This window comes from Medicago sativa, chromosome 8 (genome assembly GCF_051527215.1).
Source record: "Medicago sativa cultivar Bolivia chromosome 8, Bolivia_mono, whole genome shotgun sequence".
Taxonomy (NCBI): domain Eukaryota; kingdom Viridiplantae; phylum Streptophyta; class Magnoliopsida; order Fabales; family Fabaceae; genus Medicago; species Medicago sativa.
This window is the reverse complement of record NC_140756.1, coordinates 38,193,599-38,265,687: the sequence shown is the minus strand read 5'-3', so window position 1 is coordinate 38,265,687 and position 72,089 is coordinate 38,193,599. Positions and strand designations below refer to the sequence as shown.

The window sequence follows — 72,089 nt, the reverse complement described above, 5'->3', positions numbered from 1 at the left end:
AAAAAGTTCGCTGAGATTGTACGCAACTCAGGCAAGAATGAGCGCCTCGATGAGCCGAAAACCCGAAAGGGCGGTTCATGCAAAAATGAGGTTGATAAAAGACAAGTAACTATATCTGGCAAATCACCATCACCCCCTGGGGCATCTGCAACTGTCAATGATCATCTTCATCAGAGGCTTCTGTACTTGTGAATTCAAAGTTTCTATGAAATGTAGCGGTCATCGTGTTCAATGTATCACCAACCAATAAAATTACCATTTTCCAAGCTTTGTAAACCCGTGAAGTCATGCCTTTGGCTGACTTTCACTCTTCTACATCAATTTGAGCCTGTGCTATTGTTTGAAACTCTATTTTTCTTTCTACTTTCAGTGCTATATACAAAATATTTCCTTTCTAATTGATAATGTCAATATCTGAAACAAACATCTTTTGAAAACGAAAAATCTTTTCTGTCTATTTTGAAAGCAAACCTGAGCAATAGGGTACATTTCAATGGAACATGCATGAATAAATGAGTGTCAATGTCTATTTCAATACATGTTACAAGCAGGTTACTCCCCAGGATGATCTGTGGTCAATGGCAAGAATGAAAAAACAGAATGAAAAATGAGAAAATTGAAAAATGAAAATGAAAAGCTCGCTAAGTTGAAAACCCGAAAGGGCGGCTTAGGCAAAAATGAGCACCCCGCTGATTGACAACCTATGAAGGCAATTCAGGCAAAAATGGGGCAGTGAAAAGAATCTTACTCCCCGGTGAATCGAAAACCCGAAAGGGTGGTTCAGGCAAAAATGTGATTGAAGAATGAAAGAATGAAAAATATTGAAAAGCATTGACCACAGATGCGAACACCCAATGTCTACCCAACACTGACACGCCTAACAACGGCGACCTGTATCCAAGAACTTTCCAAGGGTCCCTCCTTTACAAGTTTTATTGCCTTCAGCCATGGTTTCGATACGTCTCTCAACGACGGTATCTCCAAAGAAGTTTTCCCCTGTGAATATGTTGCAGCACGAGCCACTACGTGCCCAAACTTCCAATGTTTTGTCTATCTCTACGAAACTTCTCTGCCAAATTACAAACCAGTCATGCATTTCAAGCATTCATACATGCATAATCATGCATTTTATGTGCTCATACATTAAATAATATTGTTATACCATACATACATGTTGCATATCCAAATCTCAACTGTCAAACTCAATTTCAAGATCCAACTTTCAATCCAACTTCAATTTCAACTCAATCCAAATTGCAACTGTCAAACTCAATTTCAATTTCAATTTCAATTCCAACTGTCAAATCCAATCATTTCAACTGTCAAATTCGATGCAATCTCAACTCTCAATTTCAATTCAAATTCAATCTCAATTCGAAGCAATCTCAATTTCAATTTCAATTCAATGTCAATTCGAAGCAATTTCCAATTTCAATTCAATTCAATCTCAATTCGAAGCAATCTCAAATTTCAATCCAATCTCAATGTCAATGTCAATTTCAATTTTCAACTCAATTTCAATCCAATCTCAATGTCAATGTCAATTTCAATTTTCAAATCAATTCCAATCCAATCTCAGTGTCAATTGCAACTCTCCAATCCAATGTCTATGTCTATGTCTCTAATCAATCTCAACTTTCAATCCCTCTTTCAATGTCAACTTTCAATTCAATTCAAATCAATGTCAATTCACTCTCAATTTGTTTTTGGGCCAACAAAAATGGTCATGTCTACCCTCAAATCAAGTCAATGACAATTTACCCTCAATTGGTATCTTGTCAAATCAGGCTTCCAATTTGTATCTTGTTACTGGTCAAGTACCAAGTTCGATCCAAAGAACAACTTGTACCTGCTTATATACCTATACTTCCGGACAAACGACAAGTTCAATCCAAAGAACAGTTTGTACCCAGCTTATGCTTTGTTATCGGTCAAACGACAAGTTCGATCTAAAGAACAGTTCGCACCTACCCACATGATATGGTGATGATCCAACGGCAAGTTCGATCCAAAGAACAGTTTGTATCTACCCTTCTGCCTATATCTTCAGCCAAGCAGCCAGTTCGATCCAAAGAACAGTTTTTGTCTGCCTATCTGTTTGCATCTTCAATCAAGTGTCAAGTTCGATCCAAAGAACAACTTGTATCTGCCTATATGTCTATGTTTCCGGTCAAGTGCCAAGTTCGATCCCAAGAACAGCTTGCACCTATCTCTTGTTTTGTATTCTTTGGTCAAGTGGCTAGTTCGATCCAAAGAATAGCTTGTACCCTTTTTCTATCCCCTGGTTTGTCCACCCTGTCAATGTCCATCTGAATCCCCAGTGACATGACATGTTCCATGGACTCCAGTCGTTTGTCTTGCATTCATAATCAAAATGTTGCATGACATTCATGTTTTTGAAAATCTAAAAACGTATTTTTATGTCCAAAAGCAGTGCAAATGTTAATATTTAAGTATCTTCGTCCCGTCAACTCTAAGACTTCGTCTCTTGACTCTCCGGACAAAGAAACTTAAATAGGGGCAGCTGTTATACCCTAATTTTGGACCTAAAAATACTAACTCAATTCTTCTTTTCTTGTATTTCAAGTCATTTGATATGTCTCTGATCAATTGCATCTTTCTCTGCATTTTATTTCAATATTGTTTGCAAAATTCATGAAAAAGGGTATTTTAGTCATTTCCTGCATTCAACTCATTTTAATCCTTGAAAAGTGTTTAAGTCTTTTAAATTGGTTTGTATAAGTCCTTGTTTCAATCTCATGTCAAAATTCATTTCAAAAATATCAGTTGAGTCATTTTTTTAGTCAGTTTAGCCCCTAGGGGCATTTTAGTCATTTCCTATCTTAAAATTTCTTTCAGTCTTTTAAAATTTTGTTTGAGTCTTTTCATTTGGTTTGAATAAGCCTCTGTTTCATTCTATGTCAAAATCCATTTCAAAAATTGCATTTGAAGTCATTTTGAGTCAGTTTTGCCTCTAGGGGCATTTTAGTCTTTTCATGTGTCAAAACTCTGTTTAAACTCTCCAAAATTGTCTCTGAGTCTTTTAACTTTGTTTGTATAAGGTCTTGCTCTAATTCCTTGTTAAAAATCCATTTTAAAATTTGCATCTGAGTCATTTTTAGTCGTTTTAGCCTCAGGGGCATTTTGGTCATTTCACACGAAATTTCGGCAGAGAGAGGTTACTTTAAAGTACCTCATTTAAGCCATTGGTTCGTTTTAGTCCGTTTTGTCAATTTTAATCGTTTCACTTTACGTTATTTTCCGGTTACCAATTTTAATTCATTTTATTTTAATTTTCATCTTAAGTCCTTTTTTTGTTAAAATTGCAGTTTAATCCCTTTAGTTTAGTTAATTGCAGATTAATCCTCTTTTGTCCAAGTCACAAGTCCAGGCCACATGTCAATTTCTCAATAGTCCACAAAAAGTTTGTTACAAAGTTAGGCCACGTGGCAGCTCCTGATTCGTCCAGCACTTACACTTGTCAGCTATAAATCCAGTCATCACAAGCCAAGTCACACACACTATTCATTCTTCTCATTTTCCCACTCATTTTCTGCCACATCACCACATCACCTCTAACCAACTTTCTCTCTCTTTTCTTTCCCCCTCCACCGTAACAACTAGCTTTCCACCACCACTTCACCACCCTAACCAACCATTTCTCCACCGTAACCAACCCTCCCAACTGCCTCCAACCACCATTCAACCACCCTAACCACCCTAAACCGCCCCCAATCTTCATCATCAACCTCCAATCCACGACCAATTCATCATCGTCATCTTCCTCGCAACATCAACAACGATCCATCCTCTCTTGGTTTCAGGAATCACAATCGGTCCATACAACCTTCAAACAACCACAAATTTGTGCAAATCCTCAGTAAACAACCGTTTCCGTCACTGTTCTCAGTCACAACGGTAACATTGAAGCTGGAACCGAATTGAATCAGATTGGGAGAAAGAAAGGAAAGAAGAATCGAATTTAACACCTAGAAGAAGTGCACGTTTCTAGATTGAAAGGAAGAGACCAACCTGAAGGCGTTAGCAAGAGGAGGAGGTTCAAAATCCATCATCAACTCAACAGACCGAATTCCAATTAAGAGCAGAGGTAATTCAATTTTCCCTTGGTGTTGTGGTTAATCTTAGATCTAGACTCTTTGCGATGTGTTTCGAAGATATTAAGTCTGGATTCGAGTTCTAGAAGAAAAAGGATATCTAAAGCCGTAATTTTTTTTGGATTCGGAGCATTTTTGGAACTCTGGCACGGCGGCGCCACCACCGGCCACCGTGCCGGAAGGTACGACCTCACCGGAGAAGATGAAGATCGTTCTTCATTCTCCAGCGTCCTTGCAGAGAGAGTTTAGAGAGAGATAGGCTTAGAGAGAGGAAGCAAAGTGAAAATGGGTAGGGAACCGGTTTATGGGCTTATATAGGCCTGGGTTTGGACCGGTTCGACCCATGGATCTTGCTCCATAACCCATACCCAGCCTCTTACAGCCCATTTTCGTTTTCCTGAAGCCCGGTCTGTATGTTTGAATCTCTGGCTGCTATATGCCCCCCCCCCCCCCCCCCCCCTTTCTTGCATGTTCTACTGATTTCTTGCTAATTGCACCCCTGTCTGTTTAATCTTTCCATAAAAAAAATCCTAAAAATTTTCTATGTGTTCTTGATCATTTTCTTGACATTTTTTTGGTGTTTTTATGTGCTAAATCTTGGTTAAAAAATATGTAGTATTTTCTTGTTAAAAGTTTACCATTTTTTTGTTAAAAATTGTGAAATTTTACATGTGTTTGTGTCTAAAAATTCTCTAAAAAACTCCAAAAATTTTCATACATATTTCTTGATAGTTTTGTGGTATTTTTGTGATAATTGTTGCATGTTAAAATTGGAAAAAATATATGTGGAGTTTTCTTGTGATTTTATGTTACCTTTTGTTAATTTCTTGTGAAAATTTTGCATGATTTTGATCCTAAAGTCTTGCTATGGTAGATTGATCCTTGGTGTGAGAATTTGCAATGTGTATACCCCTGATTTAGAGTTGTTCTTTACTGTTTTGGAGTGTGATTTGTTAATTTCTTGCGTTATAAGTCATGTGAATAATTCTATGTGGAATTAAAGTGTAAAATAGGCCTAAAATGCTTCATAATTGCTTAGTTTAATGCTTCTCTCTAATCCTCATGGTTAAAATTGAAATGGAACCTTTAAAAATTGATTGAAATATGAGGGTTAGGAGTTATGTGTTGGCTTTGCTTTTGTGGTCAAGTTTTAGGTATGTTTTGCCTTTGTTTTGGTGTATCTTGAAATTTTGTGATGTTTACTTGCTTACATCTTCTTACCATATTACATACTATGCTACTAACCATTTTGTTCATCATTTCATAAAGCATCCCCATCTCATCTCATATTCACCTTTATCTTCTCGCAATTTAATTTCATGCAAAAATTAGAGTGTAAAGTTTAGGAAATATTGTAATATTTTTTTTTCCTTTTTCTTATGCAATTTAAATTCTTGCAAGACCATAGAATGTATCTAGGCCAATGATGTAATAAGGACAATGGACTCTAATGATGTACACCGACACAAGCACCGACACATGCACACACATCACTTTAGGTACATAGCTAGAATATGCATGTTTAGATGTATGTTTAGGATTGTATGTTTAGATGAATGTTTAGTCTATGGTGTTCTGATGTCTTGGTTTAGTGTCATGGTCACACTGAATATATTTGGACTGGTGTGCCAATTTTGTTTTTGAGCATTTATAAGTGTGATGGCTGATTTGGCTTAAGGCAGTGTGATGTACTAGCTCTGCATATCATATCTCAAAACATATTTCTAATACAGAATTACAATGAATATTATACAACTCCTCTGTTTACAACCCAATTTCACCGCTGCAACCTACCTTCTCTCCCGCCATAGTTCAAGATCCTCCACCCCAAGTAGATAATCGAAGATCTGAGATCCGACAGCGCACCTCCTTCTGCTCAATTGTTGGCTGCAGTAGTATCCAATATCCATCTTTGCATTAACCACCCATAAATTTCACATTTGTTTATTGCTATTTTTGTGAGTTTTGATTTTCATAATGATTTGATTTGGTTTTGGTTCAGGGGTCGAGGAAGGTGATGGATATGCGGGAATTGAGGAGGAACATGCTTGCCTGATTTTATTGGGATACATTATACTTTGCGAAAGGTGTTATTTCTCTTTCAATATGTTTTCATAACTATGCTGAAAAACATTTTGAATATTACTTTTCTTCAATTACCTTTTCTTCATTTTAGCTTCTTTCCTTTGCAGCCATATTTTGATGGTAGTAGCTGATGCCTATTCATTTACATCTATTTGAATAATGTAAAATGGTGCAATTGAGATTTGGGCATATATGCATCATACGACTTGCAATTTGATGTGGCTTGCTTCATAGTAGACAACAAATGAGGCTTTTATGTGTCGATTGCAATATGTTGTATTCAGGTTAAATAACTATTGAAACTAATCCCTTCATTCCATATCTTTGGTAGCTTAAGGTTTTTAGAAACATGATAAGAAGTGTTGTATATTTGTACTGCAATACCTTTAAATTTATCATTAATTTTACAAATTCTCATGTTTGAATGAAGGGAGTGTCGAAATTGAAATGGGTTATGTGTTAAACTTATTGTTAATGAATACCATGTTTGTTGAGGTCAACATTCACTTCTCCATTTATAAATAGTTTTTTTAATATAGTTAAAAATATGTATTTTCACACTTTAAAAAAGTAGTTTTTTATTCATCTAGAAATAAGATTCATTTTAGTAAATGTTTGTTAGATTTATTGTCATTTGTGTTTATTGATAGACCTGTACATCACACGGGTCAAAAATCACTTATTGTCTTTATTATGGCCGATAAGACCCATGTGTCGCACGGGTCGAAAGTCTAGTAAATCTTACTATACAAATTCAATACCAAATTGCTAGCAAGCCCTAGCAAAAACCCTAGATTACCTTGGGTTTATTTACTGAAATTGCCCTTCTTTTGGAGCCAAAATGCAAAGCCATGGGCAGAGTCTACAGAGTACTCAATTGGCCAATTATGTGTTGACTATTCAATCCTTGGGGTGTGTTTGGTCGGCAATGTCAATTAGCCAATAGGAGTAAAGGTTCGGTTTCATAATAAAGGGTATGTTTGGTTTCAATACAGAACAGAATAACATGTTCTTCTTCCTCTTCTCCCAATTCATTTTCATTTTTCTCTTCACAAACCCAAACTCTCTCTCCCTCTCTTTCTCTCCCATACGACAGCTTATTCTTCCCCTCCCCCCAATTCATCTTCAAATTTCTCCCTAGAAACCTAAGCCCCCTCTCACCCTCTCCTCTGTGTGTAACAAGAAGAACACGCTTTCCTCCCTACCTTCTTCTTCCCTTCCTTGATCTCTCTACAAAATCCTCTTCTACCCATCGCCTCCTCCAAATCATCTGGTCAACCTCCATCACTTCTCCCGTCTCTGTTACAAATCACCGGCCGCACCACCAACAACTTCGGCAGGAGGTGGTTGTTTGATTGAGAAGAGAAATTAGTGGTTCGATTAGGTGGAGAAATCAATGGATGTTCAATTCAGAAGGTTACCCAATTTTTTCTTCCTTTTCAATTCATTTGCTGTTTAAAATAACTTTCATTAGCTTTTATAGACTTCTTTCAAAATCAAGATAATGGTTATTCATATGATTATTGTGAGTTTGCTGATTTTGCAGTTTATGAATTTCCAAATTGGAGGTTGAAATCAAAGTAAGAGCATTTGTTTAATTTAAGTTTTGGTTATTTGTAAGTAATGTGTTTTTGAATCGCCGATAATTCCAACGGTGGTACGAATGTCATGGTGTGATTAAACAGGAATTCAAAAACTGTTGATGACCCATTTCTATTTGTGAAATTATTGATTAAACAGGATATTGCATCTTTTGGTGGATTGGAGGAGCAGGTCGCCGTTGTGCATGTCGGCCGTGACAGAAACCGGCATTGATTATGAAAGGTAGTTGCTGAAAAACCATCTCTTTCATCATTTTCGGTTTTCCTTTTTGATTTATGAATTTTGTAAAAAAAATTCTTATTTTATGGATGGTGGTTTGGTTGAGTTTGAGTTCACATGTTGAAGATGATGCAGAGTGATACTTTGATGAGAAGGTGATGCTTTGACTGGTTTCTTTCCCCTTTAGGTACTTTAATTTTACTCTTTCCTTTTTGTTGTTATGTTCTCGCTTTTTATAGATTTTTCTCTCATTTGGTTGTTTTGTGCACTTAAAAAAATTAACTTTCTGCCCCTGCAGAGATTGAAATAAACCGGTTTCCTTCGTTACTCCTTATGCACGTGAGATTGCATTTATTGGTTTCTGTTAGAGTTGAAAGAAATCCAATCATTCTCATTACAAGATAAGTTGTTGAAAACATTATCAAAATAATAGAAAATAGGTAATAATTGTCTTTGACAAACTCATAATCAGCATCTATCTTTTGACGTATTGCCATTGCTCACACATGCGCAAGCGCGCAGACATGCAGATACGTGCATATATTTCTATTATTTCTCTCAGTTTAGTTTTAGCAGCTGAAATATATTCTTCACTAGAAGTGGGAGGTTGCTGTTGAGGTAATGCAACAACCCTAAATTGTATAACTATCTACTAAACAAAACGATGAACAATAGAAAATAATTCCTTAGCTTGGTTGGTGAGCTAAGTGACCCTGAAGGTGTTTTAAGCAAGAAGTCCAGAGTTCAAATTCTGAAAACTAACATAACCACTAACTTACTAACATTAACCTGTCAAAAAAAGAAAATAATATGTTATTTTGATATTGATTGATGTTGGGAATGGAATGGACATTCATCACATCTTACTCTTCTAACTCTACAATTGTTTTGAACCATGTTTTGAGTATAAGGTGCCAAAATGATATGGTCCAGTTTTGATGCTGGTCATGTGGTATGAAGCTTGGTCTTAGGAAGTTCTGTTTATTATTGACTTACAGATCTTCGGGAATTTTCAGAGGTTGTGGTAGTAGTAAATTTTTTGTTTTTAACTTTTGTCTTTGGTCTCTTAGGACATTATTGTTGACTATGCTACTAGCAAGCTTCCCTATGTTGTCTTGCTGCCTGAAGATAGTTGTAGCAAACTCATACCTATTCCAGGATCTAAACATGATCTAGAGATTGGTATCCCATCCTACAAAAATCCATTTAATTGTATCTTTTCCAAACAAAGGTAACATCTTGGTCTTGGAATGATTAGGGATGTAGGGAGTCTAACCGATAAATAAACATTCTAGGCAAGAAAAAGAGAATTAGAAGGCCTTGGATCACATTTTAAGGCTATGCAAGTTTTGTACTATTGCTATTGGTATGAAATATAAGTCTAAATCAATTAAGTACTACTCTATTTTTAATCTTTAAGCAAAACAAGTCGTGCATGATTGAGAAAGAGGTATGCTTGATCAAAATCTAAGTATTGTAAATGTTTTTTAAGAAGATTTATTATACATATGTGGTTGATCAATGCCTTTGCTATTTCTATGCTCTTGCTATTTAAATGAGCAAAGCTTGACTTATGTTCCTTTGGGTGAATGTGTTTCACACTAACATACATACCATTCTGTTTTGAAACAAATGATCAAGCCTTTCTCTTACGATCATTAAGAGGCGAGATTCAGAGTTGGTGGATATGGTGGGGGATGATCAACCAGAGAGGAATTGCAATGGTACGACACCGTTGGGAGTTGCTTTTTCTCTTATCCATTGTCATCGTTGTCAACAACGTGAGAAAGAGATGACAGAACAAAATCAAAGACAGAAAGCGAGAACATGAAGTCATGAACAAGAAACACAGGAACAAATGTTACAGCAACACACGAAGATGGAAAACTCAGTAAGGATCGACACAGAACAAAACTGAAGGCACTCAATAAATAATACTTTCCTAGAGTCCAATTTAACTAAAACCAATGGCCATGAATTAAAAAAATCGTACTTCGCTTTAGTCCAATTTATAGGTATTCAGGTCAATTTTCAAAAGCAATGATAAAAGAAAGTGAAAGGGACCGAAAAGGATCGTATGTCCCTTTCAATTTAGTATATCCATGAAGTAGCATACATTTGGAACCACTTTCAATTGTTTAGAAAACACACGGCTTTACAGAAGCTACAAAATATAGCTTTATAAATCCATGGTGAGAGCTCATTGAGACGCGAGAAATATGTACCAAATGCAAATCCAAACAGAGTGGTACACATTATCAAATTTCAACAAAAGCAGCAAAAAATCGGATAAATACAACAAATTGGTATTAAAATGGGTCAAAATATCACTGCATTGCAATGTAAAGATATATAGTTGATGTAATCTTTTTTGAAAATCTTAATGGACACAAAATCATTTTATTAGAAAGATAGCATTTTCATTTTTTCTGCTAAATCTATGTAATTCCTACTAGGGAAGGTGTTTTGGTCTATTACTTGGGGGGAGAGAAAATAAATTATTCACTTGGGGTTGAGATGCCACTCAATTAGGCGACTTCTAAAATAGAAAATAAATTATTTTTCTAGTGGAGAGTCATGTTACAACTATCCCAACACCAAATTAGCAACATTTTCAAATTTAACAAGTATAGCAGACTAAACTTCTCAACCATGTTTGTACATATAAATATGTGTACAAATTAGATGAAAAATGTTGATCAGTACCAATGTAAATCCGTGAAAACACCACGATCGGGTGTATTTTGACAACAACCAAGTTAACAATCTTATTATTTTCAAATTAAAATTTGTTAAAAAAGGAATGAGAGCCACGTCAGTTTCGTTAAAATAAATTTTGTTCAGTATAGCTATGTATATAAATGCTTTTCAATCATAAATAATTTTTGAGATGTTTTCTCTTCTAAAAACAAAATGATTTGAAGAGCAAGATTTTAGGGTTAGAAAGAGGTGGCTTACGCAATCTGGTGTAGAATCCATAACACAGAATAAGTATGGAAGTCCTTTGTGGGATCAAACTGCAGAATGATCTAGTACTAGTTTGATTTGCATGTCAATATGTACATGTACAAATATAAACATCTGATTTGAAGCAAAACAAGTCCCTGAAATATTCCAAACTCATAATTAAAAACATCTTCTATGAAACACTATCAAACACAAACACAGACACTTGACAAATCCGACTCTCCTACAGTCAAAGGATCTAACATTCACGTAATCAGGACCACAACTTTCAAACATTAAATTCAGTAGCCTCAATCAAGCAATAAGTCAAATCAAGAATAAATTCATAGTGAAATAAGCAGAAAAAAGGAAATTATTACATCTCAAGTATCGCCAACGCACTTCGTGCAAGAAACAAAAATATCAACATTTAATGTGCGACAGACAGACAACTAAGATCAATATGTATCATACCATTACTAAAAAAACCTCTAATACAAAGAGGCTAACAGAAATTGTCATCATTTAATCTGAAAAACAACTATATGCTAGATTTTTATCCATTTTATATATTAGGAAATCTTTAAGAATGCTTGTTATGTAAAATCACAACATTATGAATTGAGTTAACAAATCAAATCACAAGCATTCACAAAGTTAGAAATATAACATTATAGCATACTTCTTTTGGATGTGTTCGGAGCCTATTCTTCCTCTCACTCTGTTAATAATATCAGATTGAACATGAGCATTATTAAAACTTTATAAAAGAAGGAAAAAAATACTACAGACATGTGAGCAGCACCTCAAATCAATGCCAGTAAATTAAAGAAAAATATTAACCATCAAGCTTCAGCTAAAAGATGCAAAAAGGCTGGCTGAACATCAAGCTTTCATTTTTAGAGTAGAGTCAAAACTTAAAACAACATATCTAAGAATGAAGTTCATGCATTATTTGAGATAAGGATCAGAAGCATTATTAGAGATTTCTCCTTTCTTTATCCATGAATGAAGTTAATCTCAAAAGATAAATAGACACACAATAAAAATGTAATTCTATTATTAGAGATTAAGTTTGCATCACCAACAAATATGTTCAAACAATGTATGAGTTTCATGCCTCAAGTAATTATTAGTAGCAAGCACTTTAACGCTACAATAGGAAAGTTCAATATGCTAGTCCCCATCTGATAAGTGCAGCAGGATCCAGCATCTGTACATAGTTGGTGGCGAAAACTATCAACCTTTCCCATCCAAACGCAGACTATGAAACGCGATTACCATCTATTAACAAACACAAAAGATAACAAGTTTACAATCAACATTAATGAAAAATTAAGTGTTATCATGGAGGTTCTTCTATTATTCCTATCTAATTGTGAAACCAATCTAAGATATTGGGGATTATAAACGGAGTTACACTTGTAACAACATGTTCTACTCCGCCAATGTGACTACAATCAAATACCAGATCACATAATTAAAAATACCAGAAAACATTTAGAGACGTCAAGTAAAATCAATTTGAAACATAGACATCTTAATCCTCGGTAATAATTTTACAGGAAAAGATAGGATTAACAAAAAACAAATAAGCACATGGTGTAAAAAAAAAAAAAAAGATAATCCAAATTAAATTACCATAAAGCAAAATCTCGATTGCAGTATGCAAAGTGCAGACTGAAAAACCCTAGCCTAAAAAGAAAACGAAAATACTGAAAGAAAAATTTATTCATGGATAGCTTATAATTCTATTCTAGGGGCATGACACTTTGCTTCATGACAAGTTCATCAGCCCTTTCAACTAGTTTCCTCCTTAACTCGTAAATGGACACCATAAATTGTTCAAGCTGATCACTACCCATATCATCAATTGATCATTCCACATGTCACCCTTGTTGAAAATCTTAGCCATATTTTGAACATCTTCTAGTTTCTTCTTTTCCGTCGCCAACGTCTTTTGTGCCTCCTCATATTGTCTATTGTAATCTTTGCAAGTCAGAAAATTTTCTGTTGACTTTGAATCCTCAAACTCAGTGGTTCCTTTGATGTAGGTATCAAGGACAACGTTAGTGTCAGGTTGACCAAAACAGTAGAGTTTGTCACCAGGGGAAAAACGCAATGACGGCAGCATTAACATCACATAAAACACAAAGTTCACTTACTTTTCTGAATAAACCTTGTCTTCTTTTTGAGAAAGTGACAAGTTTGTTTGAATCTTTCTCAACCTTCTTGATCTCAATCTTGTGGCGCCCCATGTTCTTCTTTCTTTGGTTAACCATATCCTGATGGTGAAATTGCATTCTCGTGTGACATAAATTAAGATCCTACAATTTCTCCCTATCTAAGATTCTAGATCAATTTATTTTAGACTAAAAAGATTCTAAACCAAAAAATTATTAACTCTTACATATTGAGAAAAAATTTATATTCCATTTTTTTATCAAACTGTTTTAAGACGGTAAATAAAAGAATTTTAAGAAGGTAAATAAAAGAATTACATTTTGTCAAAAAAAAAATTATATGAGCTCCCTTCAAAAAAAATATTTAGATGAGGTTTTGTTTGGTTAGAAACTAGACCATCGACCTGTGCTAACGCACGGGTCATACAAAAGAACAAATATAGCGCAAATATGAAAGTAAATACTTACCTTGAATCAAAAAAATAGTATAATTCAACTCATAAAATAAATTGCCACAAACGTTTTTAATGTACCATATTAAACAATTTCCATGACATCGACCCTGTTACATAAAGGAAAAACACTGAATCCTAAACGTCTGATTCATGGAGATTGAAGAAATTCGATAACAAAGCAGATAGTTCCAGCATTCGAGCAAGTTAAACAGCTTTAGTGTCGGTAGGCTCAATCTTGACACGAACAACCCTGTTAGGTTTTGTAACCGATGCCTGACCAGCTTCACCATGTTCAACAGCCACAGAGTTAATGCTATTAGAGGACCTCTTAAGACTTGTCTTGCTGGTTGGTGTGTCAATCATAGAGGTATTGCTGCATGAGTCTTCAACCTCCTGTACATCCTGAAGACATTTGCGTAAAAAAATTTGTTTAAAACATAACTTGAATAGATATAAAATACCCACAAATTCTTTGACAAAACAATTTGAGTTAATGTGAGTTTGAAAAATTATGTTGACTCCGCCATAGGATTGGATACACAGTTTTTTAATAGGGTACCTTAGAAATACATTATCTCAATAAGGCACTTATTAATACTAAATGTATGCCTTTCACACCGAAGAAAATAACATAATGCATTTACAATGTCATTAGATTGACTTCCAATACATATATTGGCAAATGGGTCTTGAAACAATAATGGCATCAAAATCTGCTCACCTAGCTCCCAATTCACCTGCCAACATTCAAAAAAATACAATTTGAGAAGCATGAGTGTTTATATTAACATATATAAGTAAACATTTAAATGTTCCATCCTGAAATATGCCTATTAAACTCGAACATACCAATAGACGTTATGTCTTTCAAGTGAACAAACGGATTGAGCAGTATGTATCGCAGATCAGTGGGTCTACCATGTCACCTGGTTTCATCTGTACGAAGCGTACATGGCTAATAACATCACATACAGACTGAATTCTCCGGCACAAATACAGGAACAAACAAAGGAATCACTCAAAGTACAATATCATTATACTATATACAATTCTGTTAAATCTCAAGTCACAATTTACCTGTCTCCATGCAAAAGTAGAGCGTCTCAGCCACAACAGCAAAACAGATTTGATTTCACATTAAAACTACACATTGCAGAAAACTTCTTTATATACCACATTTGATTTAGTGTTGATGTAATTACCCTCTTCATCAATCAATAGAATTTTCAGTCTGTTTCTTGATGTAATTATAAATACCAGCATGATAATATAAAGATAATAGAAGATTCACTTTAATAAAAATAACATGATAAACATTGTTGCACGTCTTTTTTTTTTTGAAATAATCCACATCCTTTCTTGTATTACAAAAAAAAAAGCATTGATCCACATCAATGATATGATGATAGGAGTCATTTTTTTATGTTTTGGATCAAATTAAAGATATATTCAATTTCTTCTATAGACTCTATAGGAATGATATAAGATGTGTTCATGAATGTAAGAGAAGTATTGAATATGAAGTAAGAATAGAGATTTATGCTACTTGGAGAAATTGAATATTTATTTTTTAGGCAAGAAAACTCATCATTTCATTAAGAATAAAATCGTGAATACAATTTGGTACAATCTCATAAACTTGAGGATTAGTTGTGTATCCACTCAAGCCACTACATCAACTTGCCTCCTAGTAAGTTGTACCACAGAGTTTGTAAATACAGTTCAACTCAGATAAATCAGGTGTCGTGGGACGTGGAATTAACATGATCATATACAATCGTAAAATCTAACTACAAAATGATGTTATCAGTATTCAACTCATGAATCTGCTTTATAGCATAGTATAAACCATATGCTTCCCCTTTTGTTACACTTATTTTGGATTGGAGTCTAATAGATTTAACTTGAAGAAAATTACCATACACATCACGAAAATTACCATGTTTGCAAGTTATGGCTCTATAGCAGCACCACTTACTAAGCTCCACATGTGATAGTGATGCTACAGAACAACCTCCATCGTGCATTTTTGTGCCTGTGTTGCTGCCATATTGATGAAGAAACATGACTGTCCATAAATAGATACTGAACAAAAGAAAACAAAAGGCTTCTTCAATTTTTTGGTGAATTAGGACAGATATAAAACAGATGCACACTTTCAAAACTCTTAGGTGATGTATATCTTTAAAAGCAGAGAGCAATATGAATATGAACGAATCCTAACATATTAGTCATGCACTACATTCAGAAAACATTTGTTAGCATGTGGGAAGGAGGCTTATCAAATATCATACTTTCACCAGGAGAACACATTAGAACTAACTTAAAATTAATTCAATGGAGTAAGAGATCATAATGACTTATCATAACTATACCCGCCCATAAATTATGATAGTAACAATTCCAAAATAGTTCAATGAAAAAAGAAATTGAAGAAAACTGTGAGAAGCAAAGCATGAATGATTGTAGTTTCCTCATAAATGTAAATGAAGAGGACTACACCAAACGATAAAGTGGGGAATCGAGAGTCATAAGCATTTAAAGAGTAGATAATCAACAACCTAATATTTTGAAAGGGAACAGATTTTTTTATTCATTAAAATGTTTAGAAGACAGTCAATGTCCATTTCTAAAGATCTTTAACTGCAAACTTTTATATGAACACTTGAGTTTTAAAATACTTTACAGAATCAGCCATCACATATCAGAGCACACAACATGACCAAATCAAAGTGCTTAATTACCAAAACAAATCTTTCGCATGGAATATGTATTCAATTCTCACATCAATATAACAACAATGAGTCAAAATAGACTTCTACAAAAAGAAAAAGATAAAAATTTAAAACATTCTTAAGTTGAACATTCTTTTCTTGATAAATTATCTATTCTTTTGGATCAAGTTGAACACTCCACATTTTAAGTGAAACACAAATTAAAGTTTTATTAAAATGCAAATAGTAGAGAAACATGAATGCTTACTTCATATAAGTTGAAAGTTAAACATACTGATGCTTATAAACCCCAAAAAGCAGCAATATCTTTTACACTATTTTATTAGACATGTCACAAAAGATACAAATATCTAATGTCATAACCATAGCACCAATGATAAAATATAAAACACTTATGCAGAAATTTCCTCATAAACCATTCACTTCCACAAAATAGACATAATAATAAATATGCTTAAAAACCATTTACAGTACTTATATTTTGATTAAGCATACCTCATTCTTAATCATGCTCCACTTGTTTTTCTTAAGCCACTTCATCAAAATGTCTCTTTTGCAACAAAGACCTACATAAATAATTCTTGAAGGTCCCATTCACGTAGCGTAATTTCCAATTTCAATGTGAATTTGAGCCCTACATAACAAAACAAAACATGACAATTACGAAAAGAGAGTTTGACCTCTCATGTAACAAATGTGAAAACTATAAGATTTGGAATGATTATTAATATTGAGAGTTATGAGTCAATTAAAGTAAGATAAACCCACATACAACAAAAAAATTATCTAACACCAAATACCTTGACATGAATCTCTACCATCTAGGTATACACAATTTTCTGCACTATCTTCCAAACTTGCAATCAGAAGTGGTAAAATCAAAAGCCTCAATTAGAAAATCTCAAAAACACAAACTGATAAAAAATTGAGAGGGGACTTATAGAGGGAAGACATAAACACAACAAATAAAGAGCAGAAGAGAATCAAGTCTGATTCCATCCAATTCCTCAAAATGGACAACAATCATTCATTATAAGAACCAAATGTACCAAATCAACATAAAAAACAACGATTAAACGACTTTTTAAATTGCATATCAAAGTAAATTTTGACTTTTAAGCTACCTAATTGCTATAAATTTGCACTACTTTATAGCTTATAGAGCATCCTCATTGACTACCTAAGAACTAACCAAACATGATTCTTTTATTTACTTTGTGAGATTGCAATAAAAACATGAAAAAGAAAATAAAACTATAGCAACAACAATGGAGAATGATTTATGCAATAATTGCGGCATTGGAAAGAAAAACAGAAGTACATGATTGGAAGCCAAATCGAAATCAAATCAAAATCTAAATTGAAACTCAAAAACAGTGAGTTAATTTCAAAACCACAAATTCATAATCATTCGCGCGTTTCACTCACAAACGTCGGTGCTACTCTCGTCAATTTTGTACGACAAGAACAACAAAACTTCCAATTCTCTCCTTCTATGCTACTGCCTTGCCTCCGAAAAAGTGTGTGGCAAGATGGGAGTGATGGAGGCAGCGCCAATGGAGAGTTGGCTAATTTGCGGGTGGGTTTCTTTTTCTAACAAAAAAAATATCACATTTCCATCCAGTCAATAATTAAATCGACAAAAATAAACATGAAAATCGATAAACTTACCCAGCTAGTCCATAATTAAGAGGACAAAAAAACCTTTATATAAGGCCTCTATTTTGCCACGACCAATGTCTACGACGTTTATATAGGGCAAAAGTATTGAAGTAGAAAACGGACAATCTATTAGATGATATCATGTATAGAAAAAAACACAAATGATATCTATATATGATTTGGACCTGTTAGAATAAAGTTGATCAGTCTGTTATAACTATTTATGTTTTTGAAGAGGATCAGTCAGTTATAACTTCTCAGCATGGAATATATTGATTTGATAAAACATTTATAAACTATTTTCAAGACATGGAAGCTAAAAACTCAAACCCTAATTGTCATACCCTTAAATTAGAACATCAATAACAAATTTTCATTCACTTAATTAGAAAATGCATTTCACACGTCTCACCGGTTAAAAGTCTGTTTATATCAATTGATCAATCACCACGGCAGCTTCCAATTTATTGCACTTCTAAGTCAAATAAACCAAAAACATAAACAAACCAAGTTAGAATAAAATTAACATAAAAAAAAGACCAAAAAATTGAATGGTAAAATTATAAAATTGAGTACATCAATCGCGCAAAATCAAAGTTCATAAACTAAAAACATAAGTGAATAAGCTAAAGAGAAGAACAGAAGTACCTTAGTAAACACAACGTGATTCAAGAAATATGCCCACTTGCTAAACTAAGTTACACACCATCTATATTCAGATAAAGACCCTTTCGTATCATATGCAAACTCAACCAATTGTGGATCCAATCTTATAAGCTCTTAATTAACCCTGCAATTTCACGATGAAAATATTTCTACCTCAACTACAAAAACTTCAGTGGAAATTCACAGATGTTGTAGCTTTGAAGTAATTTTAGAAATATTGTCATCACAAATGGTATTTCACTTTCTATTCCATGGATGCGAGATCAAAATCATGTGGAATTAGGCATGACATAGACAAAGAGATACACTAAGAGATAATTTGGTGAACATAAACTTCAACATATCATTTACCCTAAACATTATTGATGTAGAGAAAAAATAATATTATTGGAACAATCCCAACTAATAAATCATTGATAGAGAAGAGAGTATGTATCTGTAAAGTGTACAAATGAAAATCACACCCTACATATCCCAATTGAAGCTATGCATTTTGAGCAATTGTGATTAGTCACTAAGGCAGAAACAACATGAACAATATTTGCAATTGAAAACACATTTGAAAACTTTAAATTGTCATGGCGCACCAAAAATACGGAGGTAGGATTTACCCTTCATCAAAGAGGCATACATGTCAATGAAAGGTGCATAGTATCTGTTTATCGGCAAGAAGAAAGGGCTGGGGTTGGAATCAGCACCGGCTGCGGCGGAATCAACACCGGCTGCGGATCGGCCATAGTATTTGTTTATCGGCAACTACCTGCGATAAACCGATTGAGCAAGAAAAAAATTATCAATCAAAGAAAAAAAAATCAAAATCGATTCGGCAACAATAACAAAACAGAAATCTCAATCGATTAAAACGAAAAGCAGAAAAATAATCGATTATGTGAATAGCATGCATATATTCGGAATCAAATTAGGGATATAAGAGAAATTAGGGTTAGAGAATAGGAGTTGAAGACTAACAGTGGTGAGATTGAGAAGAAGATGAAATTGTGAGGAGGAGATTGTTTGAGAGAAAGCACAGTTCAACGACTTTTTTAGGGGAAGAAGAAGAAGAATCGCGTGAAAAAGAAGAAGAATCGCGTGAAGAAGAAGAAGAATGGCGTTTGTGTTCTGTGTTCTGCGGCTTTTTTTTTATTATGTTTATCGGTTTAATTGTTTTGGTTAGGGTAAAACAGTAATTATATTGATTAGGGCTTAGGCATAATTAGGGCGAAAATTTTAGCATGGGACAACTTTTATATATAGATTGATTGATAGGGCTATAGATAAATATGAAATAGTTGTTTCGGAAAACAGAAGAGATAAATATGAAATAGTTGTTTTGGAAAAATAGGGCTATAGATAAATATGAAATAGTTGTAGGGTCAATTTGTTTTGGAAGTAGAGATAAATATGAAATAGTTGTTTCGGAAAATAGAAGAGATAAATATGAATTAGTTTTTTCGGAAAATACAAGAGATAAATATGAAATACTCGTCCCTAATTATAAGACCCTTTTGGTATTTCCAAGTACATTAATTAATTCTTTACCAACATACCCCTATTTATTTATATCTTTTTCTTCAATCAACATTAAATATTACGTTGAAAACATAAACTAATCCTCTCTCTTAAAGGATAAAATTGTAAAAACAATACTAATTACTAACAAATTTATTACACTTATCAATTTTCTTAATATGCGTTATTTTTTCAAAAGGGTCCTATAATTAGGGACGGAGGTAGTAGTTGTTTCGGAAAATAGAAGAGATAAATATGAAATATGATCAATGGCTAAAATTGAATGACGGCTAAATGTGCAAAATCCAATGGCTTAGAAAAGTGGAGGGAAAAGGGGGGAAAATATTAGGGTTAAGGGTTAGCTTTAGGGGTTAAGCTTTAGTAAGTAAGATATTTTAGTTTTTTTGGTAGTGCGAAATATTTTAGTTTATCAATATAAATTTTGATTGCCATTTTATCACGTAAAATTGTGTTTTTTTTACTGGAATCCGGCCATAAAAAAAGTTCCTAAAATTTCTCCCTATCTAAGATTCTAAATCAATTATGCATTAACTCTTACACATTGCCAAAAAAATTATATTCCTTTTTTATGAAAACAATTTTTTATAGCTATTTTATCTCCTAAAATTGCTTGATTCTCTAGAGCAAAAAAAAAAAATTGCTAATTACATGGTTCTAGTTTTGGTTTTTTTTGTTTTGCTTGAAATGTTCCGGCAAATACTCATGCGGTAATTCAACCAACCGTACCCAAATCGAAGCATGTGTCTACTTCTGTGTATGATGAGAGAAATCCTTCGTCCATTGGGAGAGACGAAGGAGTCCTGGCTCGATAAAACGCCGGATAAACCAAAAGCGCTCCATTGGGAGAGACGAAGGAGTCCTGGCTCGATAAAACGCCGGATAAACCAAAAACGCTCGATAAATACACATAAAATTCTATGATATACAAATAGAATTTTGATCAACATAAAACTCCGGATAATAAATACACTAGAATTATTCTAAAAAAAAAAATTATTATATAAGGTAACAATAATAAGTGTACAGGGTAGATAATCGAAAGTAATTGTGAGAGAGATATGGGTGACACATAAGTTAAACAAGCAAAGGGCAATACCGTAAAAAAAAAGCAAACACAAGATAAACAAACAAAGGGCAATACCGTAAAAAAAACAAGCAAAGTTGCACTATATAAACCCTTCTTCTCTGCCATATTCATCTTCATCTCTTCCTCGCGGTTAAACAAGCAAAGTTGCACTATATAAACCCTTCTTCTCTGCTATATTTCATCTTCATCTCTTCCTCGTGGTTAGGGTTTCAGCACTGCCTCCTCCTTCAAGGCCAGGTTCTCCTATTTCGTTTCTAATAGTGTACGTATGCGATTACATAGGATCGTTAGATATTTGTTTTTGTTTGTTTTCTGCTTGGGTATTCGATTGTGGGTTTTGCGGTAGTTTTTTTTTTTTTTTCTGCATCGTTTTTTTTTTTAGTGTGTCAATAGTTTATGTTTTTATAATATTTGATGCATAATAATAAAAATAATAGAAAAAGCAGAATGTTGCTGTTGCTTGTTTTTGAACTGTATTTATGCGATAAAGATAATGATGTTCTTTTTGAATTGTGTCAATTTCATGCATGCTGTATTGTTGTCATTCATTGTGCAGTTTTTGACTTGTCAGAATGTTGTGTTGAATTGGCAGATCTTTTTGTGATTTCAAGTTTAAAGACTAATGGGTAAGGAAAAGGTTAATATTAACATTGTGTTTATCGGCCATGTCGACTCTGGGAAGTCAACCACTGCTGGTCATTTGATGTACAAGCTTGGAGGTATTGAAGCTGATGTCTTTGAGAGATTGGAGAAAGAAGCTACTCGGAGAAACAAGTCCTCATTCAAGTATGCTTGGGTGCTTAACAAGCTTAATGCTGAGCGTGATAGAGGTATCACAATTGATTTTTCTCTGTCCACGTTTGAGACAACCAAGTACCACTTCACTCTCATTGATGCCCCCGGACACAGGGATTTCATTAAGAACATGATCACCGGAACGTCCCAAGCTGACTGTGCTGTTCTCGTCATTGATTCCACTACTGGTGGTTTTGATACTGGTATTTATGGTCAGACCTGTGAACATGTTATCCTTGCTTTCAATCTTGGTGTGAATCAACTGATCTGTTGTTGCAACAAGGTATTTATATTTTCAGCCCCTTTAAAGTTGTATTTGATTATTTATTTATTTTTTATTTAAGTACTAATTATCATCTATCTTTATCTTGACAGATGGATGCCACTACACCCAAATACTCCAAGGGTAGGTATGAAGAAATTGTGAAGCATTTTTCACCCTTTTTGAAGAGGTTTCACTCTAATAAACAAATCCAAATTCCATTTATTCCCATCTCTGGTTTCGAGGGAGATAACTTGATTGAGCGCTCTACCAATCTTGACTGGTACAAGGGTCCCACCCTTCTTGAAGCTCTTGACCAGATCAGCCAGCCTAAGAGGCCATCATTAAACATGCCTCTCCGGTTACCGCTGCAGGATGTCTACAAAATTGGAGAAATTGGAACTCTGCCTGTGGGACGGGTTGCGACGGGTTTCTTGGAACCTGGAATGGTGGTGACTTTTGCCCCAATTGGGCTGCAAGCTGAAGTTGATTCTGTGTGGATGCACAATCAAGCTCTCACTAAGGCCCTTCCTGGTGACAATGTGGGATTTAATGTTAAAAATGTGTCTCCTGAGCTTCTCAAGCGAGGCTATGTTGCCTCCAACTCCAAGCACGACCCAGCCAAGGAGGCCGCTTACTTTATATCTCATGTTGTCATCACGAGTCACCCTGGCAAGATTCGAAATGGCTATACACCTGTTCTTGACTGCCACACCTCCCACGTTGCTGTCAAGTTTGACACGCTTCTTGCCAAGACCGACAAGAGTTCTGGTAAGGTAATCGAGAAGGAGCCCGAGTTCTTGGAGAATGGTGATGCTGGCTATGTTAAGATGATTCCCACCAAGCCCATGGTGGTAGAGAAGCTTGCTGATTGTCCTTCACTTGGACGTTTTATTGTCAGAGACATGCGTCAGATTGTTGCGGTTGGAGTCGTTATGGCTGTGAAGAAGAAGGATCCTGGTGCAGGAGGTAAGATCACACATTGAAAAAGTGAACTGTGCAGGATGATCTATCTAGGAAAGACTATTGTTGTTGTTAGAATATAAATTGTCCTTGGTCCTTAGTATTTCTATTTCTCCTCTAGTAAACTTATTTTTGTAGGTTAAGTGTGAAGTCTGCACCGTCATCTCCCAGCTCTTGTTCCCAGAACTAGAACTGGGTTCTAGATCGACGGTGGCCAATTTTCGTTTTATTTTTTATATTATTGTGTCTAGTGTGAGCACTTGGAATTTTTAAGCAGCGAGTTTCCAGACCTGCTGATTTCGTTTTGAATATCAACTCTTTATTTGTGTCTTATTCGTTGGTGCGCTGTTTTAAGTTTTTGCTGGGTCATGTTTCTGATTGTTCCAGGTAATGTAGTTGGCCGAGAATGTCTAATGCTCTGATCATTTGTTATTCTTGTCTAAAAGTTACTTTTGCTAAGTAGGAACCCCCAAATTTACGGCAGTTATCTTTTCCAAATGCCAATGTTATGTTAGTATATATGTGGTTCAAATATTATGCAGAGGTAATATATAATACTATGATATTCAAGGGATTTTCACTTTATCAAACAATTAGCTTTGTAATTGAGCACTTGATTGGTATTGTCTAAGTTCTAATAGGATTGCATTGCTATTGCTTCTACATGTATTACCTTGGGGTAAGCTTTTGTGTTGTTTTGAGAAATATGTTTGGGGAAATGGTATATCTTTAAGGACACTTTTTTGGAATCTTGAATATCTGGCAGTGCATAATCTGTAACTAATTTTTGTTCATTGACTGTTTCCTTTCTTTTTGTAGCTGTTGATGCCGGAGATAAGATTGAGTTGCTATGCAGGGAGTTACAGTCTCAAAACAAAATGCTGATGGTATTCTTCTGTTACACCATTCTGTATGTTTAGTTTATAGCCATTTCTAGTGCATATATTCTTCTGAAACACTTCAGCTCTCTCAATTGAAGGATTTGCTTTTTATTTCCAGCACCCTTATTATTTATATTTCCCATCCTGATGAAGTATCTGAGTTTGATTTTCCCCTCCAAAAGTACTTCATCCTTTCCATATCATTGATGGTTTAATTCTTTTTGCATACATATTAAGAAATAATTCAATTTTTAAGCTCAGGTTTCCTTGAAAAGAGGAAATAAACTCAACAATAAACAATCTCATCAATGTTAACCATCTTAATTATATTTACGGGTATAGTTGGAGAATGAAGGTTAATTATATATGTTGATTTCCTAAACCACATTGTTTTGATTAAAAAATGAAATGTTAAAAATACCAAAAATTTGGAATGGATGGAGGACCTTCAAAATCCATTTTCATAATCATCCAAAAGGTTCCTTCTTGAGACACCTATTTGGATTTCAAATGCCCACCGGTGAATTATTTTAACCGAATAAATGTTACATCGGGGTTGTTTATGATTAGTTGAGAGATTGAGCAGCCTTGTTGCATATAAGTGTTCCATGTTACAAGAATAATCAGATACTTATTCATTTCACTTACAGCAACATTTTGACTTTGTTAATTGAAAACACTAGGATTTATTCTTCATTATTTTCAGGAAGAATGCAAGCATGTATCTAATGAGCTGCAAAACTTCAGGCAAGACTTTTCAGTCAAGTTCCTACAGGAAATCAAGGTTTGTTCATTATCTCTAGTGGAAAGTGGTGATATGTTAGTAATAGAAGCTACAACAGCTATTCACTAATAATTGTATGGCCAAATTAGGGTTTAAGCGGAATCGAGACCCCAAGAATTTGGGGCTCTGATGCCATGTTGAAAGAAATGGATAAACTATGTTCTGATTTACTCCTCAGCATGAGCTGGTTTAAATAGTGAGATTACAACTTAATTATCTCCTTAAATCAAGGACAATAATAACAATAGAAAATATTAGAAATATTCTAATAAATATTCCAACATTAATCTACAGTGAAGTTATAAAAAAAGAAAATTGTTGTTGACACATTTGAGAAGGCTGAAAAACACATGTAAAATACTAAAATGCCCTTCGGCAGTTAACTGCCGAGGAAGTTCAAAACCGGATGCAGTTAACTACCGAGGAAAACCTCGGTAGTTAACTTCCGAAATCCTACATAAAACTCGTCATCTTTTTCATCACTCTCACACTCTCCTTCCATGTTCAACTGGTGCCATTTCAATTTTTTCATCTAATCACAAAACACCCATCAATAAAGTTTGGTTTAAATATAAAAATGGTCCCTGCAAATATCTGGGTTTGGGTTTAGTCCCTGTAAAAAAAAAAATTGGTTTTAGTCCCTGCAAATATACAAAATTTGGTTTTGGTCCTCTGTATTTTGTTTTAGTCCTTGTAAAATTGATTCATATTTTGTTTTGGTCCTTGTAATAGGTAGAATATTTGATTTTAGTCCCTCAAGGACTAAAATGAATACTATAGGGACCAATTTCAATATGAAATTATTTTACAAAGATTAAAACAAAATACGAAGGACCAAAACCAAATATTCTATATTTGTAGGGACTAAAACCAAAAAAAAAATTACAGGGACTAAAACCAAAACCCAGATATTTGCAGGGATCATTTTTATATTTAAACCATAAAGTTTTGTTTTTTAAGCTTTTCAATAACCCCTTTTCATGAAGTTTCATTATTAGCACCCTTTTAACCTCTTTCAATGGCCGAAAGCTTTCAGAGTGCTGAATCTAATCTTTTATGTAGTGAAAACAATAGGACATGTTTTGATGATGTTGTTGATGGTTCTGGAATCTCACCTTCTTGGGACCACACAAATGTTAACTTGGACAACGTTGGATCGGATTCATTTCTGTGTTTTGTTGCACAAAGTGAGGAAATTGTGAAGGTTATGGCTGAGAAAGAGAAGAATCATTTGCCTACCTACTTTGGCACTTAAGTGTCGATGGATTGTATGTGGTTTTCGGCAGTTAACTACCGACGGCGTAAAACTGCCGAGGGGGCATTTAAGTCTTTTATAGGTGTTTTTCAGCTAAACATAATGTGTCAACAGCAGTTTTCATAAAAAAAATGCAAGTGATACTTTAAGGATATCAGATACTTATAGTAGAGTTATAGAGCAGTAGGTATGTGCCAGTCGTATCTAGTAGAGTTAAATAATTAAGGAGATTAATTGGCCATAAATCATTGTGTTAGGCACTATTATATTATATAGGCTTAAACATGTTTAAATTATGTTAATTTTCGCTTTGGATCTTTAATAAACATACCATCTCATTTTGTTCCCCTCTAAAAATGGGTCAACAATGAAATTTTGATCTTTAATAAACATGTTTAATAATTAATGATCTTTAATATATCTACTTGGTTGAGTATAATTCTAAAGTCATCTGCTTTTTTCATCATTGTGGTTAGAATCAGATGGCAAATTCAATGAAGGAACTCAAGGAGAATCAATTTTTGAAGAGCACCCCAGAAAAATCTGTTCATGAGGTAACGGCTTGTATATCCGTTTTTTTTTATTACCATGTACTATTCCGGAAGATATAAAGGATTTTAATTCATACCCATTGTATATGTATAGATTTTTTACATCGTCAATCAAACACAACCGTCAAATTTGTGGAAATGTTTGATTTTGAGCTTAACTTCTTCTAAAATCACACGTGCATTATAATTTTTGAAAATGTTTGGAAATTTTTGGATATGTTAGTCATTATTTTTCAACAAACAAAAAATGTTTATTTAGACATGTTTTTGTTTTATCTTGCTTACCAGAATTGCATTATAATTTAATTGTCCCTTATAATCAACTAGCAAAGTTAATAGTTTTCTTTCAATATATGTTATAAGCAGCAAATGCATAGGAAACGTTTGACTCAATATCTGATCGATACCCCAAATTGATTATTATTTGTGCAGAAATGCTTAGGAACTGTCTTGGCAAGAACCTGTGAGTTAGAGCCCGATGCATGATGGTTTTATCGGGCATGCACCAAGTGTGCATCCAGAGTTAGAACTATTAGTGGTCAGATAATTTAAGTTATATTCACATGTACAATCATTCAAATGTTGATGCATGATGTAGGGAAGAAATTGTGGTGTTCAACTAACTTGTGGAGACTCTAGCATGCTAGTGGTCAGATAATTTAGTAAAGAAATTATCATCGACATTAGCTAGTTTTTATAGTATGAAAACCCTCATTCACATGTACAATCATTATAGTTAGATGTAGGGAAGAAATTTTTAAATTTACTGAATAAACTTTTACGTTGTGTGTGTGCCAATGCATGATGTGATAGCACTGACATGCTTTATTCGTTTTTTCTCTCCAGCTTTGAGCCACTTGGAAGACATTGATTGTATTTGACATATGACTGGTTTTGTTGAGTTTAAAGGAAATAATGATATTATAGGATTTTGATTAAGATTATGAGACTTGAGAGAGAAAATATTATGTTTGATTTGCTTTTCCCTCCTCTTGTGTTGTAACGACATTCTGGTGAAGAAATTGACTTTGCAGTTCTCTAAGGATTTTCTTGAACTGCTGATCATTTGAATTGATTCTGGCGTGTTTATCATTTAACACCTACATGTTCAACCACTTAAAGTTGAGCGTCGATAACATAGAAGTAAAAGAGTTGACAACACCAGATGGGATTTGGATTATGTTGCCTGTGATTTTCCTAACATTTCGCAAATACTAGAAAAAGGTGTGCCCTTTGAAGAATGCCACATTTGGACGAATTAATGCATAACTAAGTATCAGTAGATTTTAATCTTTCAAAAAGGTTGCATAATATATAGGGCATCCTTAATACTACATTCTTTCATGCTATCATTGAAAGATGATGTTGGTCGTTATGAATTTGGATCTCGGTATATTTCCCAATACCACAGTACATAGAAATTGTATCAAACAAGACAACTATAGCATTGTGTGAAGTGAAACAAGTGTCAATGAGAAACAAAACATGTAAAAATTAACTAGTCAACATGAACAAAATAATTAAGAGACAACCAAACAAAATTATATTGATTTGAAATTGATTTTTATTGACAGATAGAGAAAAGATGGAAACTATATTGACCTCTATGCAAAAGGTAATGACCTCTATTTTGTTTTTAACTTCTACAAGTTAGGTTTCAAGTTCACAACATTACAGGCATAAAATAATTCCTCCGGTCTCAGTTATAAGCAAAAAATCACTTTTTAGATTCATTGAATAACTGATGTATTTCGTCTGTAATATAGAGCATATACCGCAGTTAAACAATGAACCTAAAAAGTGCAATGTTGCTTATAATTGAGACCCGAGGAAGTAAGGTACAAATGGTATAAAATCCAAACGATTCTTAATTCCAAGGTTGATACAATCGCTTTAGAAAAGCATAAACAAAACTCATAATTCAAAATAATATGTTGTTGATACTTGAATATCAAAGACAGTAGTTAGACAGTTAGATTAATCTTCATTGAAGTTTTGGATTATTAAATATGGTTATTGCTTGTGGGAATGGGTGACAATCTGTCATTAAAGAAGCTTTGGCATTCATTTTTCTATTCAAAAGAATACCGCACTGCTAAAAACAGAAACACTAGAAAGCTTCAAACCGTCATCTTTTGTTTTTGGTTACATTCAAATCACCATCTAAAAGGCCATTAAAAGAGAGGACCGCTAATTAAGAAGTATGAATATGAACACCGACACCAGATACAACACGGATACTGACACTCCAATAACGTTATAATTTGAGAAAATTACATAATTTAGGGTAATTATATTTGTGGATGCGGATGCAACACCTGTTCAGACACATCTAATATGAGGAGTATGTATGGTTCATAGGCGAGGAATAATATAATAATTCGTAATCACAATATAAAAGAAAAAAAAAATCAATAGAAGTGGAAATAGAACCGGTGGATTAAAGATAGATAAATATGGTAGAAAGAAACAAATGGCTACACTACCATATCAACGGGAACTCCTAAACTCAATTTCTCAAGGAAGTATCCCACCACATATTTTAAAGGTAAAAAAAGGTGCACCTTTGATGTTGTTGCGAAACATAGACCCTAGATATAGCATGTGTAATGGGACACGATTGTTATGTCGCGATTTATTTAAGAATATGTTGGATGTGGAAATCCTAACAGGAAGCAATACTAGAAAAGTAGCATTCTTGCCTAGAATTAAATTAAAAACAAATGCGAGTTCAAGATTTCCCTTTGTGCTTAGTAGAAAACAGTTTCCCGTTAGACTAAGTTTTGTTATTACCATAAATAAGTCACAAGGACAGACCATTCCTAATGTCGAAATCTATCTTCGACGAATAGTCAATTATATGTAGTTTTATCAAGAGGAGTTTCTCAAAATTCAACAAAAGTTCTCATTAAAGAAGGGAAAATAGAAAGAGAAGATGGAAACTTTATGAAAAATGTAGTTCTTAAAGATATTCTTTTATCGCAATCATATCAATGTTTCTTTTACATAACATGTCATTTATACATTTATGTTATGATGTTACTAATTACTATTAGAATAAACAATAAATGATCATTATTTTATCTTAACTTTATATGCAGGCAAACTAAAATATGTTGAGTTCAAAAATAATTTTGTTATATGTCATGACAATATTTTGCTTATAAATCAATATATCAATAATATCCATTCATATTTTGAAATTTAAAATTTTTAATCAAAATTATACAAACAAACATAATAAAATAATCACATGCGTTAGTGCAGTAGAAAGAGCGGACAAACCGGCATGATGATTATGTCTGTCTTTCCGCTAGTTACAATAAGATAATCTTACTTATTTTCCATTATATTTAATATTCCTACATTTATTTTAGGAAAATAAAACTCCTACATTTAATAATAAACTCCAACATTTATTATTATCATAATTACATAAAAGAATAAAAAATTAAAAGACTAAAATATTATATATTAGGAGAAACTTTGCAAGTAAGAAAAATAGAAATAAATTTTAATCTTATTAAAAAGTTGTTCATGAATTAAAAAATAATAATACAATATTGGGAACAATGAACCTTTTTTTTATTGAAAATGGATATAAATAGAGGCACAGGGTTCGACTATAGCCATAACAACTACAATAACCCCTCAATTCAGATCCCTTTATTTTACTAGCAAATAGTGTGAAGTGGGTGAAGGGGTCATGGGTCGTCGCAAAATTGCGATTGCGAGGGTGAGAGACCCTGTCATAAGGCAGGTTACATTCTCTAAGCGTCGAACATGATTATTCAAGAAGGCAAATGAACTTGCCATCTTGTGCGGGGCAGAAAATTTTTGTGTTCTCCCCTAGGAATAAGCCTTACTCTTTTGGGCACCCAAATGTTGATGATGTTGCATCCAAATTTCTTGAAGGAGAGCTCAACCTAGACGATGGCATAGGAAGCTCATCTTCTGAAGTTCCTTTTGTTTGATCAAGCGAAGAAATTCTATAAAAGACCTAGAGAGGGCTAGAACCCTTAACAACAAAAGTGCTTACATCAAAAGGTGCAAAATATTACATCACAAAGATCTATAATAAGGAAGGCTTGTGAAAATCCTCAATGAATTAAAATAACATGGCAACTGCTAAAAGAACAACAACGGGGAAATGGCAGAAGCTACTAACTAAACACCCAAGTTCACAAAGATGCATCGAACACCTAGAGAGATAGAATCAACAGAATCAAAGAATAGATCTTGTTGCCTGAACAAGATGTTGCAAATAACATTTCCCATGTATTCTTTTATAATTGAACCAACTATTTGGTAACGCCAAGGCAACTTTGGAGGTACCCTTTTGGGCACGGGTCCTCATTCCGGCTGTGTTGAAGCTAGTAGGCTTCACTTTGTTCACATGCTTCTTCTGCTTTCTCTCTGCCTTAGTACTCTCTGACAGACTTGGATAGTTCTGCTCAAAGATTGATGTGATGACTTCATCATTGTCCTCTTCCTCAACTTCATCCCCCCAAAATTTGGAGAAAATCTGCACACTTCCGAACAAAGAGGATCTGAATCAACAACTTGAAGATGTGCTAGCTGAACTAAAAGAGGCTGAAAATGATGCTAGGGCACATGATGAGATCCTAGAAGAATACAAACTGATTGAACTCACTCAACTTGAGGAAATGAAAGATTCATAAGGAAATGGTGAGATCACGTCTTCGTGATATAGAAACAACTGAATCTATGTTACTTCTTGCAGAGAAACCGGCGGTTGGAACAAAAAACAAATTCGCAAGAAAGAAAGGAAAACAACCAATGCTTTCGAATTTTTATATAAACATATCATGCAAACTACGTTTATTTTAATATCTCTTGTCCTAAAACCTTGTTGGCTCTTTTTCTCTTTGTTGGAGCAACATGAATAAAGTCTGTTGTATTGAGTTTCAAAAAATTGCAGGGAAATAAAAATATATGAACTTTTATGGGTTGATATTATGATTGTTATTATTATGAATTTCTCATTTATATTAGTTTTGTTTTTTAGGTTTCTCTTATTTTAATTGGAATCATCACGTTTTTTTTAATGAAATACTAATCAGTTGTGTCACTCATGTAACACCCACACTAAACGTATCTAGAAATTTTAGTATGTGAGTTAAGTTTAGTATTGGGTACATTAAAATTTACAACAATAAAACTTCGAATGAATATCTTATACAACAATATGTGTTCGTACAATGATAATACAACTCAACTTTTGTAAAGCATAGTAAATACGTCCTTGAATATTCATATCATCCTGTAGCGGGTACGAACGAACACTTGTTGAAACATCCATTCGGCTATTAGCTTGCTAAACCCACATGATTATCCGAAACAAATAAGGATTGGGATGAGACATAATGTCTCAGTGAGTTCTACCTAATCCTAGGCTATAGGTAACCTCGGGGGAAACCTTCGGTCACCACATGTCTACAATACAACCTGACGGTTGTTTACACTTGTGTGGGCATGCTTTCCTAGACAGTCGTGCATACTAGACCCGTCATAGGTACTTCTTAACTTGTTATAGGTCTTTCTATCGCTATACGTGTCATGGCGGATAAGGGGAACCTAAGACCGCAATGCCAAGACACGCTCTACGCGTCGAGGCCTTCTCATACAACAATCATGACACAATTCTAAACTAGACGATTATGGGAAACCTAAGATCGTCATCGGCATAACCTTTTCTACTTTCTCTACTTGTATAAATACGTTGTGTCTAACAACATATCATATCTAGACTTTCTCAGGGAATTCCTGCTATCTTCCTAGTTCTTGTCGATCTACGCCAAGGCTATACTAGTACTTGACGATCTACGTCAAGGCTCTTTGACATAACATAAACATGTCTAGTAATTATGCATAGTCAGATTCATTGATTAGGTTAGCGTTGAACAAACAATTATCTGAGTTCATTTTAAGGATTAATCCCGAGTGGAGTAATCCCAGAAGTTAATCCCTTACTGTCGGTGGAAAAACCTAGCTAAGGCACACTGGACTCCCTTAGTGACGTGCGGGTCCCTTACGGCTTACCCCGTTCCCCTTGGAGAACCTTTTATATCCAATCTTGGAAGGAATACAAAGGACACGACACCTTCACTTTGATTACTTACTGACATGCGGCTCCCTTGCGGCTTAACCGTTCCTCTCGAAGAACCCCTTGTATCCAACCTAGTGTGGATAACAAGAGACATGGCACTTTCATATTAAAAAGTCTTAGTCTTATGCATGCATGAAAATTAAATCTATACATGCTATCTCTCTTACCTCAGATCCTTAATCGATCCTACTTGAGGTAAACTATATGCTTTATTAACTTTCTATGTGAATAGATATCTAATCGTTTACATCTTAGCATAAATAAATTCATGCTTAACTATCTAGCTCTCGACAAGCTATGTTGAGGCTCTATATTCTTTCCCTTTCTTAACGATTAACTTGCTACCCGATTCTTAGCGTAACATCTCTCGATTGCCATGCTTTGCTATCTATGCTAAATACTTGCTTCATTCACAAGAAAACCTTGCAAAAGATTATCAAATATGACCTTGGTTTGAGGGGTTTACTTTTGTAAAAAACTGCACAAACAAAAACCAATCCAGAACACTCCAGAAATGCCTGAAGCGAGCAAACAGTGCAATACTACACTGTCTCCTTGCCTAGGCGAGTAACTGCTCAATGTGGCAAGTTGAGGGTGAGTGAACCCCAAGTTCTGGTGGTCTAGCTCGCCTGGCGAGTAACTGCTCGCCCTAGCGAGTTGTGATAGTCCAACACCTTCAAAAATGGTATTTTTGACTCAAAAATCTCAAAACCAAGTGTCCCTAAGCATATTTGAACATATTTGATCATAGAATACTTGTAAAACACTCATAAGGAAAGTATTAACATGTTTAGCAAGCATGACAAGAAAAGTGGCAACTAATTTCAAACATAAAACCCTAGAATTCATTACTTTCCTTACAAGATAATTCACATGATCCCAAAGGTGGGCAAACTATCTATAGAACTCACCTAAACAAGATTCTTGTGTCAGCTCCAAGTCCCAAGCTCAAGCAAGCCAAAACCCTAGCTCTTGATCAGTTTACTTTCTTGATGCTTAGCTTTTCTACCAAACCAAACTTCCATGTACTCATGATCTCACAAGAAAACATTGCTTATCTTGAATCAATCCTTAAGCTTCTAGTCCATCTCAAAACCTTCACCACCGTAACCCTAGAATTCTTAGTTCTTCACCTAAAGGAAGGAGATGTTCAACAACTTGCACCCAAGCTTCCATACTTCTCTATGATCTTGTAGAAACCTTGTTCAAGTATGGATAATGATGGCATCAAACTCTTGGAAGGTTTTGGGAAGAGAGGGAGGGCGTGAAAGAAGTGAGAAGGAGGAAAAAATCTTCTCTCAAAAACCTAGAGAGAGGAAGAATATAGGAAATGAGATATTTTTGGGCCAAGCTTACTTCAATATCCTTTTGCGTGCAATTACCATAGTGCCCTTGTCTTAAGCGTGTTGAATACGACACTGATACTTGACTCGTATTAAGCTGACACCACGTAATAAACTTTCTCCCTTATACTTTCTTTCCATGAACTTTCGTCCTCTGACAGGCATGACTGGTAATATTCCAATACTGACAAGCGGGATATTACAACTCATATCATATGTTTTATTATAGATCTATAACATGCTTCAAGTGATATTGGTTGAGTACAGTTTTGGTTTTGATCTTGAGAGTACAAAAGAATATAAACAAATATTTTGTTGCTTTTTATGTGATGTTTTAATGTTTTTTGGACACAAGAAGTTGTCTTTAAGTCTTTTCAAAGTTCCGTTTTCGGTCAAACAAATTAGTAATTCCGTTTTCGGTCAAACAAATTAGTAATACTCTTGATGAAATTATTTGCTATTATCAGATAGTATTTATAATCTCATTCTACATTTTTCTTTAGGGATTATCTCATTCTGCCTATTTCTTTCAACGATAAATCTCTAAGGGGTTATTGAAAGGAAAAAAAATTAGTGTTTCATATAAGTCTGAAAATAACAAGTCGGTATATATCAGCCTCTAAAAAAAATGTCATCTTCTCTCAAAAAAAAAAAAATGTCATCTTTTTCCTTTAATAAACAAAGAGTAAAACGAACGGAAAGAATTTTGACAAAAAAAAAACGGAAAAAAGTATGTAAGAAATTATTAAGCATTGAAAAAAGTGATATTTTTTTTCGGTTACATAATGACAAAAAAAAAAATCAGGTCAACTTAGTTTTTGGGAACTTTGCGTTATATAGGTAGGGGGTCGAGGTTCGAACCCCAAAAACCTACGTTTCTAATTCCCAATTTTCATTGGAAGGGATCTGGTAATCCAGGGAGAGTTCGTTCGAAAATTAAGGGTGTGTTTGTTTCAAGTTATATTTGTTGATTCCCAAGAATTAAATGATAGAAATATATATGTCTATGTTTGTTACAAGTTTACTAAATTTTATTCCCGGGTATAAAATGTTCATGGGAATAGAAAAAATTTCCCAACGAAAAGGTGAGAATGAAGTCTTCTCATGGAGATGAGAATAAATTCATACATAGTTACCTATTATAATCCCTATATTTATGGTTCCTAGGAATATTATAAAGTTAACTAAACAAATTTTTCCTAAATACCTTGGAATAAAATTTCCATCTTTATATTCCAAGGATGTTATTCCCAAAAATAAATTTGGTAAACTTGAAACAAGCACACCCTAAGTAAAGTTTGACCAAGAATTATATTTATGGGAATGAGAGATAAAACAAAATTTATGGATTGTAATTAATGATTTTATTCCCAACTTCACGAGAAATTTATTCTTCCAATTTCCTCATGTCGCGTCATTTTTCGGAGATCAAGGCTATTTGATTATCTTTTGACTCACTTGTATATTTCACGACTGAACATTTTATTTTTTAAGAAAAGGGGAAAAAAGTTCAAACTACCCCACATTTTGAAAAGATTTAGGGTTCGGGGGTTAGTTACATAAAGGGAAGGTATTAGCACCCTTTATGTCTGTAGTACTCAACGGGAACCTCTTGATTTTATTTAATGTTTTGTGCTATAAACTTGCTTGCTGAAAAGAGTTCAAAATGCTAAAAAGGGAGACCTATTTATCTACATTTTTTATTGTTTGGAAGGACAAGTCCTTTGCCTACGTACCCGTGAGGGATCAAAACCTCGTAGTTCGGGGTAGAAATTGACGTTTGATTGGTTGAGTGTTTTTTATTAGTTTTGAAAAAGGTTTTGAAGTGAAAGAAAGGCGAAGTGGCAAATGAGTATTTGTTTGTGTTTTTTAATATTAAAGAAAATGGACTCAAAATAAAGTTAAATTGATTGATATTTGATTATGAAAGGAAAATAAAAATGAAAATATTTTTTTTTGTGATTTTGTTATATGCATTTTTTTGTTGTTTTCAAATAATTAGAATAAAATTAAACTAACGGAGCAAGAAAAGTAGAAACGCGTAGGTACTTTGTGGTGACGTTGGATCACCACAAAGACCATTAACCTAAAACTATAGAGCATAAAAATAAAGCATACACACACACGCACACATGCACCTAAAGCTATTACATTAAGCCTATTATACATGCTATGGTCTGCGAGAAAGTAAATGACAAGAAAAATAAATTATTTACATTAAAGTCTAGTTTATATTCTAAAGTCCGTGCTAAAAAATATAAACGACAAAAATAAATAAATTAATATGCGAAATGATGTAACTAAACTAGAATGCATGAATGATTTACATTAAAGCCTAATATACAATCTAATGATTCGAAGATGCTTAAAAATAAAAATGCAAAAGTGAATTGAAATAATATAAGATGCAAAAAAGTAAAATGTAATTAAAATTAAATAATGCATGGAGACAATAAACATGATAAAAATGGAAGAGAAGAAAAAAAATGAATGCAAAAAAGGGGGTGCGGCAGAATTATGGGGGGTGTAGTAATTAAAAAGGAAGTCTGGGCCCATCATGGCCTCAATCTGATCACGGAGCTAAGCAATAGAGGCCATCAGATTATGGATCAAGGGATAGGGAGACGAGGGTGTATGGTAACCCATACACCGAACACGCACAATCCAACTAGCCTATAAATAGGCTGTGAGTGTGATTTTATTTCATTTTCACACAACATTTCTCTCTCTTCCCTCCTCATGCTCTCGTCTCTCTGTTCTCTCTCTATGAGTTTTCCGGCGTGATAAAGGGCGGCGGCTGGTTGTTAGGGACGGTGGCGCCGCCGCATTAAAAACCAACAGAACTTCCTTTTGCGTTTTCACTTCTACTCTCCTCCCTCTATTCACTTTCAAACCTAAAATTCCGAAAATCCTTACCCAAACACCTAAATCTAAAAAAACAAAAGAAGAATGTTTATACCTTTTGTTTAGAAACAGAAACATATTGGTGTTACGGCGGGTTGATTCGTCACTGTTGTGGCGGTTTGGATTTGAAGGTGATGTTGGGGCGTCTGGGTCGGTGGTTCACGTACGGCCTCGGCTGTGACGTCCTCTTCCCTTCTTTTGTGTCGATTTTGCTGTTTGTAACTGAGTTTGTGTTAATGATAGGTTAGAACAATTTGATAAGACGACTTGGCTGTGTCGATTGCTGGTGATGTTGATGTTGGATTCTGGTGATGTGGTTCGGTGTGGTCTGTTGTGCGTGACTGGTTCATTGTTAAATGACGGTTATTGCTGGTTTTCGTTTGTGGGTATTGTTACGTGGCCAATTGTGTTGAATTTTGATGGTTGGTGTTGTGATGATTAACTTAAGGGTTTTGGTTGAGTTGCTTGAATTGGTATGATTCTGATTGTCTATAGCTATACGGTTATGAGTGTTATGTTGGTTTTGAATGAGATCGGATTTGAATGGTTTGTGGATCGTGTGTGATGAATTTCGGCTGGTTTTATGCGTTTTAAATTTGCAGGTTTTGACAGATTTTTGGCCTTTTCCGTTGTTGTTCCGGCACGGTTGTGAATGCGGCTTTGATAGACTTGTTGTGTGGTATTGATGATTCGTCTTTGACTGTGGTTGTAAGGGTTGAGGCCGATTTGTGGCTGATTGTGGAATTGGATTCGCGTGTGATGATTATAGGTTTATGACTGGTTTTTTGTGGATGAATCGCGTTTTGGTGAATGCTTTTGTTACGTGAAGATGGTTGTTGTTGAAACTGTGTCGAAAATCTGTTGCTAGTTTTTTTTATGCATTTTTGGTCGTCCCCCTGCTGTGTGTTTGCGGATTGAATTTATAGTGCTAGGGTTGTGCTGAAAATGTGCATAACGCGTTGCTTGAATTGGGGAGGAGGAAACTGAAATTGAGTAACTTGTTCCTGAGAGCTTGGAATGCAGAGGCGCGTGACAATGTTCACAGCTTGCATGTTTGTATTTGTACTGACTTTTTGGATATGGACAAAAATAAAACTAAAAAAGAAGAGACTAAAACAAATGATAAAAAAAGATAAGATATTTTAAAGATTAATTAAAAAAAGAAAATAAAGATTTTTATAAAAATTTTAAATTTAATTAAAAAACTTAGATAAAAGATGGAATTAAAATAAAACAATTAAGATCAAGAGAGAGGAGGGCCCGACACGGAACCAAAAATGAGGTATTTTAAAAAACCTCTCTGCCGAATTTTTCACTAAAAAAGTGAGAGACCTTAGGTCAAAAATTGGGGTATGACAGATGCCCCTATTTAAGTTTCTTTGTCCGGATATTGGAAGATAGAATCTTTGATTCGATCAGACCGAAGAGACTTAAATACAAAGTGCACCAATTTTGGACCTAAGATGCTATGAATGCTCGTGGAATGCTTGCATGAATGCAGAACGACAAAGATGATTTGACTGGAATGAGAAACAACAACGGGATACCCAAATTCGTTGACGAATGGGATCCGACTCCGCTGGGGGAATGTAGTTTCGTTGGGGAAAATAATTGTCTACCATCGTATTGGTTTAGAACGACAGTTTAATGCAAGACAAAGCTTTTGAGTTGCATCTCTTGACCAGACACACTTTGGATGTCACATTGGATGAAAATAAGGATTACAAGCTGTCCATTTGTTAGAAACTAGCCACTTGAAATTGATTGAAGGTAGACTCATGTTGTCCTTTTGTCTGAAACTAGCCACTTGAAATTGATTGATTTGACCCAAGTTGTCCTTTTGTTAGAACTAGCCACTTAAAATTGATTAGTGACGTCTCAAGAACAAATAAACTGGGGACGACACCATTGAAATTGATTTGATTAGTGACATTTCTTGAACAGATAAAACTGGGGATGACACTTTTGAGATTCCGTAATCCGGTAAACCAGGGAAAGACACATTTGATGTTCCGTAATCCGACAATGCGGGGAATCGAAACACTTGACATTCCGTAATCCGACAACGCGGGGAATTGTAACACTTGACATTCCGTAATCCGTTAAGCCGTGGAATCACACATTTGATATTCCGTAATCCGACAAACCGGGGAATGAAACACTTGATATTCTGTAATCTGACAAAACTGGGAATGACGCTATGGAGAAAATAAAATGTGATTTCAATTTGTTCATTGGTTAGAACTGACCATTTGAAACATGATGAAAGGTAAACTCAAGCGGTCCGTTTCTTTGGATTGGCGGCTTGAATCAAGATCAAAACGTAAACTCAAATGGTCCGTTGTTTTGGACTGGCAGCTTGAAACAAGATAAAAAGGTAAACTCAAGCGCAGCTTGAAACAAGACAAAAAGTAAACTCAAGCGGTTCGTTGTTTAGGACTGGCAGCATGAAACAAGATCAAAAGGTAAACTCAAGCGGTCCATTGTTTAGGACTGGCAGCTTGAAAAAAGATAAAATGATAAACTCAAGCGGTCCGTTGTTTGGGACTGGCAGCTTGAAAAAAGTAAACTCAAGCGGTCCGTTGTTTAGGACTTACAGCTTGAAAAAAGGCAAAAGGTAAACCCAAGCGGTCCTTTGTTTAGGACTGGCAGCTTGAAACAAGACAAAAGGTCAACTCAAGCAGTCCGTTGTTTAGGACTGGCAGCTTGAAACGAGATAAAATGCAAACTTAAGCGTTCTGTTGTTTAGGACTGACGGCTTGAAACAAGATAAGAAGGTAAACTCAAGCGGTTCATTGTTTAGGACTGGCAGCTTGAAACAAGAGAGAAGGTAAATTCAAGCGGTCCGATGTTTAGGACTGGCAGCTTGAAACAAGTAAACGTTTGCCAGAATCCACTCGGCTTGGTAAACATTTACGATAATCCACTCGACTTTGATAAAAGGTTTGCAAGAATCCACTCGACTTGGTAAACATTTGCAAGAATTCAATCGGCTTTGATGAAAGGTTTGTGAGAATACACTCGGCTTGGTAAACATTTGCGAGAATCCACTCGGCTTTAATGAAAGGTTTGGGAGAATTCACTCGGCTTTTGATAAATGTTGGCCAGAATTCACTGGGCTTTTGCAAGGTCATGCCGGAATCCACCGGGCTTTGTAAGAGTTTGCCGGAATCCATCGGGCTTATAATGAGTGACATCTCTGGACCAGACACATTGGGGATGACACTTTTGATGATAAGAAGGTAAATGTCGGATGTTCATGTGCATAAACTTACGGCTTGACGCAATCATAAGTAAAGACCGAACTGAGGAGACAAAACCGAAACAAGATTTTGGTGACTAATGCAATCATGTGTGAATGATGTCGTGTATATGTTATGTATGAATATGTGAAAGTATTAATGTATGAATGTATAAATGTTAGAATGCAATTTGTATGACTGTATGAACTGTATATGGCAGGTGACTTGATGAAATGAGACAAGATAGGTAAGCTAGGAGGCGGACTGACATCGCAGTACAAACACTCGGCAAACTTCCTTGGAGATAACATTATTGTGAACAAATTGAACTGTTGTCGATGTAAAACCCAGCACAAGGTATCACCTGATGCCTCATGGGGAGCAAACCCATTGTTTAACCAAAAGTCTGGAAGAAGTCGCCATTTGTAAATTAGCGCGGAGTGCTTTTCCCCTGGCATGCTTCAACAGTCGTGTTTTTGTATTTTTTTGTTTTGAAAATCCCTAACTTTTGCCGGGACCACCTTTTCGGGTTTTCAGTCCACCGGGAATATATTCCCTTTTTTATGCCTCTAATTTTTGCCTGGACCACCCTTTCGGGTTTTCAGTCCACTGGGATGCTCTCTATTGCCCAAGCCGCCCTTTCGGGTTTTCAACTTAGCGAGCTTTTATTTTTGTATACTTTTTATTTTTGGACTATGATAGCATCTTGCTCAAAGCAGAAGTCCTCTCCATATTGCTTAGCCCTATTACTCTTCCGGAGTGCAACCGTTGTCGAGGCGAATGCTGATGTACGCTTCACCTACTTACAAGTTTAAAGATAGTGTGTTTGTTGTTCACACTTTTCAAAAGATGTAAAAAAAGTTTTGTATTTTTGAGAATTTTCGCTTCAAGTATTGCCATCAAAAATAGAAGAAATTTTGCAAATAGGATAAATGAGAGTTCCAAATAAAAGGGCACAAGCTCAAATTTGATGAATTGAGTGGTGGCCTGCCAATGGTAAGGCTCCACAGATCTTTGAAAAGATTTGGGAAATGGTAAATATATTGGAAGGTACATTGAACACAATAACCGTTATACTCCATAACAAATTTGAATGCCCCAGTTCCGAGTCTTTGATCTGTGGAGGCTTTAAATCGGAGGTTCTTTAATAACAGATATTACCCAAGTGGATAATCATGTGCCAGCTTTTTATTCGATTAATTTACACTTCGTAGGAGGGAATAGAATTCATTGCACATTATCGGATGACTATGGCGTGAAAATGCAACAGTTTTTGGATAATCATGATTCATCGCTTCCTGTGATTGTTCTGCCGCAACTATTAATATTGTGCCAACTTAAATTAATAAACTTCTTTGCATAGTTGGGACGCTTTTTACATTAAAGATAACTCATAAGTTGAATAACTCAGTCTCCGTTCCATTTGTTGATATGCTAGTATACTCAACATAGTAGATCACATGATTTCCTTCTGTTTGAGCTAATTTAATAGTCATTATTTTGCAACAAACAAAAAATGTTTATTTAGACATGTTTTTGTTTTATCTTGCTTACCAGAATTGCATTATAAGAAAGAAATGCTAACTGTTTTCTGCGAACGTTTTTGAGAAAAAGGTGGGGTAAACAACCGAAAAAAGTGATTACATTTATTTTATATAAAGGGTAAATTTGGTATTTTGTGTCAAATGTTGGGGTCAAGGTATAAATATAGGGGTGTGGGGTATAATTTCTCAGACTAAATGTAACACCCTACTTCTATTAAGCGGTAAAACGCGCGAACATACGAATATATTCTAGAAATAGATGCTACATCATCAAATCAAAAACATACATGCATAATTATCATGTTACATCTCATAGCAGTGGAACACATTTATATAATCCATGAACCACTTCAATATCTCAAAATAAGAGAAATACAAAAATACATCCTCCAGCCTCAGACACAATAATATCTCAACTCCAACTACATGGTCAAAATCCAACATGCAAGAATTATCCTAGATCAGAGCCCTAATCTAGACACTTGCACATAAAAAGAGGAACTCCTCTCCTCGGCAACATCAAGCATAAAGTCTAAGCATCCTGCACTCCATCTACCCGTCCATACAGAAAGGTAGGTGGTAAACCACTGAGGGTTAGCATTACAACATCATAATCCCAAAAAGAATTAATAAAACATAGGGAAATGAAAGACATATTCAAGAATGATGAATAACAAATCATACATATGCTCACAAGGATTCACAACATTCTATCATTCAACATCATCATTCCAAGTTCATATCAATAAGTGTATCATACACGTCTCACAATTCAACCATGTCAATTAACAATTAACAATTATCAATTAACAATTCAATCATCAAGCACATCTCAAATGCATTTCAATTCACCAACAATGTATGCAATAGCTCTAGACTCATCTAGATGCATGCGGTACCGAGTCACCTCCAAGGTCGTCACCTCCGATGCAACAAAAACATCGTAATCACCTCAATTGGATATAAAATCCACCACCATCAGTCATGAATGCATGAACATATGACTCAACTACAAATGCATATGTTCACACATAAAAATCACCTCAACATCACCAACACATGGTATATATGCAATCAACATCAATTCACCCCCACATAGCATATATACAATCACCAACAACATTCATAATTCAATTATCATGTAGTTGTCATATATATACATCATCAATTATCTTCACATAAGGTATAACAACTATCCATAAGGAATTCATAAGCAATTGGCTCTCAAAACTCATTTTCAACAAGGTTCGTCTCTCAAAGTCACCACATTAGAAATAATTGAGCTTTTAAGCCACAATCAAGTAAACAAGTTCAATTGTCTATGCCATGTATTCTCACAAGTCACATATACGTGCAGTAGAGGTTACATAATCATTTCATCGGCCAAATACAACGAAATCATAGGATTCATCAAGTTCATCTCTTAGTTGATTCATTTCAATACCAAGCAACATAAGAACTCAATATACCCCTTTAAACAAAGTTATTTCCTTCATAAAAATACCCCTAGATAGTTAGGATAAGGCCCCTACACTTTGGAACAAGTTTGGAAACAATTGGATTGAAGAAAAATACATTTTTAAGGTTCCTTGTCAGACAAGATCATGGCACGTGGGTCTCCCATCGTGGCACGATTTTTCCAGAGCCAAAAACGCTAAAAATTCTGGTCACCATCAAGGCACGTTGGTCCCGTATCGTGGCACGTTCATAGTTTGACAGACAGCATCAGGATTTCAACCTTCACGTTTTCGCGCATAAAAATCAAACCGTTAATACGTTTTCGATGCCGTTTTCGCCTATATTCTCCTAACACTTAGCTGTATCACAATGTATAGAAAAATTCAAGTTTCAACCATCCCAAAATCATTTTCCAAAACCTCACATCACACTCATTTTTAAAATGGTTAACACTCGAATTTTCACGCGAAAATCTTGTTTTCTCTCAAACGAATCGACTAACACAATCACAACATGAAAACAAAAATTCTACCAAGTTCAATTCATCCATCAACATCAAAAACTCAGCCAACAACTTCATATATCAAAATTTCATTTTGGTCCTTCACATGAACAACTTAACACAACTTCACAAATTTGAACAACAACAACAAAACTCATCATAATTCACCAATTCATGATACCCAATGCATCAATTCATCAACAACACATCTAGCAACAACAACAACATCTAATCATGAAATCATTCACAATTTGACAACCACAGCCTCATCCTTCATCAATTTTGCACAAAAACATATCATATTCATATATACCCATTTTGGCATACAAATTCAACAACAACAACACAATTATCATACAAATCATGTTCTCAAACATAACAACAACAATCATGCACGAATTTACATCAATTAAAATCAATTCATCAATTTCATAAAAATGGGTAAAAGGGAAAAGTTATGAAATTATGAGTGAAGTCTAACCCTCTTACCTCTAACACCAGGAATCTCTAACCCAAGCTTCAATTTAGTTCCTAGATGATGAATCCTCTCTTCTAGCTCTAACTCTTGTTCTTGTTCTTCTCTCTAGCCTCTATCTCTTCTCTTCTCAAATGAAAAATGTGGTAAAAACCCTATTTCTCTACTAACATTAGTTTATATAGGCTCACTTAATTGGGCTTATCTCACAAACCTTAATGGGCCTAACCCATTTCTATTCTAACCTCAATAATGTTACTTCTCACTTAACGGTAAAATATAACACAAACGGTCACTTACCGTAAATAAAATAATTACTACACTCTCTACTAACTTGGTAAAATAATAACTCTCACTAAGCACTAAAAATAATCCTCAACAAAATTACCCTTACTCACAAGTTGACAAAAATGCCCCTAAGTCCAAAATGACTAAAATACCCTCTAACTCCGAATTCTACGAATCCCAACCAAAAATGCACACAGAGGCAAATAATCACATATAAGCACATATAGCACACATAAATAAATAATAAAATAAATCTAACGAAAATTGGGTTGTTACACTAAATAGCTCGGAAAACGTTCTATATAGAATATTATGGCCCAAATATTCCTACTTTTTATTCGGGTTGACATGTTAACCTTTATGGGTAGACTATTACTTTTCTCACCCTATGTGTTACTCGTGCGAAATATTAGTTCTAAAAATGCCCTTCGAATTTTATAATCCGAATTTGATTCTCAGAAATTTTCAGATATATAATCCGAAAATACCTTTTACCAGAATTTAAATACACTTTGGTTTATTTTAAATTCCTTATATGCAAAAATAATAAAATAAATGCAAATATAGACAAAAATAAAAGACTAAAATTGATACACATAAAATCTCTTTTTATTATTATATCTATACATTTACAATAAGCTATGTTTCTTGTCTAGGGAAGGGGGATTGGGGTAAAACTAAATTCGCTTCAGAAGAAGATGGAGGTGATGGGGTAGAGCAAAACCAGTGGGGTAAAGCTAAACCGGTAGTGCAAGGTGATAGGGAGGAAAAGGAAGGGGAAGGAGAAATAGATGGTGGGGGAGAAGGTAACTAGGGTAAGGTATGTTTCTTGTCTAATGTGAAAGAGACCTTGATGGTCAACCTTACACCAAAACAAATCAACAACACTTAGACAAACCACATTTCTTTGCAGTGTCCATTGACCGTTCATACAATCCCTGAGTTTCCAAGGAGGCCTATTTTTATGAAACACCAATTATGGAAACACCTTGTTGCAGAAGGAAAAGGAACAGAGGGGGAGAGAATGTGAGAGGATGGTGCGAGAAATGGTGAAGATTTGAAGCCTATTTATAGGGGAAATTTATGCATATACTACAGTTAATTCTTGGACCGTCAATATATTCCTAAGGATCTAAAAGACCTCTAGAGAGCCTTTTGGACCTTTCAGAGGCCTCAACACCCTCTAGAAGGATCCTAGGGCCCCAAGGCGCGCCCTCCCCAGGGCACCGCCTCAATCTGCTTCTGGAAATCTCTAGAAAGCCGCCTAAATACCTATAAATACAGCCCTCGAGAGCCTTCTCAAGGCATGACTAATACAATACAAATCCTAATTACGATTATTGTACTTCTGCTAGTACAATGTTGGTAAAACAACTTGTTTCAAAGGGGTTTTACCAGCCATTAATATTGGTAAAAACCTTTGAAAACGTGCTTTATGTGGTGCTGACCATCGACCATAAAACACTGACTTGGTTCGGATTATATAATCTGAATTCCTACCTATGGTTTTCGGATTATATAATCCGAGTTTATTCGATGTGTGGTGAAAAATGAGAGAAACTACGTACCTTATGTAGGGCGAGGACATTTTGGATTATATAATCTGAAACATGACTTTTTTATGTGGTCCACATTGCACCAATAGTTTATGTGGTTCAGAACGCCCATATACCTTTATAAATATGTGTCCCTTTTTTCATAACAGAAGGGTCTTTGTTCCTAACACCAAGCTAGCTGCAGTTTACTACAACGGGGGGAAAACCACCCCATCTGTTGAGGATTCTCACTGATGTCACCCTCTCCTGGTTGAAGGGGCAACTGAATCCAATCAACCTCCAACTAAACTATAGAGACACATAGACGGTGGATGGTGTTGAGTATCGACGTCCGTCTACCGACTCAGCTGGGAGTGTACGATTCAACTAAATGAAGCTCATGAACGACGACGATGAGAGAACCATGTTCTCGATCTTTGGTCAGTATAGTGCTAGTGGGCCAATCGAGTTGGACGCTTCGTTGGTTAGATCTGTTGAACAAATTCAACAAAGTTTGATCCGGCCTTGGAACTACGAAGAGTTCAGGGAACTAATGGACGCACCACACGAAGACGTTAATTTAGATGATCCGTGATGATGTGCTATGTTTTATTTAATTACGTATTTTAAGTTGTTTTTATTACTTGTTTAATGTTGTCTTTATTACATGTTAGTTGTATATTGTTGAATTAAGTTGTTTTATTATGTTTTAAATAATACATATATTATTTAAATTTTCATTATGTTTTACTTTACGCTAAAGATGTTCATTTAAACGCTAAAATAATCCGAATTCAACTCAATTTTATTGGGTGTAAGTATAGTTCGGATTATATAATCTAAATTTCACTAGGGTGTAAGTGATATTCGGATTATATAATCCGAATTCCTTCAACATATGATTCTTTTGTATGGTCCACATTGCCCTCCCAGTTGATGTGGTCCACAACGTCCAGATACATCTATAAGTAAGTGTTTTTAGTTTTCATTTTCATTTCCTTTAAAACACACAAACACACCAAAGAAACCATGAAATTTTTTGTCATTGTGTTGAGGATCCTTCTCATTCGGTTGCAAATAGATAGCTCTCTATTTGACCGCATGATACAGATCTTCAGCATGCTGTTAAAAATATATAGATAGATAAATACAAAGAGGTTCTAACTCTTTATTTGAATACCAGGAGGTTGCTATGAGCTAGATCTCAAAACTTTTTGGCTAGATGTCATGGCCATTTTTCACGTTGAAGCAAAAACATGAAGAGTGGACTACATGTCATGCTGATTTAGTTAAATTTTGGGCTGAATTATATTCCAAGATTTATCAGAAACCTCTTGATAATTTAAGTAACAGGACACAAAAAGCATGAGCACCAAAAGTAATAGATATATTTTCATTATATTTGCTAATATGAGATTCCTAATTGTAACTACAACGTTCATTGATGCTAAAGAAGTTATGCTCCTTCATACTCATAAACTGATTCTGAAACTATAATGTTGCATGGACATTGAAAAATATCTCATATATTAATGGTCACTATAGAGAGGAAGAAGTTACGTAAGATGTGTATTTTTGCTTCAAGTCATTATTGATTCGTATACTACTAAGTTAGTAAGTTATGATGTCCATTTTAATTGAGATACATCATGAAAAGTTCTAATTTTTATTTTTAGACAGGCTACTATGCTAACAGGTGGTGACTTTTGTGTGGATTAAGTTGGGATATGTTGTTTCTCCATGGTTGCACTGTTAACAAAGTCTCGTCAGGATGACCAAGATGGTCTCAATTCTCAACAAACGTGGACAACTCTTTAGTTTGTAATTAATAAGTTGTGTGAAATTGTAGATAAGATTTTGTTGTCCTTTGAATATACATTTGTGATAGTCCTCTTTATCGTTGGGGTTAGACAAGTAAATTATAAATTAGTTATAATAATAAAGTACTCAGTTATCATATTCAATTATCCATTTGAATCATTTAATCCTCTTTATCATAGATAAGATTTTTTTTTTTACTTTTGCTTTCCAGTTGAAAAGTTATTCGAGGCTTGAATGTTGAATGAGTTTTTTCACTATTAAACAGTAGTGACACAAGAAACGTTGGTCAATATATTAATTGAACATGGGACAAAAAATATGGCATTATTTGTTTTGTTTATTTTTCATATCATTTGTATTTCCCATTTCATCGTTCAATATAGTTTGTTTTGTTGGGGTTGCTCAGTGAAGTTGTAATTTTTGTTAAAAAGAATCTCAATGAATTAGTCACCTGTAAAGAAAAGTCAAGGAGTAGGAGAGCTATGAAGAAAAGTGTCATGTGGATATTGTTTTTACTATTCATTTCTAAACTCCACTTATACATTTTCTCCTTTTCTTTTTCTTGAATGGATTAAGTCGCTTCTATTTGTTCTTTGAGTGGGCTTACTTAAATAGTTTTATACTTCCTCAATTCTAAAATATATATATGTCAATTTTACAATGTCAACTATTTACACGTCCTTTCTATTTGATTTGTCGCAATATGCAATTTTACAATGTCGACTATATAAAAAAAATGTTAGCATGTAAGCTATTTGATTTATATCAAAGACCTACATGCCTTTAAGGTGAATATTAGGAAATTGTTAACTAAATATACACTCATTTGGGTCATTGAATGTTTACCGTGCACAATGCGAGTAATTGTTGTCCCCTTCGCGGCGTTCAAGATAAGTGTGCTCCAAAGGTGTCTTGAGCCAAACACTTACCTGTTTTCCAATGTCCATGGTTGACGACACATTGTGTTTGGCACCCTCATTTGAAAGCACAGTCATTCATAATATTAATGTGTGCAGTGCTCAAGATGGAGTGTATATAACTTGCTGTGCAGTGCTTAAGATGTTGACTGATAAAAATGGCGATTGCATCATTACCACAACAAATGTGGTATATAAAGAGCTTTTTCAAAATGTTTAGACATCCAGCGTTGAAGTGATAAAATACTCTTGAGATTTATAGTTTTCTTTATTCTAATTAATTAGTTGTATAAGTGATGGATTGTATTAGAGTACAATATTTTGCAAAGATGTTTATGACCCGTGCGACAGCACGGGCAGAAGATCTAGCTTTGTTAAGTCTGCAGCAACTTAACCTAATTTTTTCCCGCTCATTTGCTGTATTAGGTTAGCTCTAATTTAACCTAACAAATTCCATCTAAAAAAAATGCATCGCACCAATTTCATTCCTATCCGCTTGCCTTTTTTTTTTTGTTATCCTCTTGCCTTTTTTTTGACAATATTTTGTACACAATACTAGAAAAATTCATCGCACTAAATTCATGCCTTTTTTATTTTTACAATATTTTGTACACTTTTTTTTAACCAATTTCATGTCTATCCTATTTTTTTTTTTGACAATATTTTCTACACTTATTCTTATTTATTAATTTTGTTAAGTCTGCAACAACTTAACCTAATTTTTTCCCAAAACATATTTGTCAAAAATATTCTCAAAACTCATGAATTAAGCTCATGAACCATATTGCGTAAAAAAAAAACTTATGAACCATATTTGTTTTAAACTATTAATCAATTTGTGATTGCGTAGTTTATATTTCTCTCAATTTGAAATTATTCAGTTTTTTATAAGTGTGATTGCTGCTGCCTATTTATAATATTTGAAATTGCCTCTTTAGATTTATTGTGTGAAATATTATTGATTTTATGATTGTATTTGCTTTTGGTGTATGTGAAAAGATATACATGGATTAAAACCTCGAGCTTATGGTTGTTGCGAGATTAAAGCCTATAAAGTTAGGACAGAATCATATATGCATGAGATCAAAGCCTATGAGTTAGCAGCATAAAAAAAAAGTGATTTTAGGCATTTTTGGATTGTCTTATTTTCGAACTTATGAAAATAGGTAATGCAGGTAAAAAGATTTTTTGTTAATTCATAAGTACTCACTAACAAAAATTGAATCTTCATAAGTTACATTTTTTCATAAACTACCTCTACACAAAAAAAAGCGTGCCATCACTTTGAATTGAAGACTCTATTTCTAGACTTTTAGCCCATGGGTCTTATCGTTTGTGATTGACACCAATATAACTAATATTACATATTTCTTTTTAATTTGGTCAAATAGTCTCATGACTTTCTAGCCACTAGACTGTTTGGCTAATATATATCACTTATTGATGTCTTTTAAAGTCGATAGGACCCGTGCGTTCGCACGGGTAAAAAGTCTGGTGTTATTTATTTTTTAATTTTTTAATAATATGAATATTTTTTTATCAAATGAAGTGTTCAAATCTTTGTGTCCACCAACAAATTATCTATTATTATTTTTATCAAATGAAGTGTTCAAATCTTTGTGTCCACCAACAAATTATCTATTATGGTTATTATAATATATAATCCGTTTTATCAAATGAAGTGTTCAAATCTTTGTGTCCACCAACAAATTATCTATTATGGTTATTTTTTATCAAATGAAGTGTTCAAATCTTTGTGTCCACCACCAAATTATCTATTATGGTTATTATAATATATAATCCGTTTTATCAAATGAAGTGTTCAAATCTTTGTGTCTACCAACAAATTATCTATTATGGTTATTATAATATAAATTATCTATTTTGGTTATTATAATATATAATCCTAATCATCTTTGTGTCCACCAACAAATCATCTATTATGGTAAATTATATATAATATATAATCCTAATCATCTTTGTGTCCACCAACAAATTATCTATTATGGTAAATTATCTATTATGGTTATGGTAATATATAATCCTAATCATCTTTGTGTCCACCAACAAATTATCTATTATGGTAAATTATCTATTATGGTTATTATAATATATAATCCTAATTATATCCTAATCATATCATAACTGAAACTGCCAACACAATGAAGGTGTTGGAGGCCTCAATTAAGGCTAACCAGAGGTCGCAATTTAGGAGACAAGGGGCGGACCGCAATTAAGGCGGAATTTCCAACACCGTGCTCTTTATTAACTACGTCCAACAGCCACAACTCATGGGTGTCAAGGTTCTTGAGTGAAGCCTCGTTCTTTGTGCGGTCTTGAGTGAAGCCACAACTCAAGGAAGGGGTCTCTCTTTTGCAATTTTGTCTTTAGTTACCATGACTAACTAAACCCTAATTGGGTAGGAATCTAAGATATACCTCTATTATATTGTTCGATTTTTTTAATTCGATTTTTTCATTCAGTTATGATATAGCTTATAATTTCTATTTAATTTTCTTATGCAAAATTCTTAATGCTTTCACTGAACTAGGGAGTGTGACATATTATATTGTTCGATTTTTTTAATTCGATTTTTTCATTCAGTTATGATATAGCTTATAATTTCTATTTAATTTTCTTATGCAAAATTCTTAATGCTTTCACTGAACTAGGGAGTGTGACATACCTAAGTCCTATGACTGCACATAGAAACAGAGCAAACTCTCTCTTCCAAACGTTGCATATTAATTTTATTCTTTGCCCCATGTTAAGGTAGATGAGTTAGGGTTGCGCGTTTGTAAAACTACTAAGATAATAGAGAATATGTTATTAACTTCTTAGATTCAAGACAAAATTGGAGATAGTAAGACTCCGCTCTAATATTCGGTACATGTACTTATTGATCTCTGTATTTTTTTTGGTTACATGAGATAAAACTGATCTCTGTATGATAGTATAAAAAAAATCTCAGTATGACTATATTATATACTATGAAAATATTTTCCCTACGAAAAAGAGGTATAGTATTATTTTCTTGCCTTTTACGATATTGAAAAATTGGTACTACTAGTACTAGTTAATAGTTTTCCCCTTCCCTCATGTTCAATAATTTAAACTTTTGTAAACAATTTTTATCCTCTATGAATACATTTCTGTCCAAAAAAAAAAATCCTCTATGCATACATATCTTTTCTAGTTCATTTATTTTCACATTTAATCCTCTACGAATATCTGAATTGGATTTACTTGTATTTTAGCATTTTTTGGGCCAACGAGTTACCCATGACATGTAGTAGCTCTCCCTATGTTATAACATCTTACTTAGGGATGCACTAAAAAGCCTATAAAAATTCAAATTGGAATTTTAAGGCCATAACCCAATGTCTGGGTTGGTGGCTCAGCCCATATCTCATAGTCCATTTTGATAGATGGACTAAACATAATGATTTGAACACTCTATTTGGCCACACTCAATAAAAAAAAAGTAGAAAAAAGTAATAATCAATTAATCTATATTTTTTGAAATAAATATATCAGTTGTATTTTTGGTGTGATCAAAACTAAATGCTATTATTTTTTTATCACCCAATAATTTTCTATTATCTATTATCTCTAATTATAAATGTTTGTTATAACACTCTAAACCCCGAAAGCATTAATCATGCAATAAATTGAATAATTCAAGTGTTTAGATGCTACGTCTACATTTTGGTCAAACACATACATAATTTGTTTTTCAAAATACTCATAGCGGAAAATCATCAACATAAACGTTCTCAACAACATAGAATAAATATCAACATGCCATGTATCACTCCACATAAGTTCATCACCATGATACAATTATCCTCGTCATATAAATAACATAAACAACCAAACAGTATCAAATAAAAAGGTCTCAAGACCGACACTACTACATCAGAGTCCATCTAGACTCTAAGCGAAAAATAAAACGAGGAAGCGTCCATCCTAGCCTTCAATCATCAAAGAAAAGCAATCAGCTCGATCCCAAATCACCTACGCCATTTAAAGAAATGACGCGATGGTCAACTGAACGACCACTGAGGGTTAGATACTAATTCAAATAATAAACATAATCAAATAAAACATTCAAGGATTTTCAAATACATACATACATACATACATATATATATATATATATATATATATATATATATATATATATATATATATATATATATATATAGACACACACATATTCAACATTCCTAGAATATTAACTCCAGAGGGAGTTTTACTCAAATGTCTCGAAGATACAGAGGCATATTTGGTTGTTTCCAATACTCATAGTGGAGCATGTGGCACACACCAAGCAGGTCATAAGATGAAATGGCTTTTGTTTCGACAAGGTATGTATTGGCCAACTATGCGAATAGATTGCTTAGAATTTGCCAAAGGTTGCCAGGAGTGCCAAGAGCATGTCGGGATTCAATGCGTGCCAGCAAGTGAACTGCACTCGATAGTCAAACCTTGGCCATTTAGAGGTTGGGCTTTAGATGTGATTGGGGAAATTAAACCTAAATCATCGAAAGGCCACAAATATATCTTGGTTTACTAAATGGATAGAGGCAATCCCACTAAAAGAGGTTACTCAAGATGAGGTCATAAGCTTCATTCAGAAACATATCATTTATAGATTTGGCATTCCATAAACTATTACTACAGATCAAGGATCTGTGTTTACTGGTCGAAAGATGGTAAAATTCGCTGAAAACACAGGTTTTAAATTATTAACTTCAACACCATATTATGCCCAAGCAAATGGTCAGGTCGAGGCGGCGAATAAAAACCTTATTTCCATCATTAAAAGAAAAACCAAAAGGAAACCCCAGAATTGGCATGAAGTTCTTGGTGAAGCCTTATGGGCATGTCGGACTTCTCCGAAAGAATCGACAAATACTACGCCTTTTAGACTAACGTTTGGCCATGATGTTGTATTACCAGTCGAGATCCTGCTGCAATCGGCTAGAGTCCAAAGACAATTCGAAATTCCAACAAATCATTATTGGGATATGATCCTAGATGAGTTAGTCGATTTCGATGAAGAAAGGTTAATGACATTAGAACTCCTCACGAAGCAGAAAGAGAGGGTATCGAAGGCTTATAACAAAAAGGTTAAGTCAAAGTTTTTCGCTCAAGAAGACTTAGTATGGAAATTCATTTTACCAATGGACAAAAGAAGTCAAGTTTTGGGGAAATGGTCTCCCAGTTGGGAAGGGCCATGGGAAATTCAGAGAGTTTTTTCAAATAATGGGTATGAATTATGTCCCGTCATTTTTCGAAGATTATGGCTATTTGATTAGCTTTGACTCACTTGATTATTTCACGATCGAACATTTAATTTTTGTTTAAGAAAAGGGGAAAAAAGTTCAAATTACCCCACATTTTGAAAATATTTAGGGTTCGGGGGTTAGTTACATAAAGGGAAGGTTCTAGCGCCCTTTATGTCCGTAGTACTCTACGAGAACCTCTTGGTTTTTATCTAAATAATGTGCTATAACTTGCTTGTTTTGAAAAAAATGGAATTTTAAATGATTAAATAAACAAAGAATTAATTATCTTCATTTTATTGATTTGGAAGGACAAATATCCTTTGCCTACGTACCCGTGAGGGATCAAAATCACGTAGTTCATGGTAAAAATTGACGTTTGATTGGTTGAGTGTTTTTTAATGTTTTTTAAAAGGTTTTAAAATGAAAGAAAGACAAAATGGAAAATGAGTATATGTTTGTGTTTTTTAATATTAAAGAAAATGGACTCAAAATAAAGTTAAATTGATTGATATTTGATTAAGAAAAGAGAATAAAAAAAGGATCACTTGATTTACGATCAAGGTTTATTTAAGAAAATACTTTTGTGATTTTGTTATATGCATTTTTTTTTGTTGTTTTCAAATAATTGGAATAAAATTAAACTATTGGAGCAGAAAAAATAAAAGCATAGGGACCTTATGGTGGCGTTGGACCACCACAAGGACCTTTTACCTAAACTACCAAGCGTAAAAGTAAACATACACCCACACACGCACGCATGCACCTAAAACTATTACATTAAGCCTATTTACATTCTAAGGTCTGCAATAAAATAAATAAATTACATAATGCCTAATTACATTCTAAATCAATGCGAGTTAAAAAAATAAAAATAGAATGAAGATGTAAAAATAAATATGTGAATGTTGGTAACTAAATAACATAAAGAGAAAATAAAATGCTAAAAATAAAATGCAAGGGATATTTAAAATGCATGAAAGTGATAAAAAATGAGATTGTGGGGGTTGCAGGCAGTAAGTAGGGAGTGCAGGAATTGAAAAAAAAGAACTGGACTTTGAGAAGAACAGAGGCGCACGTTGGGCCTCATGGGCTGGGGAATTGGGCTTAAACCGGTTCGGTTTAAGCCTGGTTCGCGTCCAGGAGAACCGAACCAGTTCAGAACAATATATAAATGTGGTGTGTCCGGTTTCTTCATTCATTTCTTAAAGTACTTCTCTCTCCTCTTCTTCATTTCTTACAAGTGACCGGAATAAATTCCAGTGCGGCGGTTAGCCGTCATAGACAACGGCGCCGCCGCTTAAATAACCCATTTTTTTATTTTTTCTCGTTTTCTATTATACTTCCTCTTTTCTTACTCTATTTTATCTCAAATCCCAAATTTAAATCATAAAGACCTAGATCTTAACAGAGAAAGAAATACTACCTTCTTTTTCGAAATTAACTGTCCTTTTTGACTCACGATCGGTCTTCATTCGGATAGGGTTTGACTGTCGTGGGTTTGTCGCAGCTTGTAACACCCTATTTCTAATAAGCGGTAAAATGCGTGAATATACAAACATATTCTAGAAATAGATGCTACGTCTTCGAATTCAAACATACATGCATAAAGATCATGTTACATAACATAGCAGCGGAATATACATATAATTCTTAAACATCTTCAAATCTCAACATAATACAATTGTATTCTCCAAATCTCAATTAACAAGTACCATCTCAACTCCAAAATACATGGACAAATAAAATCTATCATGCAAGTACTACCATAGATCAGAGCCCTAATCTAGACACTTGCACATAAAGGAGGAACTCCACTCCTCGGTGACATCAAGCAAAACAATCTAAGCATCCTGCACTCCATCTACCCGTCCATATGGAAAAGCAGGTGGTAAACCACTGAGGGTTAGCATTACATCATCATAATCCAAAAAGAAATAATAAGAACATTGGAAATGAAAGATACATTCAAGTATGATGATTAACAAATTATACACATACTCACAAGTATTCACAACATTCATATCATTCATTACCATCACTCCAAGTTCATATTAATAAGTGTATCATACACATATTACAAATTCACCTTTAAAATTAATAATTAACAATTCAATTCACCATTACAATTAGTAATGCAACCATCAAGCACATCTCAATACAATTCAATTCACCAACAATTTATGCAATGGCTCTAGACTCATCTAGATGCATGTGGTACCAAAACACCTCCAGGTTGTCACCTTCGATGCAACAAAAACATCGTAATCACCTCAATTGGATATAAATCCACCACCATCAGTCATGTATGCATGAACATATGACTCAACTACAATGCATATGTTCGCACAAACAATTCACCTCAACATTAACAATACTTGTATATATGCAATCAACAACAATCCACCACATAACATATATACAATCACCAACACATTCACAACACAAGCAACATGTAGTTGTCACATAAATACACCAACAATCATCTTCACATAAATCAATATATAGTTGCCACATTTCCACATAATTCCTTACAATCCAAATAAAGGAACAAATATAACATATGATCACAAACATCATATTCCTCACTCAAAAATCATGCATACATCATCTCATAATCATATTAATCCATTCATAAAAGGTTGATAAGCAATAGGCTCTCAAAAATCATTTTTAATCAAATTCGTCTCTCAAAGTCAAAATATTTCAAGTAATTGAGCATTTAAGTCAAAACCAAGTAAACAAGCTCAATTGCCTATGCCTTGTGTTCTCACAAGTCACATATATGTGCAGTAGAGGTTACATAAGCATTTCATCGACCAAATACGATGAATTCATGAAAAAACTCAAATTTCGTCTCACTTTATCACTTTTCACAAAAATTCTCATTTTCAAAGCAAAACAAGTTACTACTTGATGAAACCAATCACAACCAAATTTAGAAATCATATGAACAATATACAACTTTAATCCCACCTCAAATTACGGAGAAAAACAAGTTTTCGGAAAAATCGACGTTTGGACCGTTTTTATAAAAGTTAGACGATTTTCTCAAATTCAAGTCCAAACTAATTCAAATCATGTTCCAGTAGGATTAAAGGTATAAACATATGTTAATTAAGTCCAAAGAAACATTTTAGAAGTATTGGATTGGTCCCCAAAAGCTCAAAACAAACAAAACAGAAAAACTGTTTCTAGGCAATTTCGCTATTAGCTCAATTTTCGCTATTAGCTCAATTTTCGCTATTAGCTTGATTTTCGCTATTAGCAGTTATGGGTTTCTTCAGCAGTTATGGGTTTTCACACCATTTTCACACCAAAATCCCATTTTTCAAATCCCCCAACTCCCAAACCAAGTTCCAGAAAGTGTTTATGGGTCAAAAGAGGTTCAATACACTTAAACAAACATGATTCAAGCATTAGGAACAACCACATAGCTCATTTCATCAAAATCACAAAATTTTCTCAAAATACCAACATAACCACAAATCTACTCATGAATCCATAAACAACGATTCCAGTTACACCATTTCGATTCTAACAGTTCAACAATCATCAACAACAACTAATGAACACGAATTCATGCATAAATCATCACCACAACTTCATTTTTCATCAAATTTGTTCAAGAACACAATTTACCAACAATTATGCATTTCAACATGTTAATTCACATACTAACATACAATTATCATACAAATCATGTTCTCAAACATAACAACAACAATCATGCACAAATTTACAACATTTAGATTCAATTCATCAATTTCACAAAATGGGTAAAAAGGAAAAATTATGAAATTATGAGTGAAGCCTAACCCTCTTACTTCTAGCACCAAGAATCTCTAACCCAAGCTTCAATTTAGCTCCTAGATGATGAATCCCATCTTCTAGCTCTAACCCTTGTTCTTGTTCTTCTCTCTAGCCTCTATCTCTTCTCTTCTCAAATGAACAACTGTGGTAAAACCCTATTCCTCTACTAACATTAGTTTATATAGGCTCCCTTAATTGGGCTTAACTCAGCACACCTTAATGGGCCTAACCCATTTCTATTCTAACACCCAAAAATGGTTTAACTCACTTAACGGTAAAACATCACACTAGCGGTCACTTACCGGTAAATAAAATAATTACTACACCCTCTCTAGTAACTTGGTGAAATAATAACTCTCACTAAGCACTAAAAATAATTCCCAGCCAAAATTACAAAATTACCCTTACTCTCAAAATGACCCCCAAGTCCAAAATGACTAAAATACCCTTCTAACACCGAATTCTACAATTTCCAACCAAAAATACACACAGAGGCAAATAATCACACATGAGCACATATAATACACACAAATAAATAATAAAATAAAATTAGCGAAAATCGGGCTGTTATAACTTTCCCCCACTAAAAAGAATTTTCGCCCTCGAAAATTACCTGAAGGAAACAACTCTGGGTACGCAACCCTCATCCTACTCTCCGATTCCCAAGTGGCACTCTCACCAGTCGGTCCAACCCAAATCACTTTAACCAAAATGATCTCTTTGCCACGCAAATGCTTCATCTCCCGATCCTCAATCCTCACTGCATGGCCAAGTCTCAACAGTCAAATTATCTCCTACTTCCAAATCATCCACTTGGATCACATGAGATGCATTATACACATACTTTCACAACTGAGACACATGAAACACATCATGAAGATTCGACAAAGATGGTGGTAACGCAATCCGATATGCTACAACCCCAACCTTCTCAATAATCTCAAACGGTCCAACAAAACTAGGAGTTAACTTCCGACACTTCAAAGCACGACCAACACCAGTTATAGAATTCACTCTCAAAAACACATGATCACCAACCTGAAACTCAATGTTCTTCCTCCTCTTATCATGCTAACTCTTCTGCCTACTCTGAGACGCTCTCATCTTCTCTTGGATCATCTTAACCTTCTCGGTCGTCTCTTGCACAACTTCCGGCCCTAACAAAGCACTTTCACCTGACTCATACCAACATAACGGAGTCCTACACCTCCGACCATACAAAGCCTCAAACGGTGCCATTCCGATACTAGAACGAAAACTGTTGTTGTAAGTAAACTCAATCAACGGTAAACATTCAACCCAACTGACACCTTGCTCCAACAGACAAGCTCTCAACAAATCTTCCAAACTCTAAATAGTCCTCTCCATTTAACCATCAGTCTGGGGATGATAAGCAGAACTCAACCTCAACTTTGTTCCCAAAGCAGCTTGCAAACTATCCCAAAACTTAGAGGTAAATCTTGGATCCTGATCCGACACAATACTAGAAGGAATACTGATGACATGCTGTCATTACGTAATTTTTAGGACTTATTTTGACATTTTGATATAGTTCTAAGCAATATTAAGTATCCAGGAGATGTTAAAAGCAACAAAATTGGAAGAACTGAAAGCTGCCAATCGTATTGCGATTTTACCATCGTAATACGATTTCTTGAAGTTAGAGAGCATGTTTTTGAAGGAGTTGGATCGCACTACGACCCATCTAATCGTGATACGATTTCAAGAAGGGCTTTTAAGGAAATTAGGGTTTAAAGTACCAATCGTGGTACGATTGTGCCATCGTGGTACGATTTTGGGCGATCCAGATTTGCCTATTTAAGCTGAAGTCAGTCTCAAACAAAGGGGCTTACGATTTTGGAGAGCTAAAGTGAGATTTTAACACCCAGAAGGCTACTGCGGAGAGGATTTCATCATCTCTAACCCAGTTTATTTATGTTTTAATACTTTCATTGATTATGCTATTTGTAAACTCAATTATGAGTAGCTAAATCTCTTAGAGATTAGGTCAGAGATGAATCTATGTAACCCTAATTGATCATATGTTGCTGTGAAACTCTTTTGTTTATTAATGAATTTCTAGTCTTCATTCAATTCAATTGTTCTTAATGCTTTTTATATCCTGATCAAATATAAACATGATTTTGTGAGAACGAATGACTACTGACCATATCTTTCGACTTAGACCTAATTGAATTGTTCTAATAAACATGGGTAGTCTAGGAATGGATAATCATTTGTTAGTGATATTAGGTTAACGTTCATAAAACCTTCAAGGATTATTAGACCACCTAAGGAATTAGGGGCTGTAGTTTAAGAAGAGGGTCCTAACTCAAGGGATTAATTAGGGCTAATTTGTTAACTATCGTGAAACTAGAAAATCATTAGTGATAATAGGTGCAGTAACCAATTAGGGGTAACATAGAGGATTCGACAGACCTGATCTCATCTCTCTCCATATTTTCTTAATCAAATCTATTTCTTTTATTTGATTTCATAAAATCAAACCAAATCTACTGCCTAGTGGCAAACCAAAATAAACTTTTATACATCCTATTTTTATAATGCGATTGAATTATTGAAGTTAAAAACAGTCATCATGGGATCGATATTTTTACTACTTCGATAGTATTTGGTGCACTTGCCAAACGCCTGTCAAGTTTTTGGCGCCGTTGTCGGGGACTGTTGATTTATTTCAACAAGGCAATTACGTTAAAATTTAGGATTTCTGCAATTTAATTTTAGGTTTTTATTTTATTTTTCTGTTTTAGTATTCATTGATTACTTTGCATTGTGCAGTGCTACTAAGGTATTTTGTTGTTTATGCGAGGTAAGGTGAGAGCCGACGATCTCGAATTCAATCCAAAAATTGAAAGGGCTGCTAGAGCACTCCGGAAAGTTGTCCAGTTGCAAAGGTTGTCTCATTCCGTTCCACCGGGTGTTCGAGAACAAATACCGGAGCAAATCTCTCTTGAATCTGAAACATCTGCTATCATGGGAGACTAAGTACCACCGAGACCTAAGCTAGGAGACTATGGGTTAGCAACTCATCGCGGTCAACTGACCCACACTTTTCAACCAGCTAACCCCGTTGCTTTTGACATCAGGACCACCGTCCTCAACGGTTTGAGGGACAAACAATTCGATGGGACTGAAGCTATGAGTCCACATGAACACTTGAGCCGCTTTGCTGAAACAATCGAGTTTTGCGTGCAACCAGCCACCGTGATTGAAGCACAAAAGATACTAAGGCTATTTCCTTTCACCTTGACGGGAAGAGCAAAAGATTGGTTGCTAACAATACCAAACGAGACTGTCTAAACATGGGAAGAGTTAGAGCTAAAGTTCTTGGAGAAATATTTCCCTATGTCTAAATATTAGGAAAAGAAGATGGAGATCTCTAACTTCAAGCAAGGGGAGAATGAGTCGTTGTATGATGCTTGGGAGCGATTCAATTTGCTTCTTAAGAGATGCCCTAATCATGAGTTCATCGAGAAACAATACCTCCAAATCTTCACTGAGGGGGTAACACCAAACACTAGGATGTTCTTGGATGCTTCCGCGGGAGGTAGTCTCAAGAGCAAAACTGATCATGAAATCCAAGCTTTGATAGAAAACATGGCAGGAAATGAGTATCGTGCTGAAGCTAAGAAGAAAGAAAGAGGAATGTTTGGGGTAAGTGAACAAACTGCTATCTTAGCCAACCAAGCAGCTATGAACAAACAAATCGAGGATCTAACTAAGGAGTTTCAAGGCTTCACTTTGGCTCACAAGCAACAACAAGTAGCTGCAATCAAGTGTGACTTATGTGGTGAGGAACATCCCAATGGTGAATGTGTGCCCGAAGGATCTAGTGAGGAAGCTAACTACATGGGAGGATATCAGAGGCAAAATCAATACTACACTCCAGGAATCAACAAGCATCCCAATCTAAGCTACTCAAATAACAACGCTTTGAACTCTCAGATGCTTGCTCCTCCACAACAACAACAAAGAAAGCCTTCAGCTCTTGAGGAAACTATGATGAACTTTATGAAGATGACTCAAGGAAACTTTGAAGAGATGAAGAAGAGTCAAGAAGCTGAAAGAAAGAATAATGAAGCTTCCAGGAAGATGCTTGAAAAGCAGTTGGGGCAATTAGCTAAGCAATTGGCTGAACAAAACAAAGACGGATTCTCAGGTAACACTAAAGAAAACCCTAAGAATGAGTCTTGTAATGTTATTAAATTGAGGAGCAAAAAGGTTTTGACACCTTTAGTTCCAAAAGCTCCAAAGAAGGTTGATGATGTAGTAGTTGAGGTGGAGGAAAATGGTGAAGTTGAAAAAAATAATGAGGGTGTAGTTGAAAAAGAAAATGATCATAAAGTAGTTGAAAATGAAAGGAAGAAAAAAATAGAGGGAGAAAAAAGTGAGAAGTTAATAGATGAAGATTCAATCTTGAGGAAGTCGAAGAGTCAAATCTTGAAAGATGGAGATAAACCACAAGTTATTCCATCATATGTGAATTCAAGAAGCTAAAAGATGGAGTCAAATCTTGAAAGGATGAAGGTCAATTCAAGAAGTTCAAGCAACTTTTCTCACAACTTCAGGTGAATATTCCTTTCGGTGAAGTTCTTGATCAAATGCCATTATATGCTAAATTCATGAAGGACTTGTTGACTAAAAGAAGGAAGCCTAAGGATGATGAGAACATAGCACTTTCAGAGAATTGTGGTGCTATTCTCCAAAAGAAGCTACCACCTAAGCTGAAAGATCCCGGTGCTTTCACTATCCCTTGTTCAATTGGACCGGTAGACATTGGTAGAGCTTTATGTGATTTAGGAGTGTTTTATCTTGGTTTTTCGGGTGTCAAACATTGATTAAGTTTGAACCTTTTGAACCTTTGATATCTCATTTTTTCTTGGGAAGGGAAAAATAAGAAAAACCCTTGAGAATCGAGGTCCGGGAGTTGGTTTTGCTATAGGAAGGTGTTAGGCACCTATAGCAACTATAGTATCCTATAGGAACCGTCTTTACTTTCTACGCGCGCGCTTTATTTTTAAATGCTATTTGAAAAGAATGATATTTACGCCTAAGAGTTTGCTAGGTTAAGAATTGGAGGGAGAAAAATGTGTTTGGATTTTTATTTTATTTGAATTGAAGGAATTTTGATTCCTTGCCTACGTACCCTTTTAAGGGATCAAATCCACCGTAGTTCTCTTCCAAAAAATGTTTTTGTTTTTGTTGGTTGATTTTAAGTTTGAAAATTGGAATTTGAAAGAATGGAGATTGAGAGGCTTCATGAGCATTGGGATTTAAGAAAAAGTGGGGTTTGATTAGTGATTTTGGAAAAAAGTCAAACATGATTAATTTTCATTGAAATTTGATTAAGAAAATAAAGAGAAAATGCAATGGGATTTTGATCCCAAGGTTTATTTAGAAAATGATTTGAGTGATATTGTTCATATTTATTTGGAAAATGATTTTTTTCTAAGTGTAAATCCTAAGCATTCATCTAAACATTCAATCCTAATCATACATCTAAACATGCATATCCTAGCCATACATCTAAAGTATCCATGTGATGTGTGTGCATGTGTCGGTGCTTGTGTCGGTGTACATCATTAGAGTCCATTGTCCTTTATATCATTGGCCTAGATACATGCTATGGTCTTGCAAGAATTTAAGAGCGTAAAGTAAAATACAAGAATTCCTAGGTATTACATTCTAGTTTTTGCATGAATTTTAAAGTGCAAGAAATTAAAGTGAAGAGGAAGAATGGAGTATGAGATGCTTATGGATGAATGAAACATGAAATAAAGGGGTTAGTAGCACATGATAATATCAAGAAAATAAAGCAAGTAAAAGTTACTATAACAAAAGCAAAGAAATTACCACAAAAACATAGCAAAAATGATGCAAAGCATAGCCAAAATTACGCCACAAAATGCAAAGCTCACATGACTTATAATCCTCACATTTCAACACATTTAAAGACATGAACTCAAAAAATGAGGATCAAAGGGGTGTGATAGGCCATGCATTCTAATAATGAATTTAAGCAAACTTTACATTATTTATTCACAAACTAAAACTTGCAAGGCAAGCAACTAAGCATCACATGCACATATTCAGTAAAAACACAATTAAGCTGTAGTAAATTCCTCACAAAATCACATATTATGACTCACAAATGTAGATCAAGAGTTGGAAACAAAATTAAGCCAATCTTGCACTAAAATCACACATTAAAAATAACAAGTAACTTGCTACATAAGCAATCAATTATCATACATCTAAAACAGCACCAAAACACTAAATCAAGCATCAAACAAAACTCCAAAATGATCCAACACACCACAATTATTATGAGCCAAAAGATTGGAATCGAAATATGCAAAAAACTTCATAAATTGGACAAAACAACAAAAAATCACAAACAAATTCTACAAGTATTTTCTCTAACAATTTTCAGCATGCGAAATTCACATGCAGCAATCCTAAATCCATCAACACAATTGCAACAAGAACTCACCAAATTTTTACAAGTTTTTATCAAGATTTTCAACAAAAATTAAAAGAAAAACATTGAACCAAGGCAAAAATAATTTTCCAGTATTTCTTGATCAATCTTGACATGCAATATGTCAAAATTGATCAAAAAGTACAAAGAAAGTTATAAGAATTTTTTCAGAATTTTTATCAAAAGTTTTCAATCAAGCAGGGGTGTAAACAGTAAAATTAACACAAACACACAAGAAAGGAGGGGTGCGCGTAGCAAAACTCATGCAGGCATGGCAGTTGGGCCCAAAAAGCGAACAGGCCTGAGGGATATTGAGTAATGGAGTGGGTTATGGGTTATGGACGGGTTGAACCAATTGAGAGAGTGTGTATAAAGCAAAAAAAAACCGGTCCAAAAATCATTCTAAACCTCTCCTCTTCTCTCTACTCTCACGTACTCTCTCATCTCTCACCTCATCCTCACCGAAAAACACATGAACATGATCGGAAAACTCATCAACTCGCCGGAAACTTCGTCTTCTCCGGCGAGAAGTGCAGATTCCGGCGAGTCTCAAAATGCTCCGATCCAAACAAATCTTACAGTTTCGTAACCTATTTTCACTCCTCTATTCGAATCTCAAATCGAAACAACCATAAGCCGAGCACAGTAGTCTAGATCTAAACATTTAGGTTCGGTATCTTTGGGAAAACACTTATGAACGAAATTACAGCAAGAGAATAGTAGAGTATTTACCTCAAGGTTTGAATCGGAGTTTTTAAATCTTCGGAGAACTTCTGGCTATTCCTGCTACTTTTTCACGATCTCAGTTCTGTATGTTTCGATCTGGAACTTTTGATGCCCGTACGTTGCTAATGGATCCCTGACCTTTAGTTATGCTGCGAGTTTGCGAACAGGAGGCAATAACTTGTGTTGTTGTTCACGTTTTGAGCTCGGATCTGGCTTCCATTTGACGAATCCGTGAATTGTGATGTTGAATTCGAATTCAGTTTATGAATGTGTTACTTGAATTTCTGGAATTTTTGGATTATGGCTTGGTGATGACGAATGTTGATGATGAATATTGGTGAATTCTGGAAATTTGTGTTGTTTTTGGGAAGAAATTGAGTTTGTTAGGGTTTGAGATTCATGTGTTCTTGATGAGATTCATCGAGTTCATATGAATCTTGATGATTTGATTTGTTTTTTGGTGGAGAGAGAAATGAAAATGTGTTTGTGCTGAGTTGTAACATAATGAATCGTGTTGACCCTTTGACTGTGATGTGTCAGCTTTATAGCTGATGCAGTAAGCCTTGGACCAATGAGCATGCGCCACCTGGCCTGGACTAATGACTTGGACAAATGGACTGATCTGCAAAATAATAAGAAACAAGGACCAAAATGCAAAATAATACAAAAGGACTAAAAATGCAAAAATTAATAAAATTGAATTAAAAAATGGAATTTGAAATAAACGTAAAGTGAAACCAATAAAAAACACAAAATGGACTAAAATGAACCAACTACTTAAATGAGGTACTTTAAAGTAACCTCTCTCTGTCAAAATTTCGTGTGAAATGACAAAAATGCCCCTAGGGACTAAAATGACTCAAAAATGACTCAAATGCAATTTTAAAATGGTTTTTAACAAGGAATTAAAGCAAGAGTTTATATAGGCAAATTAAAAGACTCAGAGACAATTTTCAGAAATTAAACAGAGCTTTAACACTGGAAATGACTAAAATGCCCCTAGGGGCTAAACTGACTCAAAATGACTTTAAACGCAATTTTTGAAATGGATTTTGACACGAGATTGAAACAAGGACTTATGCAAACCAATTGAAAGGACTCAAACAATTTTGAAGGACTAAAATGAGTTTGAATGCAGGAAATGACTAAAATACCCTTTTTCATGAATTTTGCAAATAATATTGGAATAAAAAGTAGATAAATATGCAATTGATCAGAGACAATTCAAATGACTTGAAATGCAAGACCAATGTTTTTTGATGACTTGGAATGCAAGAAAACATAGACAAATACACAGTTTGAAAAGATTTTTAAAGCTAAATTGAGAGATAAAGCAGAGTAAAATGTCAGTGTAAACAATAGCAAATTGGCAATTCTTCAAGAATAATAGACATATATTCAAGATGGAAAAATATTTTGAATAAGTATTTTTAGGTCCAAAATTAGGGTATAACAGCTGCCCCTATTTAAGTTTCTTTGTCCGGAGAGTCAAGAGACGAAGTCTTAGAGTTGACGGGATGAAGACACTTAAATATTAACATTTGCACTGTTTTTGGACATAAAAATACGCTCTCAGATTTTCAAAATGTGAATGTCATGCAACGTTTTGATTACGAATGCAAGACAAACGAACTGGAGTCTACAGCGCATGCCATATCACTGGGGATTTAGGTAGACATTGACAAGGTAGACAAACCAGGGGACAAAAGATAGGTACAAGCTGTTCTTTGGATCGAACTCGCCACTTGACCATGCAATACAAACAGAAGATGGGTACAAGCTGTTCTTTGGATCGAACTTGCCGCCTGACTAGGAATAGAAATACAAGACAGGTACAAGCTGTCCTTTGGATCGAACTTGGCACTTGATCGGAGACATAGACATATAGGAAGACACAAGATGTTCTTTGGATCGAACCTGTCGCTTGATTGAAAACACAAACAGATAGGCAGGTACAAACTGTTCTTTGGATCGAACTTGCCATTTGTCCTGGAGGCATAGACAAAAAAGGATGATACAAGTTGTACTTTGGATCGAACTTGCTGCTTGATCAATATCACAATATGTAGATAGGTGCAAACTGTTCTTTGGATCGAACTTGTCGTTTGACCAATAACAAAGCATAAGCAAAGTACAAACTGTTCTTCAGATCGAACTTGCCGTTTGACCGGAAACATAGGCATGAAGCAGGTACAAGTTGTTCTTTGGATCGAACTAGCCACTTGACCCGGAGACATAGACATATAAGTAGGTACAAGCTGTTCTTTGGAGCGAACTAGCCACTTGACCAATAACAAGACATGTAGCAAGATACTAATTGAGAGTAAGTTGATATTGACTTGATTTGAAGATAGACATGACCATTATTGTTGGTCCAAGAGTGAATTGAGAGTGAATTAGCATTGATTGAGACATTGAATTGAATTGAAAGTTAATATTGAAAGAGACATTGGGAGTTGAAAATAGTCAGAGACACAAACATAGACACTGAATTGAGAGTTGCAATTGAATTGGATTGGAAATTGAGATTGAATTGAATTGGAAATTGAAATTGAGTTGAATTGAAATTGAGATTGAGTTGAGTTGGAAATTGAAATTGAGTTGAATTGAAAATCGAGATTGAACTGAATTGAAAGTGGAAACTGAGTTGAACTTGAGTTTTGAGATTGGATTGAATTGATAGTTGAAATTGAATTGAATTGACAGTTGAATTGGGATTGGGATGGGAACTGAATTGAAAGTTGAGATTGAAAATGCAAAATGTATGTATGGTGTAACAAGATCATTGAATGTATGAGCACATAGAATGCGTGATTATGCATGTATGAATGCTTGAGAATGCATGATTGGGGTTTGTAATTTGGCAGGGAAATTTCACAGAGACAGACGAAACATTGGAAGATTGGGCACGTAGTGACTCGTGCTATAACATATTCACATGGAAATCCTCTTTGGAGAGACCGTCGTTGAGAGACGTATCGAAGCCATGGCTGAGGGCAATAAAACTTGTAGAGGAGGGACCTTTGGAAGATTCTTGGATACAGGTCGCCGTTGTTAGGCATGTCAGTGCTGGGTAAACATTGGATGTTTGCATCTGTGGTCAATGCTTTTCATGTTATTTCATTTTACTTTTTTCATTTTTCAATCCCATTTTTGCCTGAACCGCCCTTTCGGGTTTTCGATTCACCAGGAATAGATTCTTTTCATTGCCCCATTTTTTCCTGAATTGCCTTCATAGGTTGTCAATCAGCGGGGTGCTCATTTTTGCCTAAGTCGCCCTTTCGGGTTTTCAACTTAGCGAGCTTTTCATTTGCATTTTCTTTCAAATTTTTCTTTCATTCTGTTTTTCATTCTTGCTATTGACCACAGATCATCCTGGGGAACAACCTGCTTGTAACGTGTATTGAAATAGACATTGACACTTATTTATTCATGCATGTTTCACTGGAATGTACCCTATTGCTCAGGTTTGCTTTCAAAATAGACAGGAAAAGGTTTTTCAATTTTCAAAAATGTTTGTTTCATACATTGACATTATCAAATAGAAAGAAAATATTTTGTATATAGCATTGAAAGTAGAAAGAGAGTAGAGTTTCAAACAATAGCACAGGCTCAAATTGATGTAGAAGAGTGAGAGTCAGCCAAAAGCATGACTTCACGGATTTACAAAGTTTGGAAAATGGTAATTTTATTGGTTGGTGGTACATTGAACACAATGACCGCTACATTTCATAGAAATTTTGAATTCACAAGTACAGAAGCTTCTGATGAAGACGATCATTGGCAGTTGCAGATGCCCCAAGGAGTGATGGCGATTTGCCAGATATAGTTACTTGTCTTTTATTATCAATCTCATTTTTGCATGAACCGCCCTTTCGGGTTTTCGACTCATCGAGACGCTCATTCTTGCCTGAGTTGCGTACAATCTCAGCGAGCTTTTTCATATTCATTTTTTTGTCCCTAACTTTTGCCTGGATCGCCCTTTCGGGTTTTCGATCCACCAGGAAGCGCATTTTTGCCTAGGACGCTCTTTCGGGTTTTCGACCTACCACGCTGTTCTTTTCTTTTTAGACAAAGTATTTCTTGACTATATCGGCTTTAACAGGATTCGGAAGTTCAACACCATCCATGTGTGTAAGGATCAAAGCACCACCAGAGAAAGCCTTCTTGACAACATAAGGACCTTCATAGTTAGGTGTCCACTTGCCCCATGGGTCGGGTTGCTGGCTTATCCTCCTTTTCAATACAAGTTCGCCTTCCTTGAATTCTCGAGGTCGGACTTTCTTGTCAAAAGCATTCTTCATTCGTACTTAATACAACTGCCCATGAGCCATAGCATCCATACGTTTCTCTTCAATCAAATTCAACTGATCATACCGACATTGACATCATTCAGCCTCGGTTAATTTTACTTCCATGATTACTCGAAGAGATGGGATCTCCACTTCCAGAGGGAGAACTGCTTCCATACCATACACCAAAGAGAAAGGAGTTGCCCCGGTTGAACTTCGCACCGGAGTACGGTAACCATGCAAGGAAAAAGGCAGCATCTCGTGCCAGTCTTTGTACGTAGTGACCATCTTTCGAACAATCTTCTTGATATTCTTGTTAGCAGCCTCAACTGCACCATTCATCTGAGGTCTATAAGGAGAAGAGTTGTGATGTTCGATCTTGAATTCTTCACATAAAGCTTGCATCATGCTATTGTTCAGATTGGAACCATTGTCAGTGATGATCTTGTTGGGAACACCGTATCGGCAGATGATGTTATTCTTGATAAACTTCACTACCACTTGCTTGGTTACATTTGCTTAGGAAGCAGCTTCAACCCATTTGGTGAAATAGTCAATTGCCACTAGAATGAAACGATGTCCATTGGAAGCTTTTGGTTCAATTCTTCCGATCATGTCAATGCCCCACATAGAGAAAGGCCATGGGGAAGATATAACATTGAGGGCATGTGGAGGTACATGAATCTTGTCAGCATAAATTTGACACTTGTGGCATCTCTTGGCATGTCTATAGCAGTCACGCTCCATAGTTATCCAGTAATAGCCGGCTCTTAACAATTTTCTTGACATAGTGTGACCTGTAGCATGGGTCCAAAAGGTACCATCATGTACATCATGCATCAATTTCTCAGCTTCTTGTTCATCAACGCATCTCAGCAAGACCATGTCATAGTTCCTCTTGTATAGAATATCTCCGTCTAGCAGGAATCTACTAGCCCATCTTCTCAGGGTCTTTTTATCCCTGTTGGAAGCACCAGGTGGATATTCATGATTCTGCAAGAACTGTTTGATATTATAATACCAAGGTTTTCCATTATTCACATCTTCATCGGCTTGATTCGGCATATTTTCAATAGTAAACACATGTGCGGGTCTATCAAGACGCTGCACCTTGATCATGGGCACATCATTCTAGTGATTTACACGAAACATGGAAGACAAAGTAGCAAGAGCATCAGCCATCTGGTTTTCATCCCGAGGGATATGGTGCAACTCGACCTTGGTAAAATATGTCAACAGACGTCTTGCATAGTCACGGTAAGGGATCAACTTCTCATGATGAGTTTCCCATTCACCTTTTATCTGATTAATGACGAGTGCAGAATCTCCATAGATGTCAAGGCGCTTAATTCTCAGGTCAATGGCTTCTTCAATGCCCAAGATGCATGCTTCATATTCAGCTATATTGTTCGTGCATTCAAAAGTTATTCGAGCAGTGAAAGGAATGTGGTGCCCTTGCGGAGTTACAATGATGGCCCCAATCCCTTTACCGTAAGCATTGACAGCACCATCAAATACCAATCCCCATTTGCTATTGGGATCTGGCCCCTCACTGATCAGTGGCTCTTCACAGTCTTTTGCTTTTAGATACATAACTTCTTCATCGGGGAAATCAAATTTGATTGGTTGGTAATCATCAAGAGGTTGACAAGCAAGATGCTTAGCAAGGATACTTCCTATGATTGCTTTCTGAGCTTTGTACACAATATCATATTCTGACAACAACATTTACCAACTTGCAATTTTTCCAGTAACAGCAGGCTTCTCAAAGATGTACTTGATTGGATCCATTCGGGATATCAACCAAGTTGTATGATTCACCATGTAATGACGCAGGCGTTTGGCAGCCCAAGCTAAAGCACAACAAGTCTTTTCAAGCATTGTATACCGAGTCTCACAGTCGGTGAATTTCTTGCTCAGATAATAGATAGCATGCTCTTTCTTTCCAGTCTCGTCTTATTGACCGAGAACACAACCCACGGAATCATCTAACACTGACAGATACATAATCAAAGGCCTTCCTTCCACTGGTGGGACAAGGATAGGTGGTTCCGACAAGTATTCTTTAATGCTATCAAAAGCTTCCTGGCATTCATCATTCCATACAACTGGCTGATTCTTTCTGAGCAGTTTGAAAATTGGTCCACAGGTAGTAGTCATGTGAGATATAAATCTTGAAATATAATTCAGGCGTCCGAGGAAACCTCTAACTTGCTTTTCAGTTTGAGGGGCCGACATCTCTCTGATAGCTCGGACTTTGTCATGATCAATTTCAATGCCTCTTTGGCTGACAATGAAGCCTAGCAACTTTCCAGATCTCACACCGAATGTACACTTGTTAGGATTCAACCGCAGCTTGTACTTTCTTAGTCTTTCAAACATCTTTTTCAAATACACAACATGCTGCCCTTCATCACTTGATTTCACAATCATATCATCAACATACACTTCAATCTCTTTGTGAATCATATCATGAAATAGAGTAGTCATACCTCTTTGATAGGTAGCACCAGCATTTATCAAGCCAAAC

General features: G+C 35.0%; 1 protein-coding gene, 1 long non-coding RNA gene and 2 pseudogenes across 6 annotated transcripts; 3 read left to right on the top strand and 1 right to left on the bottom strand.

Moving 5' to 3' along the window:
- Nucleotides 1-7,088: 7,088 nt before the first annotated feature.
- LOC146898955 (uncharacterized) lies at nt 7,089-8,374 on the top strand. The gene is made up of 3 exons (XR_015022322.1): nt 7,089-7,780; nt 7,941-8,208; nt 8,320-8,374. It is a non-coding gene; the product is annotated as an uncharacterized LOC146898955 (long non-coding RNA).
- Nucleotides 8,375-12,135: 3,761 nt separating this feature from the next.
- Nucleotides 12,136-13,968, bottom strand: LOC146898954 (MADS-box transcription factor 31-like; annotated as a pseudogene).
- A 7,413-nt stretch (nt 13,969-21,381) lies between these two features.
- Nucleotides 21,382-27,761, top strand: LOC146898953 (elongation factor 1-alpha-like). 5 transcript variants are annotated; one of them, XM_085734801.1, is made up of 7 exons: nt 21,382-21,522; nt 21,878-22,363; nt 22,456-23,311; nt 24,125-24,192; nt 24,893-24,970; nt 26,708-26,779; nt 27,623-27,761. In XM_085734801.1, exons 2-7 carry the CDS (start codon nt 21,908-21,910, stop codon nt 27,626-27,628), a joined length of 1,536 nt encoding a protein of 511 aa, XP_085590927.1. In that variant the 5' UTR covers nt 21,382-21,522; nt 21,878-21,907; the 3' UTR covers nt 27,629-27,761. The 5 variants fall into 5 exon arrangements, with proteins under 5 accessions (XP_085590927.1, XP_085590924.1, XP_085590925.1 ...); XM_085734798.1 differs by having other exon boundaries at nt 27,209-27,761; XM_085734799.1 differs by having other exon boundaries at nt 26,702-26,779.
- A 2,721-nt stretch (nt 27,762-30,482) lies between these two features.
- LOC146898952 (protein AGAMOUS-LIKE 6-like) lies at nt 30,483-61,045 on the top strand (annotated as a pseudogene).
- Nucleotides 61,046-72,089: the final 11,044 nt, after the last annotated feature.

What these genes read in the sequence shown, in the direction of transcription:
- LOC146898953 (XM_085734796.1), top strand. Translation starts at nt 21,908, where the DNA reads ATGGGTAAGGAAAAGGTTAATATTAACATTGTGTTTATCGGCCATGTC. An exon ending in TGATCTGTTGTTGCAACAAG is followed by an intron (nt 22,364 to 22,455) that starts GTATTTATATTT and finishes TTATCTTGACAG; the next exon opens with ATGGATGCCACTACACCCAA. An exon ending in AGTTCCTACAGGAAATCAAG is followed by an intron (nt 24,971 to 26,701) that starts GTTTGTTCATTA and finishes CATTGTGGTTAG; the next exon opens with AATCAGATGGCAAATTCAAT.